Source organism: Engystomops pustulosus, chromosome 6 (assembly GCF_040894005.1).
Source record: "Engystomops pustulosus chromosome 6, aEngPut4.maternal, whole genome shotgun sequence".
Classification (NCBI taxonomy): Eukaryota; Metazoa; Chordata; class Amphibia; order Anura; family Leptodactylidae; genus Engystomops; species Engystomops pustulosus.
The window spans coordinates 79,013,799-79,085,887 of record NC_092416.1 but is presented as its reverse complement, the minus strand read 5'-3'; positions in this window follow the sequence as shown (position 1 = coordinate 79,085,887).

The window sequence follows — 72,089 nt, the reverse complement described above, 5'->3', positions numbered from 1 at the left end:
TATACAACATGTACACACCATGTACAATCATACAGCATATACACAAACATAGACACCGGTTTTCTGTTGTAGAAGCAGTATAACAATACAAATAGTTTATTACTTACATTTAAAGAATTTGCGTTTTTAACAGCAACTACGGCATATCATGAACTGTCCTTACATGCTGTTTCATCTCGGGTTTCCCCTGATACACTGGGGGTAATTTATCATTAGACCGGCTCCTTTATTTGTTAGAAATGTTGGTCATCGACGTAATCCTTAGAATCCGAAGTAGTCCACAGCAGGCACGGTCCTGGAAGACACAAATAACACAAAGACACAAAAAGGGCATGCAGCCATGGGGGGGGGCATGCTCGTTTTTTAGGGGGGGGCATGCTCGTTGTCTGGGGGGGGACATGCTCATTGTCTAGGGGGGACATGCTCGTTGTCTAGGAGGGGGACATGCTCGTTGTCTAGGGGGGGACATGCTCATTGAGGTTAGGGGCGTAGCGAGGATGTGGTTAGGAGCGTGGCTAGGGTGTTGCTTCCACAGGAAAAAAAATCGCCCTCTTTCTCCTCCACAAAAGTTGGGAGGTATGTGCATGTGCACACTGAGACTAGCCAAGCATGCATGTGTACAGAAAAGGGAGAGTGTAACATGCTGCTCCCCAGAAAAATCATCTATTGCTGGAAATCAATACTTTTTTATTCCCAACATCAGCTGTTGTGTGCAGAGTCATCAGACTTTCACAATAGATTAGCACTGATATTACTCTAGCCCAAATGATTGATAAGACCCCCATATACATTACATAAAAACTGTCTGTATCTTTGATTAGAGAGTAATACGATTCTGGCAGTTTTGCTAAAGTGAATATGCATTTATATCCCCCCCCCCCCCCTCCCGGATAAATGATTTACTTTTGACAAACAGGACAAACAGGAAGCTTCCTGAACCTGAAAGTCTACTTTTTATCTACAGTGACATCCAGCAGTCATAGAACATAGATCTCTACAAGGACATTAAACTGAAACAGAGAAAACTCTAACTAAAATATCACAGACTTTAAAGATTATTCTCAAACATGAAATCACATTTTTGTCCCTAGCATGGGAAGCCAAACTTTTCAAAAGTCTCAATACTGTTTTGTGACACTAGAAAATCAGCAGACAAGGCTTAACATAATTATTCCCTTTTCTAATAAAGATAGGGTAAAAATAAAGATTTTGGCTACCATGTGCAGGCCAAAACCTCATCCACCTGTAGTGCCGATTGGCTAATTTTGTCGGCAAAAATGAAGCTTTATTTACAAGTTGCGTTCAAACATTTTGTGTTTTTAAACGTAATGGAATGCAAGGAGGAGGGGCTTGGTCAGATGGCTTATGCTTTTTCCATTGTAACATATGTAATCAGGAATGAGCTCCAGGTGTTTTGCATGTAAAAATGTACCACAGGGTCTCTCCAACAGTTGGTAGCTTGGTATTAAACTAAGCATATAAGCATACCTCTAAACATTTAGAGAGGTGAATGAGGGACAATGTGTGCTGCAGAATTTTTTCCCTAAGTCCCACCTTTTGTACCGCCCCTTACCCCACCCCCTCACAGTATAGTTTCCCCCTTCATCTTCCCCTTACATTGTGTTCCCCAAGCTCCCTCATATTCAAGTCTTCCCACATATTCTGCCCCCTCCCGTAGGTTCCCTTTATACTGTGTCCCCCTGCAGCTCTGCCTAATACTGTGCCCCCAGCACCTCCTTTTAATACTGTGCCCTCCACCCCCCTTTATATTGTGACACAGAGCAGCTCCCTTCCATACTTTGCCTCCTCCAGCAGCTCTATTTGGTTTAAAACACAAAGAAAAACAAATGTAACTCACACTTACATTAAAGGTTACACGCAGCCTGGTAGTAGGTTCTGTCTGGGCTTGTGCAGATGGAACTGAGTTCGGGTGGTGGAGCTCAGTTCTGGGCTTAAGTCTCTGCACTTGCCCTGGGTGCTAGGCAGTAGGCCTGAGGCACCTGGACTTCCTGGAATTAGGATAGTGGCTGTGGCAGCACTGACATGTGTTTCTGCGCAGCAAAATATAATTGTACAGTCACCTATCACAATGTTAACTTTTGCCTTGCCAGGCAGTAGATTCAGCTACAATTACTCAGTATTCCAAGTTCTAGAAACTTCCTAGAGAGATGACCATACCCCCTACCAGCTCCTGACCTGGTGATAGCGCTATTCGCAACTACCCCCTTGCCCATGCATTGGCAGGGGTGTTGCACATCTGTGAAGTTCCAGTTACTACATATAAGCTGCTGTCTGTCTGAAACACATGCAGGCAGCAGCTACACAACTCCCTGACCTCCTCACTCTTTATAGTGAGGAGAGACAGGGCAGAGACAGTGCCAGCTTCTGCTCACATATCTTCAGCCTACTCCCACTGCTGTGCTCCATGTTCTGCTCAACCTGCTTTCCTCTACAGCAAGGGTAGGGAACCTATGGCCAGATGTGGCTCTTTTGATAGCTCTATCTGGCTCGTAGACAAATCTTTAATAAAAAAAAAATAATAATAATAAAGCTTCTGGTAGTGACATATGCCTGGAACACAGCTGGTACGCACCGTATCTACTACCTGCTATTTAACTCAGACACACACTCAGCATAGCATATTTTGAAATGCAGCAGTACTATTCCCAGTGCCAGACCCCTGCCACTCTGCGAATACACGTGGTAAGATTTTTTACTGAATTTATGTATACATGTTTTTAATTTCTATTTCAATAGTTTTTATTGATTTTAACAAATAAAAGCATGAAATCCAGTACAGTTTGGTAAGTACATGGTATTGAACAGCTACTTCCATACTTCTTAAATCACAAGGTTAAATATCTGACACTATGGGGAACATTTACTAAGGATCCGTGGAGCCCATTTTCGTTGGGTTTCCTGACTTTTTCCGTTTTGGCCGCATTAAACTGGGGTTTCTGGCACACGCAATTGGATTTTGGCAACTATCAACTATCTCTGAAAGTTGCTTATCCATTTAAATTAAAAAAATCAGGCAAATAATCAGAAATAAATTGTATAATAACAAAATAAAAGTAAAGAGGAGCAAGAAACACTTGCAGGGGATTTCTTTTACAAATTGAGTCCAGAAAAAAATTAATTCTTACAGACCGAAGTGAGAAGGGTCTATTTACTACCCATGAGGAAGACATCCAGGGCTGCCATATCTTGAAGGGATTATGGCAGGGGTCGGGAACTTTCTGTATAGAGGGGGGTGTGGTGTGGCTGGCTGTATAGAGGGAGGGGGGGGGTGCCGGTTGTATACAGGGGATGGATGGCTGTATGCAGGGGGTGGATGGCTGTATACAGGGGGCGGGTGGGCTGGCTGGTTATATACTGGGTGGACTAGCTGGCTATATACTGGGGAGGGCCATGCTGGCTAGATACTGGGTGAGCTGGCTGGCTATATACTGGGGGGACTGGCTGTATACTGGGGGCAGGCTATATACAGCGGGGTTGTTTACTGGGGGAGCTGTCTGGCTATATAGAGGGGGGTCAAGCTATCTGTATACTGTGAGGGGGGTGGCTGGTTGTATACAGGGGATGGATGGCTGTATGCAGGCGGTGGCTGGCTGTATACAGGGAGAAGGCTGGCTGTATACAGGGGAGGCTGGCTGGCTATATGCTGGGGGACAGGCTATTGCTGGCTATATACAGGGGTGGGCTGGCTGGCTATATACGGAGGGCGGGTGGACTGATGGACACAGTAATATTTCAGGAAAATGTGCACTATGCATTAAAACAAAACATGACAGGTGCAAAAGTATGGGCACCTCAACAGAAAAGTTAATTAATATTTAGTAGATCCTCCTTTTGCAAAAATAACAGCCTCTAGTCGCATCCTGTACCTTTCAATGAGATCCTGGATGAAGGTATTTTTGACCATTCCTCTTTACAAAACATTTCCAGTTCAGTTAAGTTTGATGGTCGCCGAGCATGGACAGCCCGCTTCAAATCATCCCACAGATGTTCAATGATATTCAGGTCTGGGGACTGGGATGGCCATTCCAGAACGTTGTAATTGTTCCTCTGCATGAATGCCTGGGTAGATTTGGAGCGGTATTTGGATCATTGTCTTCCTGAAATATCCATCCCCAGCGTAACGTCAATTTCATCACTGATTCTTGAAAATTATTCTCAAGAATCTGCTGATGCTGAGAGGAATCCATGTGATCCTCAACTTTAACAATATTCCCAGAGCTGGCATTGGCCACACAGCCCCAAAGCATGATGGAATCTCCACCAAATTTTACAGTGGGAAGCAAATGTTTTTCTTGGAATGCTGAGCTTTTTGGCCGCCATGCATAACGCCTTTTTGTATGACCAAATAACTCAATTTTTGTTTCATCAGTCCACATGACCTTTTTCCAAAATAACACTGGATTGTCCAAATAGGCTTTAGCATACCTCAGGCGACTCTCCCATAAAGCTTCTCCTTGTGCAATATATAAGGTATTTGGGGAATTCGTGATCTGGATTCCAAATATTGGACTGTTTCTTTTTACCTGTCTAGGTTAAATTTCTGACGTAAGTAGTTTAGGGATTCATGAGGAATGTGTATGAACTTGTGAATATGAGATCTGGATAAATCTTTTAATAACCTGCATAGCAGCTTCCAAAGAAGTTTAGGGTTCTGGCCTTCTGGCGCGGGAGAGGGGGCATCCCTGGTTTCATTAGTTATGGAGAAATTATCTGATAATGTCCCATATATATATCTGTGCTGATGGGGAAGAAAATAATGCACTAATTGCGTCCAAAATCCTACCTGCTAGTCCATAGCTCGGAGAGCCAAGAAGGCGTAGGATCAGTCAATGCAGCCAAATGGCTTCTCGGCATCCAAAGTGACCAGAACCGAAGAGGTCTTAGAGGAGTGAAGGTAAATTACTATGTCCATCACCCTTCTGGTGTTATCCGAGGCTTGTCAGCCCCTAATAAATCCTTCTTGATCTTCACTTACTATCTGCGAGATAAATGGCATTAACCTAGAAGCTATTATGGAAGCATACATTTCAAGGTCTGTAATGAGAAGGGATGTACATCTGTTGGTTAAATAATTATACAACATCAGTGATTAGGCACTTACTTTGAACCACTTTATTAGGAGCTATGAAGACTTGTTAGGCGCTTATGCACTTAATTCTAGATGTTGTGTTTGGAATTATTAGAAATATCAGGTTGTCTAATGATCTAATTCTAACTAGATGTACCATAAATAGCTGGAGAGGATAATGTTCTCCAGATTGCACATATTTGGGCTTATTTACTTATTTGCACGTAACCCAATTTTGGCACAGCTGCGCTGGCTTTCATGCAACAGAAATCGAGGGGCGTGCCGTCGGATGATCCAACTGATTTGGACTGAGCAGGGATTTAACATTAAAATTGTTTCGCAAGATCAAGCGCTTACATGCACCAGGAAAAAGAAGGTGAACTCCGGTGGACCTGAGTGGGGAAGCTTCGCATGCAGGATATCGGGTGCACGATCTTAGTGAATCGTGAATGCACTTTCTGTGAACTCTTCTGGATGTAAGTAAATGTGCCTCATTGTATGGCTCTCATGGAATTACATTTTAACTGGTTAAGGACCAGGCCCTTTGCTTTTTTTTCATGTCCATTTTTTACTCCCCACCTTCAAAAATCTATAACTTTTTTATTTTTACACGTAAAGACCTGTGCGACAGCTTGTTTTCTGTGTAACAAATTTCACTTCATAGTGATGGTATTAAATATTTCATGTCGTGTACTCAGAAGCGGGAAAAAAATTCCAAATGCAGTGAAAATGGTGAAAAAACACGTTTGCGCCATTTTCTTGTGGGCTTGGATATTACGGCTTTCACTGAGCGCCCCAAATGACATGTCTACTTTAATCTTTGGGTTGGTACTATTACGGGGATACCAAACTTGCATAGGTTTTATAATGTTTTCATACATTTACAAAAATTAAAAGCTCCTGTACAAAATTTTTTTTTTAATTTTGCCATCTTCTGGCACTGATTTTCGACTTTTTCGACTTTGGACGCTATTTTCCGTTACGGGGTTAAACGCATTGAAAAAAACATTAATATATTTTGATAGATCTGGCATTTTCGCACACGTCAATACCTAATGTGTTTATGATTTTTACTGTTTATTTATATTTATGTCAGTTCTAGGGAACGGGGGGTGATTTGAATTTTTAGGGTTTTTTATTATAATTTTTTTTTTAACTTTTTTTTATTTTTCTTTTTACTATTTTTCAGACTCCCTAGGGTACTTTAACCCTAGGTTGTCTGATCGATCCTATCATATACTGCCATACTACAGTATGGCAGTATATGGTGATTTTCCTCCTCATATATTACAATGTGCTATCAGCACATTGTAATGAAGGGGTTAAAACGAAACAGCCTCGGGTCTTCCGAAGACCCGAGGCTACCATGGAGACGGATCGCTGCTCCCCGATGACGTCACGGGGAGCGACAATCCTAGGTAAGATGGCGGCACCCACGTGCCGCCACCTTTTTGAGGATGCCGGCAGCTTTGCCGGCAGCGATCGTGGTGATAACACCTGCGATTGGTGTTAGCACCGATTGCGGGTGTTACCGGTAAGCCTTTGCTGCAATATGCAGCAAAGTCTTACCGGCTATGGAGAGCCCTCTCCATGCAGCGGCACACGACCACCGCCGTGAATACACGGCGGGCGGTCGTGAACCAGTTAAAATATGTGGCGTTCATGGCTCTGTCAGCCAAAAAGATTCCCGACCCCTGCTTTACAGTCAAGTTGGTGTGAGGAGGAGGGGGACCAGAGGGGCAGTTGTCGCATGCTTTCCTCTGCTGAGGAAGTCTGTTAGCTGCTAGTGACAGCGGTCAGTGGAAGCTTCCATGCCCTTATTCCTGACATTGTCAAGTTATCATATGGGCACTTTGGAACAGCTTTGGGCCCCAATGAACCAAAAAGCCCATATCTTGAAACTAATTTTCCTCAAGTTGCTATACAAACTAATATAGAGTGACTTCTGATGTGACTCCCAGACACAAGTGAACCATAGGCTAGATTAATTAATCATATTCCAGAACCTTGCGGGTGCCATCTCAATGTACTTCATTTAGTTAGCACCCATGAACATAGAGGGGTCATCACTAAATTTAGTTCCAGTTAGTTTCCTGGTTGGCTGGAGATGGTCTACACTTCCTTACCCTTTAAGGCTATAGTTCCCCTGGTTTATCCAATAGCTATCCTTTGCTCCCACCAACTACCCAAATGTAGTATTGACTCCTGCAGTACATCATGACTACTTCTGAAGGGTTAAGATGTGATGTTAGTGTTATGGTGAAACATTTGTTATCCTCTCTGTGGAATCACCTTAGTGTGACCTTAGTGTGCGTCTCTATGTGCTGCTACAACAGAGAATGCCAGATTGCTACCCAAGTCAATCTGGCTCCTACTCGCCAGCCCTCCAACCACTAGACTAGAGTACTTGCAAATTCTTGATCCAGCCCACAAGTCCACCACCTTGTGAGTGTCTGCAGGTAGGATCATTTATAGCCTGCTGATGTCCGGTCTGTGTGCCATTTAAAGAAACTGTGAGTTACTTCAAGATTCCCATTTCCAAGTGTGATCCCTGACCTGCTGCCAACACCACTGGCCTCTCCTTTTTGATTTGCCTGGGGATCCATTACCACACACACAGAGTGATCTCTCTTGCTGGCCCTGACAGGGGCCTGTTCCTGTGGTCACCATGACACATTCACCACTCTGTTGATGTGGTAGTGCCCAGGTGGTTCTTGACCCAGATGAATCGCTTATTCTTTTCGTTAAATGGTCCGTTGAAGCTCCATCTGTCTCCCCTTTGTCGTCCTAAATCTCAAGTGGGAGCCGCTGTTCCTGACCCATTCTTTTACTACTTAGCAGGAAAATTGTGTTACATCTGTACTTTGGTGGCCCCTGATCATATGCCTTATGCTGCCTTAATTTAGCTTATTTTTTATGTTTAAAAACATTTGGACCATTTGGACTATAGTCTAGCTCATCTCATGCACAAGTTAGCCAGACAGGTATTGTCTCATGCCGAGAAAAATGTGGAGCAATGGTGTGGTTATATACCTCTCTGGTCGTAGAGGGGTTAGTCAATATCTTGCAGCTTTTTGGCGGGGATGGTGAGGTTCGTGTAGGGGGAAAGGATTGGTAGAACTTTTGGTAGAACATTCGTAGCAACATGTTTAGGTGTCTTCAAATACATCATGCCTTCCTTGCCCAGTTCCCTCTGCCTGTGATGGACTTCCCCTCTTTTCTACTCATTTGGGTTTTGCAATCTCAGGACCTAGGTTTCTATTATTTATACTCATCTACTGTCAGAACTTCAGGGTGATCTTCACCCTTGTTAGGAAGTATTGATACCCTCGCTCACTGACGAGGACTGTAGTGATTCACAGACACAATGTAATATAACTCCTGCCTGGTTGTTTCACGTCCTTAGATTTGCTTAATCTGTAATTTTATTCACCTCATTTAAACCTGTAATTATATTGCTTCTTTTTGGAGGGAGGAGGTAGTGTCCCAATACGTATCTGGTTTTACATGTGCAGAGGACTACAGGCACTATAAAACTAATTTTAGCTCACAAAATTATAGCTCTAAGTTGGATTGCTGATCACCCAACCTCAATTTCCCCATGGAAGAAGTTAGTGAATGTGACTCTTGCCTACCTACTTAAAGCCTTTGTGAGACCCTACCCGGCCTATTTGCTTTTATTTAATACTATGTGCTTTCTGCTAACCCCTTAAAGGAAACATCAAAATCAAGCATTATAAACCAGGGACACTTACAAATTTATCCAGGCACTGTGACTGTGGTAATCTTCTTATATCTAAAATTAACATTTAAAATTATGCTAATGAGTCAGAAGGGCTCTGGGGGTGGCATTACCAAAGCACCTCCATGCTTTAGCTTTACCGGATGTTACATTGTGCAGGCACACTTCTCCCTTCTAGTTGTGTGCTTAATTGCAGAGGAATCAAGGAGGGGGGAGACAGTGGAGAGGGAAACCACGGAGGGGCTCTGTTAATGACCCCAAGAGCCTTTCTAGCCCATTAAAACACTTTTAAAAGTTTATTTTAGTAGGAAGGAATCCATGAATAACAAACATAAGAAGATTACCACCGCGGCCATGCCCAGATCTTTGAGTAAGCGTCGATAGTTTATTACACTTGATTTGTCATCAGAGCCTTTTTTGTGTTTCCATTTTTCATTTACCTACCTTCAAATATCCATAACTTTTAGATTTTTCTGTGTACAGAGCTGAATGAGGGTGTTACTGGTGCCCTTGCGACCCATGTTCCGGGTTGCAGGCGCACCCATGTGCCTCCCTGCGTCCCCTGAGCTCTGCAGATTCACTTAACTCACTGCGCTCCAGCGACGGTCTCCTTGCTCCATCTAAGATTTAAGGGCCAGTGCACCAATGATTGGTGCTGGCCCACCGCCTTCCCAGATAAATTACAGACCGCAGACAAAGTTGCACCTGTGGAGCGACCTGGTGGTTCCACCCCACAGCAAGTCCAACCCGCTTTGCGACAGGCTCTGGTGAAAGCCGGGTGCCCGAGGTGTCAGCTTACGTTATTGTCTATGATGGTCCAGTGGGTCGACTACCCCTGGTTCCTAACAGAGGGCTTGTTTTCTGTGTAACAAATGTATTTCCTAGTGTCATTATTTAAGATTCCATGCCGTATACTGGGAAGCTTTTGGGCTCTGCATTTATGGCATTCAAATGATACCTCTATGGGTTGCTACAATCCTGGAGATAATACATTTATGTCATGGGTGTCCAAGACATGGATCGCACCCGTGCTCTGCTGCCCCTGCCCCGTTCCGAGGTCCTGCCTGCCATCCGTGGTCCTGCCTGCCATCCAGGGTCCTGCCTGCCATCCGTGGTCCCCGTGTCCCTACCTTGGCTGCCACCGGGGGCCTAGTCGCACCCGCGGAGCGACCTAGTGACTCCTGCCGCGGCAAGACCATCCCGCTTTGCGGCGGGCTCTGGAGAAGACCAGGAAATCACTTAGACTCCGCTCCCAGGTGCGGCTTAGGTTGTTATCTCCCGCGGTGGTCCAAGGAGTCCACTGTTTATCCCCCGAGATTGTGACAGTAAGATCCGGCCATGGACTCCGTCAAGGTCTTGTATCCTGCAAAAGCCATGGACTGTGTCGAGGATCCGTACCTGCTACTGGGTGACCTCCCTAGCACCATCGCCCGGCAATCCCAAGAGATTGCTGTCCAAAAGGAACTCTTAGACAAACTTGCTGCCACTCTTCGGATGATTGCCTCCCAGCAGCAGGCTCCCACGACTCCTCCCGTTGCTTCAGTCACCCTGCAATGTTTTTTGGCAGTAGAGACTGGACCCGAAAATTTTTTGCCGGACAAATTTGATGGCAACCCCAAATTGTGCCGGAGATTTATTTCCCAGGACTCGCAGCACCTTGAACTGTTATCCTCCCAGTACCCCACCGAATGCTCTAATGTGGCGTTCATCTACTGTCTGCTCTCTGAGGAGGCCCTGACCTGGGCTACCCCCCTATTGGATAGTGGTGATCCGGACATGGTCTCCCATACCAAGTTCCTGGCTAAAATCCGGTCCAGTTTTGAACCACCTCAAGTTCGGCTACCTCGCCTGTCCAGCTTGGTCCCAGTGTCCCCAGTGCCTCCGCAGCTTCCCAGAGCTGCTCCAGCGGCGCCCAAGCCTCCGCAGCTTCCCAGAGCTGCTCCAGCGGCGCCCAAGCCTCCGCAGCTTCCCGCAGCTGCTCTAGTGTCTCTGCAGCTTCCCACAGCTGCTCCAGTACCTCCACAGCTTCCCTTGAGATGCTCCAGCGGCGCCCAAGCCCCCGCAGCTTCCCGCAGCTGCTCCAGCAGTGCGCAAGCCTCCGCAGCTTCCCAGAGCTGCTCCAGCGGTGCCCAAGCCTCCTGCAGCTGCTCCCGTGGCTCTGCAGCCTGCCAGTGCTGCTCCAGTGGCTCCGCAGCCTGCCAGTGCTGCTCCCGTGGCTCCGCACCCTGCCAGTGCTGCTCCCGTGGCTCTCCAAAAGTCGTCATAGCCTCCGCAGCTTGCCAGTGCTGCTTCCGTGGCTCTCCAGAAGTTGTCCCAGCCTCCGCAGCTTGCCAATGCTGCTTCGTTGACTACGCGGCCTCCAGAGCCTCCACCGGCCTCCCCTGAGGCCACTCCAGAGCCTCCAACGGCCTCCCCTGAGGCTGCTCCAGAGCCTCCACCGGCCTCCCCAGAGGCCTCATCGGTGTGCCTAGAGCCAACCCAGCATGCAGCTTCCCAAGTCTTTTCGGTGCCTGCTCTCCCCCTAAGGTGTCTTATCATCAAGAAGAATTGGAGGAGGCGAAGAAGGAAGAACAGCGGGCTGAAGAAGAAGAGAAGAGGGGCCCTAAGGTACTGTCACGGGTGTGCACCCGTGCTCTGCTGCCACTGCCCCATTCCCCTCGGGTCAGTACTTACCTGTCCCGGCTCCTGTTGGCTCCATCGCGGTCCCGTCCAGGCTGCAGGTCTGTCTCCTATGTGGGCCGCGCACCCCCGCTGCTGGGGCGCGCGCGCCTACTCTCTGAGAATTTAAAGGGCCAGCATCCTCCTTATTGGTGCTGGCATACCTGGCTCTGCTATATAGCCTGGCTACTCCCAGCATCCCTTGCCGGATCTTCATGTCCTGTTACTGAAGAGAAAGCCCTCCGTGTTCCCGAGCGTTTCCAGACGCCTCTGTGGATTCTGTGATTTCCGTGGTGTTCCAGTGTTCCTGATTTCCTGTGTTCCCTTGTTCTGTGTTATCCTGTGGCAGTCCTGTTATCCTGTGGCGGTCCTGTTATCCTGTGGCGGTCCTGATATCCTGCCAGCCATCCGAGGTCCTGCCAGCCATCCGAAGTCCTGCCAGCCATCCGAGGTCCTGCCAGCCGTCCGAGGTCCTGCCTGCCATCCGAGGTCCTGCCTGTCATCCATGGTCCTGCCTGCCATCCGAGGTACTGCCTGCCATCCGTGGTCCCCGTGTCCCTACCTTGGCTGCCACCGCGGGCCTATTCGCACCCGCGAAGCGGCCTGGTGTTTCCTGTTGCAGCAAGACCATCCCACTTTGCGGCGGGCTCTGGCGAAGACCAGGAGATCACTTAGACTCCGCTCCCGGGTGCGGCTAAGGTTGTTATCTCCCGCGGTGGTCCAGGGAGTCCACTGTTTATCCCCCGAGATTGTGACAATTTATGTATGTTTTATGATGTATTAATAGATTTTTAAAAACTACAATCTTTTGTGCAAAAAAAATAATCTATTTATTTAGCCATATTGTGATGTCACTTATTTTTTCATACTTCATTTGTGGAGCTGCATAAGGTGTCATTTTTGTGGGACACGCTAATGTTTTCAATTTTGGGGACTGTATGATCCTTTGATCACTATTTATGTGTTGCAAAATGGCAAAAAGGAGGTGTTTCCTGTAATGTGATTCACTTTTGGGATGTGTGGTGATTTAATTTTTTATTTACTGTATTTTGAGACCCCTTAAGATACGTAAACCATAGGAAGTCTGATCATTCCTACAATATACTGCAATACAGCTGCAATTCACCGAGGCGCAGCTAACCCCCACCCCCTCCGGCCTGCCCTAGGCTCCATGTCCACGAACGATTTAGAAAGATTTTCCAGTTTTTCCTGAAAGGCCCTCCTGCTCAAAAAGCAGCTTTTATTTATGTTTAGGTTGTCCATATTTATTGTGCAGCAGTGTATATGTATGGTTTTGTATGAATGTGAAGTGTACTGTATGTCTATAATTCTAATATTCTGTAGTGCAATCATTTTACTTTGAGGTTAAAGGTTTTTTTTTTTTTTTGCAAATGATTACAAAATACATCTAATAATATGGACTATATTAATGACAATTAAAATCACCCCTACCCCTGCACATACAGTTATTGTGTCTGTGCCATTTTTTGTCCACGTTTACACAGTGTCTTTGGAGCCCAGTAGTGTCTTTTGGAGCTTGCACATTGGGGCTCATTTACTAAGGGTCCGAACGCCGCACTTTCGCCGGGTTTCCCGCGGCTTTCACGCGACAGAAATAGGGGGGGGGGCGTGGCCGTCGGATCAAGCACTTACATGCACCGGGATGAAGAAGGTGAACTCTGGCGGACCTCGGCGCAGAAGCGACACCTGCTGGATATCGGGGGCACGATCTTAGTGATTCCCGGCAGACCCGAATCAGCATCAGACATCGCGACTGGACTGGGTAAGTAAATGTGCCCCAATGTGTGTCATTATGTTTGTATGCCACAATTGTGTTGGGTAGTAGTAATGTGTGTTCCTAGTTTGGGACACATTCATTACTGAAATGCAACACAATTCTGTCGCAACAGCATTAAGCCAAGTGCAGCAAAAATTTAAAGGTAGGACGGGTAACCATATTTTACTCTAAACTAAATCCATATACACATTCACTCCTGACCTGTTCCACCACCATTGATTGTACATCTGGATGGAGACGGAACATGACCCCGACCAGAAAAGGCTTTTTGTCTCATAGTTGCACAGCACTTTAAAGAAAACCTACCATGAAGAATCTACTATAAGAAGTAGACCTGAGGGTAGATTCCTCCTGCCTGCCTCTGCCCTAATCTGTAATTTAATAATCCTAGAAACTAATTTAACTTTTAAAAACTTTATTTTAGTTATAAGTTAATTAACTTGAGAGGCTATTGGGGCGTGTACTAGCTTGCCGGGGCACTGGGAGCTAAGGCTAGTACACACTCCAGTAGTCTCTGCAGTTTTTCAAGTTAGGTTGGGTCCTAGGATGATGAAATTACAGATTAGGGCAGAGGCGGTCATGTTTATCTACTTCTGATGGTGGATTCCTCATAGTAGATTTCCTTTAACCACAGTTAAGGATATGGTTATACAGTCTATTCTCCCTTCCTTTCAGGTTTATTATAAGTGAAACCCCTTCTAAGAGCACAACATGTGAACAGAACAATGTGATTGCTGGGGTTAAGACCAGCAGTCAGCAGCACCTACTCCTCAGGAGCCGACTGGACTACATCCCCCAGCAATCCCTGCTGCTCTGTGCCACTGACACTGATAGGAGGAGTTGCTGGAGAGAGGGCTGATGGAAGAAACAAGGGATTGTGGGAAGGAGAAGGGAGAGAGACCTCATGTGCAGCAGAGAAGACTGACAGCACATGGCAGAGTGTAGAGAGTCTTGCACTGAGAGTGACACAGCAGAGGACTAGAGACAGCCCAGCAGCTCAGCCCCAGAGGAGAAGAGGACCTGCTGGAGAAGCTCCACCTCTGCACCACAGCCTGATCCCCACGAGGTCTCCACATCCACCACAAAGGAGGTTCCTTCCTGCCCCTTCATTACCATCTAGGTGCCTGGGTGCAGTTACTCGAGTTGTGAGTAGACTTTATTGTTAGTAAGGAGTTTGCAAGATAATAATTTCCAAGAGTACGGAGAGTATTAAGTGCACCAATTTTACAGAAAGCACGCCATCGTCCGCGGCAACAGGGCCCCAACAATTGGACTGTGTCACTAGCATTGCTGCAGCAGAAGTGTATATAGAAATCCTGTGCATTTAGAGAGTGTGTACAGATAACTGCAGAGTGTGTGATAGTGACAGGTGTCATTTGTGTTGTGTTCAGCTTTGCGAGCGGTCCGACAATTACACTGTACCCCGCCGCAGTGTTACATAAGTTTCCGGTAACGCTATCACTCTAACACTGCGGCGTCTGTTCAAGCACTAGTGCCGAAAATTTGGGCTCCCTCTGCACCATTATTCCAACCATGGGGAGTGCAGTGACCCTTTATTACCACTAGCAGTACATTTTAGTAGACTGCATCTGTAAATACGTTATCCTTGTTTATGCTTTTCCCTGTTTGCACTCATTGCACTTGGCTCATCCCTAATTCCTTCCCTTACAATGAACCATTGAGTGTGCGTTAAGCAGGGGTTTCCCGAGTCAACCCCTGGCAGAAGACGGAAACTCTCCTGCTTACCTACAGAGCTGCAAGCAAGATTCGTGTGGAGGCACTGTGTCATATTGAGTTTGAAGTCACTATACACCCTTCCTGCAGAGGGAGTATATCCAAGCTGTGTGAAGCCGTACTTGAAGTATGCATGTATGCCTCCTTTCTGTATCAGATGACCTTGCATCAAAGCATCAGAGGAGCTTCATGAAATGTTAATTATGATCACAGGTGTCACCCTTTATGTCATAGGAGGGATGACTACAAACTTAACAATGTTATTTAAGAATCTTGACAGGTAAAGGGAAACTTAATCCCATCTTCAGACTCCTCTTAACACTTAGGTAGGATACATCAGGAAGAACCTAATCTATTTTATTAATGACGACTAATTTCTATGCAGACACAAAAGAGATGAAAGCCAGTCGGAGAACAGGAAGATCAGGAAGGTTGCCAGCAGAACTATACATTGGTGGAGGTTCTGATCTTGTTGGAGGTAGCTATTTTTATGGCATGGGTAAATCTAGAGATGCCATCAGGAATTTAAGGGGACCCATACAGGCAAATTGTGTGGGTCCACCCCGTCCTAGTGCATTACAGTTTACTACAGTGACTGTAGTACAGATCAGACAAAGGTAGAAGTGACATCTAGAAACTTACTAGTGACTATTGTTGTCCTTCGAGGTTCAGAAATCTACCATTTTGACCCCTACAATAGGGGAGGAGGGGTAATTTCTGGTGGTTAATTCTGGGGTCCTTTTCCTCATTAATGCTATACCTGGGAGTACTGTGATCCAGTCTTCTATGGCTCCTCTATACATTCCTCTTCTTGCGCCGGGTTCTCTCAAAGCACATGGCGATTTAGTTTCAAAAGCACACTTTACAAGTTAGAACATATTTATTTTTCTGTTAATTTAGTTATATGAGGGCTTATTTTTAGAGCAAGGGGATATATTTTTAGTGACAACTATTTTAAGTAGCTATACATTTTTGATAAAAATGCTATTGACTCTTTCTCATAGGGCAGGGATGGCGAACCTTTTGGAGACAGAGTGCCCAAGCTACAACAAAAATCCACTTATTTAAGTGCCAACATGGCATTTTAAGCAGCAACTTATTGCTATCTGTTCTTCCAATCGTATCGGCCCCCTGAGGAAACCAATACAATTGAAAAAAGAAGGGCAAATTCAGACTCAGATATTGATAGTGTCTCTCAGTAGAGGAAGAATGATGAGTCCAGCAGGAGGACTTCCAGACATATTGCAGTTCTATCAACACCTTCTCAATTTTTATATTTTCAAACAACTTTAAAATAGAGCTGAAAGCAGCATCTCTTGCCTGGGACTGCAGGAAGATTTGGTGGATTTGGTCCTATCTGGTGAAGTCTGTCCTGATCTGAGTGCCCACAGAAATGTCTCTGAGTGCCATAGGTTCGCCACTACTGTCATAGGGGATCCCCAAAAAATATCAATGTTATTTATTTTATTTCACTCTATAGCATAAGTATCATGTTATTTTTATTCGATGGGTCAGTATAATTATGATGGTACCCCCATTTTTGTATTTTTTTTTTCTTAAATTAAAAATCATGTTCAGGGAGACCTAACATTTTTATTTTTTCACCATTGGAGTTGTATAGTGGCTTGTTTTTTTGCGGTACCAGTTGTAGCTATGACTATGCTTTTTATTCCATTGTTTTGTGCAGCAAGATGGACAAAAGTCGTAACTTTTGGTGTGTGTTTTTTCTTCTGTCACTTGCAATACTAATGTACTGGAGTATATAACTATTACCCCACGCTTTCTCCCAGAGAAGCTGTGCCGTGATTTAGGTTGTTGGCAGATGTAAGGAAAAGACATACCTCTAAACGGAAATAAATTTAGATAATGCAGTCTTATTGACCACAGCATGTAAAGAGCTAACCACCGGCAGCTGGTTTCTCCCAGTTTTTTCCCAATTAGTACTGGCAGGAGATAGGGAACTTAGAAGGAGAAGATTCACCCCAGGATTGTGCAACACCCTCGCCGATGCAATGGCGAGGTAGTGCTTGCGAATACGTCCCACCTGTAGGTAACACCACATTACACTACATGGTCCTTATAGGATCAAGGGGAAATTGCAGTGGTTAATCCTGCCTGGCAAGGCAGATGTTAATATGTGATGTAATTTCTATCATCCAATGTCTGTGTTACATCCTGTCTCTGTGCACTGAGAGGTAATTGGAGGAGCAGCCACCACCTGACCAAAGGGAGGTAATAAAACCTCTGGCCAGGAAGGTTCTAGAGAAGTCTCTCCCAAGAGGAGAAAGGGAGAAGTCTCTCTCAGGAGAGAGAGGAGAGCACTCTCTCCCAGAAGGGAGAATAGCCCGGTCCTAGTCAGGCCCTCTGGGTCTGTAGGACACAAGCAGAGAGTAGTTAGCTGAGCAGCAGCTCAGAGTCTCTAGCATACCAGACCAGTGCAGGAAGAGCCTAGCCCCTGCCTGAAGTGGAAGATAAGACTAGAGGTAGTGTAGTGAGGAAAAGGGGTATCATCCTACCTTCAAGGGTGATACCTGAAGAGATCCAGGACCGAGCTGAAGCATCCTCTAGGACACAGCTGCCTCCCAGCCTGCCCTATACATCCAGGCTGGTGAAATACATCCTGTGGCTCCCTCCAAATACCTCTCCAGTACTCCACCATCTTGTTAAAGGCACGTTGCTGATGTTCCTGCGGTTCCAATAAAGAACTGTAAGTTGTTTTCTTCAACTTCTGCCTCCGTCTGGTCCCTGCTACTACCCCTGCCTACATCACCGGCACCCTGTCCATCACCCAGAGACTCACACTCGGGACATTAAGGGGTTGCCCCAGGGAGATCCGCTATAGCAGCCTCTCCCTCATCATTTCTTGCCAACACCACCCTGCTGGAGACCTGCCAGGCTGTAGGACAGCCCTCCGGTTTCCCCCGTACCAAGCACCGTGACAGTAGCGTGCTTAGGCCGCAACCGCCAGCCACTCCGGTACCGCGGGCCCCGGCTGTCTCCAGGCCTCAACTCAAAGGCTAGGCCCGGTGGGGGATGTTGCAATTGCATTGTAGTAATGGCATAATATCCTGTAAACACCATAATTCCTAAATACTGAAAGCTGTTAATGGGGGTTATCCTCTCAATTACAACTGCAACATCCCTCACCGGGGTCTAGCCTTTTCTTGGGGCCTGGAGGCAGCCGGGGCTCAGAATACCGAAGTGGGTGGCGGTCGCGGCCTGGGCACGCTAGTGGCACGGTGCTTGGTATAGGGACCGGAGGGCTGTTCCACAGCCTGGTAGTCTCCAGCGGGTGGTGTGTGCAAGAAAATAGTTGAGGAAGAGGCTGTGGTACTGATTCTCCCTGGGGCAGCCCTTAGAGTCTGTAGTATGTGTCCCTGGTAGATAGATGGGGTGCCTTGATGGTGATGCAGCTGTAGCAGGGACCAGGCGGAGGCAATGTTGTGCATAAAAGTAACTTACAGTTCGAACTAAGAGCAGCAACAGGCCAAACGATTCTGTACAAAGGCAGATTACTGGAGTGATCTTGGAGAGGGACCTCAGGAGTAGGGTCACCCGCCTGGATGCAGGGGCAGGCTGGGATATAGCTGTGTCCAATGCTGGAAGCTGCAGCTTTAATCCTGGTTGTTCTATGTGAGCTCACCTGATGTGTGAGGCACACGCTGTCTCTGTCACTCAGTATGTAGTTGATATTCTGAGGCCTAGGAGGCCTGTAGCAAGAGCTTGTGATCTCTGAAGTTTCTGGAACTCTCTTCTGTGTGGAGAGCTGGGCCTGAAGAGAGCTAACTCCTCCCCTGACTAAGGGTTTTGTTAATCCCTGGTCAGGTGATCTCACTCTTCAATCACACTCCAGTGGAACATCATTAGATGATAACATTAAATAACATTAACCCTCGCCTATCCAGGCAGTATCTACGCTGCACAATTACCTCTATATGTACTGGATGGTACAAGGGGCTTATTCGCAACTAATCCTCTGCCCATGCATTGGCAGAGATGTTGCACAACCATACTGAAAAAGTATCCTGATCCAATTTGGACATTGAAAATTGCCAATAATTTACCCTTACCCCTGGGAATTCTTCGAATTGTCCCACCAATACAGTTACCTTAGAGCATGCATCAGAGCAGGCTATATATTATACAGCCATATCAGCTGCTATGGTGCCCGCAGTGTCAGGGGACCATGGCACCCAATCTGACACACTAGAGAATGGAGGATGTGCATCATTATATACATATTATGTTACACTTTGTACACCATAATGGGGCACATTTACTTACCCGTCCACGGAGTCCACCGAAAGTGCATTGTCAATTGTCCCAGGATTTCACGGGTAAAGGTCCATCTCAGAAAAAAAATTTAGCGAGTAGTTGGATGGCCATGGGCCCCCAGAAGGTTTGGGCCCCTGGCTACCACCCAAACTGCCCATATTATAGCCCACTACTGACTGGGACATATCTGTATAATTGTATAAATGTATATATCAGTGCATAAATGTGTGTGGTAGAGTGTACAGATGTGTCTAGGTGGTTTATAAATGTGTGCGTATAAATATATATGTATATTTTTTGAGGAGTAGGGGGGTCTACATTCAAAAGTCTTCTGTGGGGCCCTGCCTTTCCTAATTACAACCCTGCACCAGTATCAATAACTTATTGGAATGAAGCATAACCTTCTCCTCCTTGGAACCATAGCAACATCATCCTACATGCTGAGGCTGCATTCACATATTGGGGGTCATTTACTAAGGGCCCGATTCTCGTTTTCCCGGCGTGTTACCCGAATATTTCCGATTTGCGCTGATTTCCCCTGAATTGCCCCGGGATTTTGGCGCACGTGATCGGATTGTGGCGCATCGGCGCTGTCATGCACGCAACGTAAATCGGGGGGCGTGGCCGAACGAAAACCCGACGGATTCTAAAAAAAAGCTCCATTAAAAAAAAAAAGTGTTGCGGAGCTTGCACTTACCTTACGCAGCAGCGCCACCTGGTGTATGTCGGAGGAACTGCCTTAATGAATCCCGGCCGGACCCGAATCCACCGCAGAGAACGCGCCGCTGGATCGCGAATGGACCGGGTAAGTAAATCTGCCCCTTTGGGGGTCATTTACTAAGGGCCCGATTCGCGTTTTCCCGAAGTGTTACCCGAATATTTCCGATTTGCGCCGATTTCCCCTGTATTGTCCCGGGATTTTGGCACACGCAAACGGATTGTGGCGCATCGGCGCCGGCATGCACGCGACGGAAATCGGGGGCGTGGCCGAGCGAAAACCCGACGGATTCGGAAAAACCGCCGCATTTAAAAAAAGAAATGTGTCACTTGGGACGCGCTTACCTTCACTCAGCCCGAGCCGGTGAACTCCAGCGCGTTCAGATGCTTTTCAGCGGAGCCGCGCCACCTGGTGGACGGCGGAGGAACTACCTTGATGAATCCCGGCGGGACCCGAATCCAACGCAGAGAACGCGCCGCTGGATCGCGAACGGACCGGGTAAGTAAATCTGCCCCATTGTGTTTGAATCACATTTTCAAATATAATTTGAGAGCAGCAGGAAGAAGCATTTGGGTGAGTAAAGAACATTTCTGAACAACTAGAACAATGAAACCATAGTGTTCAGTTCTCATTTGCATAATGTCAAAGCTTTTTTTCTTACAAGCAAGGGCAAAAGAAGCTAAAAGAAGAGCAGATCCTATCAGAGGGGGCACATATAAGTGTGCTTGGTTTACAACCTTACCAAGGTGGTAGATTTCCTTTAAACCGCTTTGAATACAGAATGCATTCCTTTTACCAATTTGAACCAAATTTATCAAATTTTGTACAATGTTTGTAAATCTTTATGTCTATCACTTCTCACTTATTTGCCTTTCTATTCCATCCCTTCACTTCATCCAATGCATGTTTTAAATTCTGGAGTATATCACATGAACAGCATCCCACTTAAAAAAAATGGTGTGATTAAACTGTAACATATCCAAATGTTTTAGATTTGCATAAATAAAGCAAAATGTCACAAGACCCTATTGTTTAGCTTCATTATTTCATTTTGTCACATCAGTCTTGGAGCAGATCTGCAGATCTGCATTTCCAGGGTGTTCCCTTCAACATAGAAGTTCTTGTTGACGAACTGACAAACAGTGGATCCATACTCCTTCTCTCCCTTTTGGACTGTCCTTCTCAGTCCATAGATTGCTATGGCAGGCGAGGGGCTGTTGCCGAAGACATGTACCTTTATCCTGTAATCTATGACCTCTTTATTGATGTTGTTGTTCTTGTGCCACAGGAATCTCAAATAATTTCTGTTGTCTTCACTGACAATGAAACAATGAGACATTTGTTGGATGTCAGCCATTATAGCAACAGATTCTTGTCGGAAGCGGACTTACACTTTGTTGTTGAAATTGGGCCAGGTTGAGAGACACACCTTGATACTGAGCACTGGAATCAGAAACCACTTTAATTTGTTTAGGTTTACGAGGGAGATACATGCCAAAGGATGGAAGGTACCAACATTCTTCTCCTTTCTTTAGCGGTGGTGTAGGTTCCGCATGGTCTTTGTCCAATACGTTCTGCATAAAGACGTTCTATGAAATGTTTTTCCATTTCTGGTTTTCTTTTTAAGGTTCCCTTTATGGTGAAAAACCTAACAATATTTTGTTGATGGTTGTTTGGTAATTTTGCTCTTGGAGAGCAAAAGGGTAATGGTGCCATCCAGCTGTTGAAATCATCTTGTGTAAATTCCTTTTCCACAATCTTAACAAATTACTTATCCTCTCTTGTAGGTGCTAGTTTGTTGTCTTCACTTGTTAGTTTAAAGACTGAAGATCAAATGCTGTCATCCTAGGATGAGGAAAAGGAAAGTTCTCTTGAAGATTATGCGGCCACTTAACGCCAGTAAACTTCTCTTTCACCCAGCAGTGATGTGGTCAGGGTTGAAAGTAAGTCTATGGCCATTGGGTATGATATGAGTTTTAAATGAAGCGACGTTCGTAGGCTTTCTAGTCTGGTCTATGATTACCTGGTCATTACCTATGATCTCCCAGCCTAGATCCAGTCCTTGTGCAAAATGAGTATCGTGAGGTCCATTGATTTGTTGGAATACCTTGAGCAAATTGTGAGAATGTCTCTGCCAAGCAGAAGTAGAATGTTTGTATTCTTATACTATAATGAAAACAAAAAACAAAAAAAAAAGAGAGGCAAAACAAGAGGACGGCGCCTCGTGTATTATCGTAGGATAAATGGGAAAAAGTAAATTAAATTGAAATTAAAATATCCGAGGGATATGTATAGAGAGGGAGGGTACGGACAGTACCCCCCCTGAGAATCGCGCTCACCTTAAATAGCTTAAATCGAGTGCAGAGATACTCCAAAAGCTGCCCAACAGCTTGCCGGTATTCGCTTTATGCAAAGGCTGAACCGGTGTCACAAGCATAAAATGGGGTTAGAAAAACCAAGAAAAAGGCTGGCACGGCACTATTATGGAGAGAGTCTTTTGGTAAGTTTAAATTGTTTATTCCAAAAACTGTTTGTATTCTTGTCAAGGGGTGGTAGTAACTTGGCTATAGATCTTAGATGCATAATATATGATGAAATGCTACTTCTTGTGTAGGAATCCCATCTTTATTAGATGGTATCTCGTTGCATTCCACAAGTGTTGGCAAGAGAATCACAATCTTGTTGTTAAGCGAAGCTACCATGAGTCAGCTGGCTCTTCTTCTGAAGACCTCTGTAATACTGCTGCAGGTGCCCAATGTAAAAGTATAAGCATCGCTGTTAAGGTTGAACAAATCAAATAGTTCAGATCTTGCGAATCATCGATTGCTTTAGTCATCTAGGATGGTTTACACCTTTAAGACTATATCTGGTTGATCCTTGTGGTATACGTTGACTAAGCATATCTTAGAACAAGATCTGTCATGACCTTCAACACAAACTTCTGTACATGACGAAGATACAGTAGTGGGATTCACTGTTTGATCCGATTCCTCCCCGCCATGCTTTGGCACTGGATGGACAGATGACACAGTTGAAGTGCTTGGACATGGTTGACAATGTCACATTTGATGCATTTAATGACAGCTTTATAGTCTTTAGCAAAATGTTCGGTGGAAGCACAACATTTGAAACCTACTCCAAACTTATTTAGAAGTTCTTTGTGTTCCTGAATTGATTTCTTTCTGAAGCCGATGCTGTTTTTAAGGGGGTCAGGCTTCTTATGAATAGCGCATTGATGGTTAGGGTCTGGAGCGGATGAAGGTGCCACGTCAGTCTTTTTTACTGACCACTGGACCTATGTGGTTCCTGTAATTATAATGCATGGTGTCGCTCTTAAACGGGGGGAACACGGGACTATGGACTTGGGTTATTCTTAGACTCTGCAGTGGTCCTGATAAATTCACAAAAGTAGGGAAATGGAGGGAAAGGTACTTGTTTCTCCCTTTTGTATCTTGATTCGGGCGTAGTCCACTTTTCTTGAAGACTGTATGGCAGCTTGGTAACTATTGGGTTTACTCAGCCATCGGTGTCCATGTAGCTTAGGCCAGGTAGGCGAGGGTCTGTTTTGGCAAGTTGAAGCTTTAAGAGTAAATCAATAAGTTCCTGGTATTTCTGATGGTCCTTGCCAGATATTTTTGGGAAGTCTTGTAGCCGTTTGAGCATGGCGTTCTCTATGGCTTCTGGACTGCCAAAGCTTTGCTCTAGTCTTTCCCAAATCAGTATGAGGCCTGTTGCTGGATAGTGAAGTTGCACAGACCTGAGTCTCTTTACACGTTCTGTGGATAGTGGACCGAGCTACCTGATCAGTAGATCTAGTTCCTCAGCAGCAGTAATGCCTAGGTCACCAATTGCAGCTTTGAAGACACCCTTCAAAGCTCTGTAGCTCTAACTGATCATTGAACCTTGTAAGGCCAGTTTTGGTGAGTTTGTGGTGAACTATATTCCTAGCGAATTCTGACATGTCTGTCCTTTCTCAATTCAGGGATGGTTTATCTGGCTGTATAGTGCTAATAACTTTGTTTGTGGTCTTCTCGCTAAGAAACATATGGTAATATGGTGCTGCATATGCATTAATCTCTGGAGATGAATTCAAATCCATGTGTCTAGTAGCATATGAGACTGGGATGAAGGGATTTCCAGGGTTTTGGTGATTAGTTGGACTCTTGGTTTGAACCTGAGCTCCTGTGTGTTGAGGTTGCAGAGGTGCAAGATCTTTGTTCACTGCAGTTTGTGAAGGAGTTACAGGATGTAGCATGGGCACAGTATTGAACTGACTTTGAAGGTAAGCTTCTGCTGATGAGTCTGCACCTGGTTGTCCTCGAGGAACATCTGGAACGTTTTTAGCAATTGCTGTTTTGTTGTTTTTGTCTCTTGTGCGGAAAACAGGATCTGCTACATTGACTCCACTTAATCTGGAGCTATTTCTTTCACTTCCAGCAGCTTGTTCTAGAATCTATGGCAGTGATGGCGAACCTTTTAGCAATTGAGTGCCCAAACTGCAAGCCTACACCCACTTATCTATCGCAAAGTGCCAGCATGGTAATTTAGACCAATAATACCCACAATAACACTATTTAAAGGCCAAATAATACTGCCACATGATAAGCATCACTATTACAACAACATAGATGGAATCATGCTTAATATTACCACCATACAGTAATTGCTTTTAATGCCAGTGATGAACATTGGCACCATATAGTGATAAATATCACCGCCATACAGTGAAGATATGGTATCATGTAAAAGGACACCAATGCTACTGCTACACCAGTTTTAGCATCCCCTTTCTTGCTTCCTCTTAGGATTAGTCCTCTTCTTTAGTCCGTGTTCACACACTGTGACTGAGGGTGCGATCAGATGCACCAATTTCATTCTGTTTAGAAAGAGCATTAAAAGTGAATGGGAGGGGCGAGCCATGGCCTGATCATATATGCATTTCTATGCAAGTGCATTAGATTGTCAACTAGCACCCAGTGTCTTGCATTCAACAAGATTGCATGCGTTTCCATAGAAATGCATATATAAACCGAGCCATGGTTAGCCCCCACTTTAATTCTGTTTCTAAACTTAATCAGAGCGGTACGTGTGACTGCACCATCGCATCCGTGAACTCGCACCACATGTTTTCCATTGTTTACAAGCCAAACAATTGGGGATCTATCTCAATCACAAGAATTTAGGCTTAAGGCCCCTTTCACACTTGTGAGTGTGATGCGCTGAACTTGCTGCCTGGATCAGCCGGCCTGAACGCTGCAAACTGGAAGTGAATTCAGCATGCCAGTTCAGTTCTGGTTTGCAGCATTCGGCCCGGGCAATCCAGCGCATGCAAGTTCAGCGCATCACACTCGCAAGTGTGAAAGGGGCCTTAATCTATCAAAATTTAGAAGGTGAAAGCAGCACTGTGGGAGAGGGAAACAGGGGCAGGGACTGAATGTGCCAGGAAAAGTGACTAAATGAGGTCCAAGTCAATTCTGGTAAAATAAATACAAACTATCAGGCACTGAGGGGGATGGGGAAACCTATTTAGCTTTCTAAAAGATCTTAAGATCTAAAGATTTTAAGATCTCCTCACTGGGGCAAAGTGGGTGTTGTGTTGGGCACAAAACACTGAAGTCAATTATTAACACTTTAGCTGCTGCCTGCTTACACAGACAGCAGAGAATGGAGTACCTGGCTTCCCCTGCCTGTAGTGAGGGACTTCATTCCCTTATCTTCATTATCAGTCATCTTGCTGCTGTGCACTCCTGGCTGCCGGCTTCTGGCTTCCGGGGCTCAGGTTCAGTGAGGAGGAGGAGGGGGAGGGAGCAAAGAGGGAGGCAGTGACCCGCTGCTGCTTCACAAGTGATGGCAGGACAGGTCAGCTGCAGCCTGCAAAGAGAAGCTGACAGTCCGTCCGAGGGCTGAGGTGTGTGTAGCAGAGCAGAGAGTGTGTTACTCTGCTCTGCTACTCTATGCTCAGAGAATCACTGGAGCTCCGGCACGCAGCAGCGGCTTGTTGTGTGGCCGGAGCTCCATTAATAAAACAGACACCGTGGAGGCAATGGTGCGCGTGCCTGCAGAGAGGGCTCTGTGTGCCCTGTCTGGCACGCGTGCCATAGGTTCGCCACCACTGATCTATGGCATACTCACAATGTTTCTGCATAGTTGCCATCTCTGCTTCTATAGTAACCATTTTAAGAAAATTCAGCCTCTATTTTAGTAGTCTTGACTTCCATGCCTGATTTTAGGAGCTGGGTGCTGTGCATTGAATTTCTTGAATAGATACTCTATGTAATCGTCTAGTAGAATTGGTAACATGAGATGATGGGACACATTTACTTACAATGGCGCTTGAGTTCACTGAAAGTGCATTGTCCGTCTATAATGCAGCGTACGGCGATTCACTAAGACCGTGCTCCAGAAATCATGAATGTGTCACTTCCTCACACAGGTCCAGCAGAGTTCACCATCTTTTTTGTGGTGCATCTTTAACATAGGGTGTGCAACACAATTTGAAAGTAAATACGGCGCTTGGTCCAAATCAGTCGGACTGTTTGATGGCACACCCTCTAATTCGTGTCGCATGGAAGCCAGCGCAGCTGCGCCACAAAAGGGTTGCAGGCGACACAATCGTAGCGTACACGCTTCTTGGATACATGTGCAAGCTGTTTTAGCCATGAAGAACGTGAACAGGCCGACTGAAGTGTGTTGCAAAGCAGCGCAAAGCCCTTAGCAAATGTGCCCCGATGTCTCCTGCATTTGCACAATCCTTGATGCTATCTTGGATTTACTTTCACATACTACATTTGTACGTTCAAGTTTAAGGCGTTGGAAGCAAAGCAATTCTTCTAAGGAATACTACGTCACATGCCGGGTGCATGGAGAGGGCTCACGTGCTGTCCTTGTTACTACCCGTCCTTGTTACTATTAAAACGATTTTGTTACTATTAAAATGATATTTTTTTATTACTTAAATTCAGACATGTAATGAACCTCTGACATATAACTGCTGAATGCATTATCCCATGCGCTCTTGTAATATAACTAAACCACTGTTGTTACTGTTACAAATTGCTTATGAAATTCTATGTAACTTCAAATGTTATATACTGTATGTACACCGTTATTGAACCAACTTCACAATAAAGAATGATAAACAAAATCCCCCCAAAAAATTTTGTACAGTAGGTTTTCATTTTTTTTTTTCATTTTTTTAAATGTATAAAAACATTATAAAACCTATACAAATTTGGTATCCCTGTTATCACAGGGATACCATTTGGGGCATACAGTGAAATTTGTAAAATCCAAGCCCATAAGAATACGATTTCACTGCATGTGGAATTTTTTTTCCTGCTTCCCAGTGCACGGCATGGAATATTAAATACCTTCATCTTGAAGTGTAATTTGTTGCCTAGAAAATAAGCCATCACAGAGCTCTCTACATGAAAAAATAAAAAAGTTAGAGACTTTTGAAGGTGGGGAGTGAAAAATGAAAACGCAAAAACGAAAAAGGGCTGCGGCGTTAAGGGGTTTATATATTCAGCACTCATTTAAATCTAGTTGATATATTGCAGAAAGTTGCATTAGGGTTTCCTCTTGTGGTGATTCATAACCCTTAAGCTAAGAGATAGTGGACATGTGACTGTCCAGTAATTGCCCTAAGTTAACATTTTCTGCACCTTTCTATGTAGGATGATTCAAGCATTTAGCACTTTCATTAGGTTGTACATTAAGATCCGTATCCTGTTGGAGCTCTGACTGCTCAATCTGAGCAGAGCTGCCTGCAGCCATGGTGCGCGCTGACTGGGTTTATAGGATGCAGATATACATTGGTGTTTCTAGAAGAATCTGTGCTTCGTTTATGTGCGGCTTGTGGTGAAGATTTCCCATCACTATGCAGCAAATGATGCAGCAGATTCATATTGTTATCTTAATGGAGCTGCTCAAATTTTTACAGCATTGCATTAACCCCTTCCCGCTCTGCGGCAGATATATCCACTGCTGAGCGCATTGACTTAGCGCTCAGCGGCCGATATATATCTGCTGCTGAGATGATGCCGGCTTCGAACCGGCATTGGCAAACACGTGTGGGCTCCGATCGTGGGTGTGTAACCTGTTAAATGCTGTGGTCAGCGCGACCGTGGCATTTAACATGCCTTTGGGGGGGTCTTTCCCCCACGATCGGCGCCCTTACGCTGTTTTCGGGGGGCGCCGATCGTTGCTATAGCAACTCTGGGGTTCGATCAGAGTTTCAGGCACAATGTCAGCCTATGTATGTACATAGGCTATTACCGTGTAATACATCAGTATTGCTTGTTCATGTCCCATGGTGTAAAAAGTGAAAAAGTAAAAAAAAATTCAATAACCCCCAAAATCTAAATCATAACAAAAACCCCACATATATAGTGTCACCACGTCCGTAACAAGCCGTAGAATAAAAGTGAATCATTACTGAACCCGTACGATGAAGGCAGTTTAAAAAAAGTGTTAAAAACCCACCAAAAATGATCATTTTTACCTATTCAATCTTACAAAAAATGCAATTAAAAGTGATCAAAAAAACATATGTACTCCAGAATGATACTGGTGCAAAGTCCCGCAAAAAACAAGAGATCAACCAGCTCCGTAGCCAAAAAATAAAAATGTTATGCCACTTGGAAGACAGCAATGCAAAAATGATTTTTCCCCACATTAGAGTTTTATTTGACAAATTTAGTAAAACGTAAGAAAATATATTCAAGTCTGGAATCCTCGTAATCATGTCGACCCATAGAATAAAGATAACATGATTATTAGGCTAAATGGTGAACACGAAAAAAAAAAGTCAAAAATCCAGTACAGAATTGATGCTTTTCTACTCCTGCCCTCAAAAACGAGTTCCTAAATTTTCAACAATAGGTGATACCAACCCCAAAATGGCAACACTGGAAATAGCATCTCATCCCGCAAAAAAAATGCTGTCACTTGGCCCCCAATAACGAAAAAGCTAAAATTTTATAGCCTACAAAAGGAGGCAACGAGAAAACTAAAATCCTGGCAGCTGCAGGGCGCTTCTTCCCTTCTGCGCCTCGCTGTGCCCCCATAAAACAAGTAACCGTCACATGTGGGGGGTCTCTGTACTTGGGAGAAATTGCAGAACAAATTTTGATTCAATTACAATGAAGATCTCAAGGGGTTAACGATCTTCCTAAAAGCTGTTTCTGATAGCTTGAGGGGTGCAGATTTGAAAATGTGTTATATAGGGGGGTTTTGATGCTATCCAAACTGTATTTATCCCTAAAATGGTAAATTCTGAATATCTGGAAAAGCGATATTCGATTTGTAAGCCGCGTGACATAAAAAAAAATTATCCACACATTTAAAAAATTATGAAAATGTAAAGTAGACAAATGGGAAATGTTATTCAGCAATTTATTTAGGTGGTAAATCTATCTGTCTGAAAACACAGTGATTTTGAATTTCGAGAAATTGCAAATTTCAAAAAATTCATCATTTTTTCTTTTTTTTGTAAATAAACGCAAAACTTATCATGCAACAATTACCACTAAAATGAAGCATCATGTGGGGAAAAAACAATCTCAGAATCGCTTTGATAAGTAACAGTGTTCAAAAGTTATAACCATATAAAGTGACGCAGGTCAGAATCCAAAAAATGAGACTGAGCCTTAAGCTACAAAATGGCTGCGTCCTTAAGGGGTTAAATTTCACTATTATAACTCGATATCCTGACAGAAAGGGGCAGATTTATAAAGCTATCAGAGTATTCCTAGTTACCCATGGCAATCAATTACAGCTCAGCTTTCATTTTACCAGTGATTATGAATATTTTAGAGTGGAGCTGTGATTGGTTGCCATGGGCAACTGAGAATATTCTGACTTTCAGACAGCTTGATAAATCTTCCACTATCTCCATGTGCTATGGTAAACTGTACTGAACTGACCTTGTTGGCTCTATCAGATAGTGTTCAACTCAGCTGCGCCATATGAACCAGATGTGTTTATCTTGCAGATATGCTCTAACACAGCAGGTGAAGTTTAATGATTTAACAGTGATATTACACAGTATATGCAACTGGATGAGAAGAAGGACAAGTTCAGAGAGACTGAAGGGACAAACTTAGTGGAGATGCATATAGATACAACATAACAGTGATAATTGGCCTTCCAGACTGCAAGGGGTATTTTCTTGCTGCTTCTTACAACAGAATACTACACCGGTTCCATAATAGCAAATCTAAACTATGGTTGCAGCTGGATGATAGCCTATCCTCCTCCGTGTTGACCACCCTCCCCTGGTCTTACACCTATGTGCAACATACCCCACCAGAGCCTAGCCTTTTCTTGTGCCCTGGAGACAGCCAGGGCTCAGAATACCGGAGTGGCTGGCTAGTGTGTCCTTGGGCACACTGTGGTCACGGTGCTTGGTACAGGGAACAAAGGCACTGACCTAAAGCCTGGCAGGTCTCCAGCAGGAGGTGTTTGCAATAAATATTGAGGTGGAGGCTGATGCAAAGGTTTCCACCTGGGGCAGCCCCTGAGGTGTACATAGGATGAATCCCTGTGTGATAGATAGGGAGCCCGTGATGGAAAGCAGCATTATCCAGGGATTAGACGTAGGCACGTTGTGCAATTCAACTTACAGTTCTTTATTCAACTTTAAACAGCAGGCAACTCCAAACAGTAGGAGCAGATTCAGCAATCTGGTGGGAGATAGCTTATCTACAGGTCGGTTGTTGCAGCATGGTTGTGACTTCAGGCTGGGCTGGTAGAGTTGGGGCTGAGTCCGGAAAGGTGGACCTCTGCTCTGGGGCTTAAGTCTCCTGACTTTCCCTAAGATATCAGGCAATGGCCTGAAGTACCTCTTCTTCCTGGAAGTGGGTGTGGAGGGCAGCTCTGCAGGAGCTGCACACTGGACCTGCTTCTCTATCTACTGACTGGAATCCAAGACCATGTGATCCCTGCAATATCACAGACAGATCCTGGAGAGGGTGCTATTCGCAACAACCACCTTGCCTATGCATTGGCAGGGGTGTTGAATATGCTACACTCGAACACCACCAGCGTAACCATGTGTGGCTTCTCAGGTCTTAAGAACTTTAAAACAGCTCCCGCACTCATGTGTCTTTTTGACCAAGTTTGGCCTATCATCCCCATCTCAGACAACCTGGACTTTCCCCCTGGGCTGCTGGCCTGGATTTGTAGCAGCCCTCAGGTTTATTGCCCCTCTTGTATTCAGAAACCTCCTACAAGATTTCTCACTCATTCCACTTAATACGGCCGCTACTTTGACCCCAAGCAGCTTGTGGATGTCCTGGGAATACACTCAGCTGACACACTTTTATAACTCCTAGAAGGGTCCACTCAACCTACACCGTGAGCTTAGACCTTTCAAGCAACTATGTATCTTCCCTACCATAATATCTCAGTAAATTTCAGTGATTTCTTAGACAGATGGGCAGAGCCAACCCCCTCTTTTCTGGGATCCTGGAAGAAAGAACGTACACCCCGAAGGACTAGTCCAAAGCCTATGAACTCTTCCACAAGCTATTGGTTTCTTGCAAATATTGTCCAGATGGTACTGGACTCCATCCGAACTTCACTCCATCTATCCTTCTTGCCCTGCTGCTTGTTGGAGATGTCTTCAGGCTCTATGCTGCACACGCTGCTGTATTACAATCCTCCTGGTCCCGAGAAGCCAATGTGATCCGTAAATTGACAGGTCATCAACTTAACAATGACCTGGCCCATCTTCTTCTATCTATGCTCCCTGTTTTTATACCCAAGCCAAAACGCTCTCTAATGGGCTTTATTTTATAGCAGCGAGGTCACTGATTCCAAGGCTCTGGAAATCCACTCGTATCCCCACAAAGTCTGTGTGGAGGGCAACTGTTCTGGCGTGAAGAATGCCTTGGCTTAGGGGCCATGGATGGAGTGTACAGTCATAGCCATAAGTTTTGAGAATGATACAAATATTAATTTTCACAAAGTCTACTGTATCAGGTTTTATAATGGCAATTTACATATACTCCAGATGTTGGAAAGAGTGATCAGCTTAACAGCAATTAATTGCAAAGTCAATATTTGCCTAGAAAATGAACTTTTTCACCAAAACACATTTCAACTTCATTGCAGGCCTGCCTTTAAAGGAGCAGCTAACATCGTTTCAGTGATTGCTCCATTAACACAGGTGTGGGTGTTAATGAGGACAGGGCTGGAGATCAATCTGTCATGATTAAGTAAGAATCACACCACTGGACACTTTAAAAGGAGGCTGGTTCTTAGCATCATTATTTCTCTTCTGTTAACCATGGTTATCTCTAAAGAAACATGTGAAGTCATCATTGCACTGCACAAAACTGGCCTAACAGGGAAGAGTATCGCAGCTAGAAAGATTGCACCTCAGTCAACAATCTATCGCATTATCAAGGAATTCAAGGAGAGAGGTTCCATTGTTGCCAAAAAGGCTCCAGGGCACCCAAGAAGGACCAGCAAGCACCAGGACCGTCTCTTAAAAGTGTTTCAGCTTTGGGATCGGGCTACCAGCAGTGCAGAGCTTTCTCAGGAATGGCAGCAGGCAGGTGTGAGTGCATCTGCACGTACTGTGAGGTGGAGACTGTTGGAGCAAGGCCTGGTGTCAAGGAAGGCAGCAAAGAAGCCACTTCTCTGGAAAAAACATCAGGGACAGACTGATATCCTGCAAAAGGTACAGGGAGTGGACTGCTGAGGACTGGGGTAAAGTCATTTTCTCTGATAAATCCTCTTTCCAATTGTTTGGACCATCTAAGAAAAAAGTTTGTTCGGAGAAGACAAGGTTAGCAATTCCACCAGTCTCATGCCAACTGTAAAGCATATTGCAACCATTCATCTGTGGGGTTGCTTCTCAGCCAAGGGAATCGGCTTTCTCATAGTTTTGCCTAAAAACACATCCATGAATAAAGAATGGTACCAGAATGTCCTCCAAGAGCAACTTCTTCCAATCGTCCAAGAGCAGTTTGGTGATCAACAATGCCTTTTCCAGCATGATGGAGCACCTTGCCATAAACTAAATGGCTCAGAGAACAAAAGATAGAGATTTTGGGTCCATGGCCTGGTCCCCAGATCTTAATCCCATTGAGAACTTGTGGTCAATCATCAAGAGACGGGTGGACAAACAAAAACCAACAAATTGCGACAAAATGCAAGCATTGATTGTGCAAGAATGGACTGCTATCAGTCAGGATTTGGTCCAGAAGATGATTGAGAACATGCCAGGGAGAATTGCAGAGGTCCTGAAGAACAGTCAACACTGCAAATATTGACTTGCTGCATTAACTCATTCTAACTGTCAATAAAAGCTTTTGGTACTCATAATATGATTGCACCTGTATTTCTGTATGTGATAAAAACATCTTACAAACACACATAAAAACCAGAGGGCAACAGATCATGTGAAAATATAATATTTGTGTCATTCTCAAAACTTATGGCCATGACTGTATGAGCTCCCTGAGTACTCCATACACTCCACACTCCCCACAAGCACGTGTTATAAGGTACCGTATATACTCAAGTATAAGCCGACCCGAGTATAAGCCGAGACCTTTAATTTTACCAACAAAAACTGGGAGAAACTACTGACTCGAGTATAAGCCGAGGGTGGGAAATGCATTGGTCAACCCCCCCCCCCAATAGTATATCGCCTGCCAGCTCCCAGTAGTATACAGCCTGCCAGCCCCCAGTAGTATACAGCCTGCCAGCCCCCAGTAGTATACAGCCTGCCAGCCCCCAGAAGAATACAGCCTGCCAGCCCCCATGTAGTATTTAGCAGCCCCTAGTAGTAAACAGCAACCCCTAGTAGTAAACAGCAACCCCTAGCAGTATACAGCAAGCCCCTAGTAGTATACAGCAAGCCCTAGTAGTAAACAGCAGCCCCTAGTACTATACATCAGCCACCAGTAGTATACAGCAGCCCCTAGTAGTATACAGCAGCCCCTAGTAGTATACAGAAGCCCTTAGTAGTATACAGCAAGCCCCTAGTAGTATACAGCAGCCCCTAGTAGTATACAGCAAGCCCCTAGTAGTATACAGCCTGACCCCAGTAGTATACAGCTTGCCCCCTGTAGTATACAGCCTGCCAGCCCCCAGAAGAATACAACCTACCAGCCCCCATGTAGTATTTAGCAGCCCCTAGTAGTAAACAGTAACCCCCTAGTAGTATACAGCAAGCCCCTAGTAGTATACAGCAAGCACCTAGTAGTAAACAGCAAGCCCCTAGTAGTATACAGCCACCCCCTAGTACTATACAGCAGCCACCAGTAGTATACAGCAGCCCCTAGTAGTATACAGCAGCCCCTAGTAGTATACAGCAAGCCCCTAGTAGTATACAGCAAGCCCCTAGTAGTATACAGCAGCCCCTAGTAGTATACAGCCTGACCCCAGTAGTATACAGCTTGCCCCCAGTAGTATACAGCTTGCCCCCAGTAGTATACAGCAAGCCCCTAGTAGTATACAGCAGCCCCTAGTAATATACAGCTTGCCCCCAGTAGTATACAGCAAGCCCCTAGTAGTATACAGCAGCCCCTAGTAGTATACAGCAAGCCCCTAGTAGTATACAGCAGCCCCTAGTAGTATACAGCAGCCCCTAGTAGTATACAGCAAGCCCCTAGTAGTATACAGCAGCCTGCCCCCACGGACCTTAAAAAAATAAATTTAAATACTCACCCTCCGATGTCAGCACGGCTTACCGATGTCCCTGATGTCAGCGCGATGTCTAGCAGGCGCATACTATAACGCGGCCGCTGTTGTCGTCATTGTATGCGCAGCCATGAAGAAAACATGGCCGCGTCCATGCCGGAAGAGGGAAGAGGAGCCATGGAGAAAAAAGAAGACGGGGCGCGCTGACATCGGGGACATCGGTAAGCCGCGCCGACATCGGGGAGCCGCGCTGACGTCGGAGGGTGAGTATTTAAGTTTATTTTTTTTAACTGGGTAATTTTTTTTAAATAATAGACTCGCGTATAAGCCGAGGGGACATTTTTCAGCACATTTTTTGTGCTGAAAAACTCGGCTTATACACGTGTATATACGGTATACCTTTATAGATGTACCTTTATAGATGATATCGCTGCAGATTTTTCCTTGAGTAACTCTCATTTCTTATAGTCTGATGTGAACAGACCGTTTACCGTACATCTACATTGTCATTAATTTGTGCTTATTTTGTTGAATTTCTTTTGCTTCCAATAAAGTATGTACAATAAAAAACATAATGTGAATGCAGCCTGAAACTGTTTGCCTAGCCGTGCCTGCCCTCTAATGGTTAGGCACATGTATAACTGTTTTTCTGAATTTAAAGCAACATGCACACTTTTAGTCTGTGGAATGAGCAACCCATCAAAATATTTAATGGAGACACATACTGTATGTCATTTCTCTTGCATTTTTATGCACATTTCACAATGTTTTTTGTCTTTACAGCATAAAGTTAGGAATAGAATCAGTAACAAGAAGTATAAAAGCCTTTTCTTTTTCTCTATTCCTTTTTAATCAATTAATATAAAAACAACAAAAAATGTCTGCAAACTCTGTAAATGAAAACAACAAAGGGGTTAGTGTTATTGCTTGTGTTTATTCTTGGAAATATCACAGAAAATCTAAATTGAAATCTGCCAGAAAATCCTCAGCAAACTTACATAGACTACGTGTGGGCTTACTTGTACATTTTAGAGTTTGTCAATTTATTTTTTTACATTTTTATTTTCTTTCTCACTGTTATGCAATGTTTAAAACAGAAATCATAATAATGTTTGGAATTTTATGCTACAAATTGAAAGATCACTTTACATCTGCTTTACATAAACTGGATGTCTTAAAGGGTGACGTAAGTGGGGCATTTTGGGGGTATATTTTTTAATTGTAATTTTTCAAATGTATTTATCTTTTCACTATCAGCGATCATGTGTTCAAAAAGGCCCCCAGTACATGTGTTCAAAAAGGCGAACCAGCCACTGCCTCTTCTCTTTGCACAGTGCTCTGTTAGTAGATACCAGTTCTTTCTCCCTTGAAGCCGCTTGCTGCATTGAAAACTACATTCGAGTGGCAGATAATGCGTGCAGCTGCCTGAAGCCATGCAGTAAATATGCTATCAGGGTTGCATGATGCACCGAAATGTTGGTACTTTTTCGGTTTTGAAAGCAAAACCGTTTAGTACCAGGATTTTTTGCTGTTCCATCCTGAGCATGTGATTACTGTTCTACCAATCAGAGAGAGTAGATGCTGTGTGTGAGCCGCAGGTATTGAGTATTGAGATACTTTTACAAGTATTGTATTGAACTAAAAATTCTGGTATCGGTGCAACCCTATAACTAGGCTTTACAGTGACCCGAACCGCCTGCTCTTAATATAAAGTGGAAGTTCCGGAACCAGCTAATTGACCTAAAGGATATCTGCTGAAGATTCACAAATAAAAATTTGTCCGGGTGTTTTTGTGTGGAAACAATCCAGTGTGTATGCTGTACTGAACAGCTGCACCAGCATTATAACAATGTCACATTGTTGGAGGTCCTGTCGGCAGGGACATAATACAACAAACCTTTATGATGCAAGGACTCCAGTCCACTGCACTGTGCTTGTTATGTAGGATCTGACCAGCACAAGTAGCTGTTTCCATGTGCAATACCCATGCCAACACATAGGCAAGGTGGTTGTTACGAATAAAGAGACAGATCACCTCTCTGGTCTTTAAATACTTTGTAATTGCAGCTGTAGCTACTGACTGGCAAGGCAAGAGTTAACAATGTGAAATGTTGTTGTCCAATAAGAATCTTTATACTATTGTAAAGCAAGCTGGAAGCTGGATGGAGAGTGCTACCACCTAACTAAGGGAGTATAAAAACCCCTGGTGGACGGGAGCACTTGGAGAGAGAGAGATGCTCCATCCTGGAGCACATGTCCTGGAGTTTAGTCAGAAAAGCAAGCAGAGAAGAGCTGCCCCAGCCAGTGTCCTAATACCAGGAGGCAGTGGTGCTGCAGGCCAATGCCTGACACACTTAGGACAAGTCTGGAGACTTCGCCCCTGAGCAGAGGTCCACCATCTGGACTCAGCTCCATCTTTACCAGCCCAGCCTGAAGTTACAACCAGGCCATGTGCAATCCTTCATGCGGACAAGCTATCTCCCACCAGCCTTCCAGTCGTTGCCTTCCATTTGAAGTTGAATAAGGAACTGTTAGTTGATTTGCACACGTGCCTCTGTTTAATCCCTGGATCAGGCTGCATCACCATCACGGGCTCCCAAACTCCATCAGGGAGAAACCTCTTTCATCAGCCTCTCCCTTCATATTTCTTACACACCACCTGCTGAAGACCTGCCAGGCTGTAGGCCTGTCCTCCGGTCCCAATACCAAGCACCGTGACCATAGCGTGTTCTTAGGCATGGGGTCTAGGTCTAATGGCCATGCCAAAAATTATAGAGGAGGTCCTACTCTTGCTTCGATTTACAGCATGGCTGCTTAGCTTCTATGGACATGGAAGTGGAGAATTGCACTTATCACTCCTATCTTTAACAGGCCACAAACTTCCCAGTGTGTGGCTCGTTTAAAGCATACAATCGTGTGCATTAAGCTGATATGGGCCACTATAATTGAAAAAATGTATTGGATATTTTAAACTTTTGTAAAAAATAATAAACTGTGATTACAGCTTTAAGTTGCTTGGGGTATGTCGCTATCAGTTTTGCACATCGAGAGACTGAAATTCTGGCCCATTCTTCCTTGGAAAACAGCTTGAGCTCAGTGAGGGTAGATGGAGAACGTTTTTGAACAGCAGTTTTCAGTTCTTTCCACAGATTCTCGGTTGGATTCAGGTTTGGACTTTGACTTGGCTAACACCTGGATACTTTTATTTGTGAACATTGTAGACTTTGCTTTATGTTTGGGGTCAATGTATTGTTGGCAGATACATTTCCATCCAAGTCTCAGGTCTTTTGCAGACTCCAACAGGTTTTCTTCCAGAATGGTCCTGTATTTGGCTCCATCCATCTTCCCATCAATTTTAACCATCTTCCCTGTCCCTGCTGAGGAAAAGCAGGACCTCTTGGGCCTCTTGGCTGCATATTTAATCAGTCTTCTCCTTGTTTGAGATGAAAGTTTAGATGGACGGGTCTTGGTAGATTTGCAGTGGTCTGATACTCCTTCCATTTCAATATGATCACTTGTACATGCATAGTCCCTTGATCACTTGTACATGCAAGGTCCTGCTTTTCCTGTTTAAGGTTTGTGTAATCTTTTTGTATCCAAATCCGGTTTTAAACTTCTCCACATTATCACCGACCTGCCTGGTGTGTTCCTTGGTCTTCATGATGCTCTCTGAGCTTTAACCAGAGCCCTGAGACTATCACAGAACATGTGTATTTATAGGGAGACCTGATTACACACAGATGGATTATATTTATCATTATCAGTCATTTAGGATAACATTGGATCATTCAGAGATCCTCACTGAACTTCTGGAGTAAGTTTGCTGCACTGAAAGTAAAGGGACCTAATAATATTGGACACCCATTTTTCAGTTAATTATTTTTTACAAAAGTTTATACTATCCAATAGATTTCATTCCTCTTCAAAATTGTGTCCAACTTGTTGATTCTTCAAAAAAATATTACAATTTTATATCTTTATGTTTGAAGCCTAAAATGTGGCAAAAGGTAGAAAGGGTCAAGGGGGCCAAATACTTTCGCAAGGCACTGTGTATATCAATTTAGTAGTTGTACACTCTGATAATTTATTCAGGGGGAATATAGTATACATGATAATATATTAAGAAGGCCACATAGTGTATTTTTATATATTTGGGAAAGTTGCAATAGTGAGTTTTTGGGATATAAATTATTTAGGAGCACAGTGTTGTTATCCAGGTGACATTATACTGTAAGTGGTATTATTGCAGGCGCAATGTGGAGATGCCAAGAACTGAAAACATCTGGCAGGGAATTCAATAGTGATAAACCTTGCCTGTGAGAAGTGGTAATGAAGTTCTTTTCCTGATGGAGCAGATCATATCCTGTAAGGTACTAGACGCTATTGTCTGTGTCACTAACTAACCTACTAGATTTTGAGATAGTGTCACCATATGTAGTGCAAGTCCCAGTGTTTCAGACATCCAATTGAGCTTTGCGGGGATATTGTAAGTAATGTTGTCAGCATCAGGTTATGAGGTTTTAGTTATTTTTTAAGGATGTGTTTTTAAATTCAGTTGTTTGAATATAGGAGGAGATCAGCACTAGTCTTTTTTTTGGTGTGGGTGGACTCTTCATTTCAGGTTTCTCCTCATGCTGCAAAAAGGCTAGAATTGGCCCTGTACATGCCACTGATGCTGTGTGAGACCGCATGTGTAGGGTAACTCATTAGTAATGTTGTCATCATTTTCTGATCAGTATGTGGGCATTCTTTAAAAGAAATCTAGCTCATATTGAGCTATGAACACTTATTGGTGGTCCTTTACTTCAGTGTTCAGTGTTACTTCAGCACCGGGCGCTCCTGTAGACGTCACACAGGCAGCCTGGCACTTCTTTGTTTCTTAATTATGCATACCTATATCGCACGCTAGTGTACCTACTTACTCCTCTCCCCTGCCCGAGAGCCGGTGATGTCACCCAGCTCTCGGGAAGTCTTGTGCGAGCCGACTTCTCAGCTGAGACCTGGACTGCGCATGCGCAAGACTTCCTGGAAGCCGGGTAAAGATACAGACTCTCGGGCAGGGCAATAGGAGAGGGTGGGTACGATAGTGTGCGCTGTATGCGTGCATAATTAGTAAATGAAGAAGCGGTGGGGCACCTGTGTGATGTCCACAAGAGCCCCTGTGCTGCTTAGCATATTCTATAAAGTTATTTTTTACAGATGTTTCAAGAATACTGAAAAGAAGCTTCAGAACACTGAAGAAAAGGCCCAGCAGTTAGTTTTCATAGTTCAAATAACATATACCTGAGTGGTAGATTTCCTTTAAGATTTGTCTGTTAGTTCATTGGGTCCAATATAGCCGGGATTAGGGGTAGGCTGCTAGGTGGGACAGCATTTATGTTTTTTGTCTCAGGCAGCAAAAATGCTAGAATAGGCCCTGGGTTCCAGTCTATGGTGGTCCATGTTTCTCATTCATGGCACCACAAAAATGATGGTTGTTGGCTGTCAATGTTAGGCTTTTTAAAATGTGCAATAGCTTACAATTTGTGGTGAGCAGACCCATTCTGGTTCAGAAGTTTGGTCGACCTATGAACAGCAGTTCCCTAACACCTGTGATCGTTCTTGGCACAGATCGTGGGTTTTAACCATTTAAATGCTGTTGTGGCATTTAAGTGCAAGCATGCATGCCGCCATTGTCACTGGGGAGCAACAATCCTAGGGAAAATGGCAGTGGGCACATACCATTAAAAGGGTTATTACCTTTGATCAGGGACAGCATGTTGAGCCAAATTGCTGAGACTGAGCCCGAAAGCTGAGACTGGACCATACAAAGCTTGTTCAACATATGTGCTCCTTTACTGTACCACTGTGGCCAACACCTCCTACGTTGCAACCCACTAATCATCTCCCTCTATCATTTTGGAACCACTTCTAACATTGTAGCCCCACCTCCTCCCCTCATATTGTGCCTGCTCTCCTCACCCTCGAATTGTGACCCACCCTACTGCTCCCCCTCACATTGTAGCCCCTTACCACAGGTTTTTATCCTAAAAAAAATGTTTAACACCAGAACCTCTATTGGCCTCCTGAGGACTGTCCTGCCAGATCCAGGATGGTTGCGAGGGATGTTAAGTGTGCTCTGGCTATACGTTCTCAACCATCCTGTTTAACCTATTCCTTAGGAATAATAATAATAATAATAATCTTTATTCATATATTCATTTATTCAAATCAATGTAGTTGTACAGCTGTGAGCTTTAAGAATGAAGTTTTCGGGTGGGCTCTTAAGCATGCCAGCCGACACTGGAGACCAGACAAGCAGAGACCACAAACCAGGAAGTATAGATAATAGTGGTTCTATGGCAATAACATGGAGTAGAAAGAGGTAGAACACTCTGTAGATGTTTGCAATGACTAAATCAGCTTTATTGATATAATTGATAGAATTTTCTTTAAATCTGAGTTTTTAGTAATCCATGTGTAGCTGTTAAAATATACATACGTTTACATTCTAGACCAGTGATTTTCAACCTGTGTGCCGCGACACATGGTTGAGTGTGCCGCGGGTAAAGTTCTCCGAACTATGGTGCCCCTGTGTAGTGCTGCCGCTGCGCCCCCATGTTTCTGCCCCATACTTACCTACAAGCCCCGCGTCGACGATCCGCCCATCTTCTGTAGCTACAGAAGGCGGGCGGATCGCCATTAGGAGTGAAGGTACGCGGAAGAAGACATCAAGGGTAAGTATATAAGGTTATTATTTGTATAGGAAGGCAGCTAGGGTCTTTTTTTTATTAGTAAAGGGAGGCTGGGGCTTTTTATTAGTTAAGGGGGGCCTCTAGGGCCTTTTAATTAGTAAAGGAGGGGCTCTAGGGCCTTTTAATCAGTAAAGTGGGGCCTCTAGGGCCTTTTAATTAGTAAAGGGGGGTCTCTAGGGCCTTTTAATTAGTAAAAGGGGGCCTCTAGGGCCTTTTAATTAGTAAAAGGGGGCGCCTCTAGGGCCTTTTAATTAGTAAAAGGGGGCCTCTAGGGCCTTTTAATTAGTAAAAGGGGGCCTCTAGGGCCTTTTAATTAGTAAAGGGGGGGCCTCTAGGGCCTTTTAATTAGTAAAGGGAGGCCGCTAGGGCCTTTTAATTAGTAAAGGGAGGCCGCTAGGGTCTTTTAATTAGTAAAGGGGGGCCTCTAGGGCCTTTTAATTAGTAAAGGGGGGCCTCTAGGGCCTTTTAATTAGTAAAGGGGGGCCTCTAGGGCCTTTTAATTAGTAAAGGGGGGCCTCTAGGACCTTTTAATTAGTAAAGGGGGCCTCTAGGGCCTTTTAATTAGTACAGGGAGGAGGCTAGGGCCTTTTAATTAGTAAAGGGAGGCCGCTAGGGTCTTTTAATTAGTAAAGGGAGGCCGCTAGGGGCTCTTAATTATTAAAGGGAGGCCGCTAGGGTCTCTTAATTAGTAAAGGGAGGCCGCTAGGGGCTTTTAATTAGTAAAGGGAGGCCGCTAGGGCCTTTTAATTAGTAAAGGGGGGCCTCTAGGGCCTTTTAATTAGTAATGGGGGGCGGATCGCCATTAGGAGTGAAGGTACGCGGAAGAAGACATCAAGGGTAAGTATATAAGGTTATTATTTGTATAGGGAAGGCAGCTAGGGTCTTTTTTATTAGTAAAGGGAGGCTGGGGCTTTTTATTAGTTAAGGGGGGCCTCTAGGGCCTTTTAATTAGTAAAGGAGGGGCTCTAGGGCCTTTTAATTAGTAAAGTGGGGCCTCTAGGGCTTTTTAATTAGTAAAGGGGGCCTCTAGGGCCTTTTAATTAGTAAAGGGGGGCCTCTAGGGCCTTTTAATTAGTAAAGGGGGGCCTCTAGGGCCTTTTAATTAGTAAAGGGAGGCCGCTAGGGCCTTTTAATTAGTAAAGGGAGGCCGCTAGGGTCTTTTAATTAGTAAAGGGAGGCTGCTAGGGTCTTTTCATTAGTAAAGGGGGGCCTCTAGGGTCTTTTAATTAGTAAAGGGGGGCCTCTAGGGCCTTTTAATTAGTAAAGGGGGGCCTCTAGGGCCTTTTAATTAGTAAAGGGAGGCCGCTAGGGCCTTTTAATTAGTAAAGGGAGGCCGCTAGGGCCTTTTAATTAGTAAAGGGAGGCCGCTAGGGCCTTTTAATTAGTAAAGGGAGGCAGCTAGGGGCTCTTAATTAGTAAAGGGAGGCCGCTAGGGGCTCTTATTTAGTAAAGGGAGGCCGCTAGGGGCTTTTAATTAGTAAAGGGAGGCCGCTAGGGGCTCTTATTTAGTAAAGGGAGGCCGCTAGGGGCTTTTAATTAGTAAAGGGAGGCCGCTAGGGCCTTTTAATTAGTAAAGGGAGGCCTCTAGGGCCTTTTAATTAGTAATGGGGGGCCTCTAGGGCCTTTTAATTAGTAAAGGGGGGGCCTCTAGGGCCTTTTAATTAGTAAAGGGGGCCTCTAGGACCTTTTAATTAGTAAAGGGAGGCCGCTAGGGTCTCTTAATTAGTAAAGGGAGGCCGCTAGGGTCTTTTAATTAGTAAAGGGAGGCCTCTAGGACCTTTTAATTAGTAAAGGGAGGCCGCTAGGGGCTCTTAATTAGTAAAGGGAGCCCGCTACGGTCTTTTAATTAGTAAAGGAAGCCCGCTAGGGGTTTTTTATTAGTAAAGGGAGGCCTTTTATGACTGTTTTAGTGTAATTTTGTGCTATTTTGGTTGGTGGTGTGCCCCAGGATTTTCTAAGTACAGGCGATCCCCTACTTAAGAACACTCGACTTACATACGACCCCTAGTTACAAACGGACCTCTGGATATTGGTAATTTTTTGTACTTTACTCCTAGGCTACAATGATCAGCTGTAACAGTTATCAAATGTGTCTGTAATGAAGCTTTAGTGTTAATATTGATTTTTATGACAACCCAACATTTTTAAAATGCAATTGTCACAGAGACCAAAAAAGTTCTGGCTGGGATTACAATGATAAAATATACAGTTCCGACTTACATACAAACTCAACTTAAGAACAAACCTACAGACCCTATCTTGTATGTAACCCGGGGACTGCCTGTATAAAAAGTGTGCCGCGGCTCAAAAAAGGTTGAAAATCACTGTTCTAGACCAACATTGAAAAAGCAGTAAAAAAAATGTGAGCAAGTTTTTCTACTGCTTTTTCAATTTTGGTCTTCTAAGTAAACATATATATTTTAGCATTTTGCCTTAATAAAGAGATACATTTTTATAAAGTTTGGCTTCGATATATTCTTATTGAGGTTGAGACCCATTTTCTTGGGGATTATTATGTATTAATTTGGGAAACCTCCATATTTGTAATTTTGGATAATACTATATATTTGTTGATACTGAATATAATTTGTGTGCCCATGCACTCCTTGTTTTCACTACAATCTAAACAATACAAGTGTTATAATTCCACTGTGTATCATACACGGCATTGATTTCACTGCAGACTTGACCCTGACCGTCTGGTAAGAATAGAAGGGGAAACCCAACATCTTTTCCTGAGTTGCAGCAGGTGCACTTGTGTTTTGGCTTCAGTTCACACAATAGACAGTAGCATCATGCTTCTCTTTATATTAAACACTCATCACAGAGTGGGTGGTATGTGCTATAGCACTGTGCAATAGTCATAACAACCACTCATTCTGCTCTAGAGCTTTCATTTACAGGGAATAAGTCCTGTCTGCACCGAGCACCTGCCGCCCTCTGTTTGTCTTCTCTTATATGACCACTGTCATTATTTTACTATTATTTCCCCATAATTGCAGTGCAGTTGACAGAATTGTGATTTTGTGTTGTCATTTGTGGTTGTTCTATTATCAACTGCAGAGTGAAACTTTCTTGTGGCAACTGGGTAATAAGCCTTGTTTCATCATCTGTTTCCTCCAGGAGAAGAAGTTTATTCATTATTTTTTGTTACCATAATGTCCACACACTGGCCCATGTGTATTAAAGCCCCTGCGCTAGTTTCTCTGTCTGACTTTGCACATTTGTGCCACAGCTACACCATACCTGACATGAAATTCTCTAATAAAAGAGGAGTTCCGGTGCACAGTTGGACCGTGCAAAACATTTATCATGCAGTGTTGACAGAATTGTGTCACATGTTCTGGGGCACATTTGCTAAAAACTGTGCAAACTGGAGTTTGCTCATGCAGTTTGCTTGTGTAGTGTGCAGAGGGCGCCAGATTCATGATATGTGGCCCCCTTCTTCATCAATCTGGCACCCTCTGGATTGCCCAAACAAAGTGCAGAAACATTTCTGTCGGACTTTGCATGATAAAGGTGGTGCACATTTGTGTTGCATGAAGAATAGTGCAGCAGTGACAGAAAAGGGTCACATGCACTACATATGGGACAAGGACACTTCTCAAAATCATGTTCAAGCAGTTTTCGGATAAAAGAATGTGCAAAGTCTTGACAGAAAACTGGAACAAGTTCCATAGTAAATGTGCCACTTTATGTTAAAGGTGCACCAAAAAAAGTTGGTGCATTCCGCCGGTGCAGTGCAGTGGACGCCAGAATCATGGAGACTATGGGGGAGATTTACTTACCCATTCCTTGGAGTTCACAGAACGACGATAATGCACTCTGCCGCAATTCACTAAGATCATGCGCCTGACATCATGCATGTGTCGATTGCCCGCTCAGGTCTGCCGGGGTTCACCTTATTCTTCGTGGTGCATGTAAGTGCATTGTCTTGCGACACAATTTGAATCTGAAATCTGCGCTCAGTCCGAATCAGTTGGATAATCTGACAGCACGCGCTTCGATTTTTTTCGCATGAAAGCCAGCAAAGCTGCGCCATAATCCGATCACGTGCAACACAATCCCCCACAGGCAAACTACACCTGGTGTTTTTGAAAAATGTGGGTCACTATGCCCATCACAATTTGCATATGGAAAACGGACTTGAAAATCCAGGTATAAAACACATGAAAAATATACACAATTAGAAATCCTTGTATATTTTTAAATGGATTTTTTAGGTTGATCATGGACTTAAAGGGGTCATAATAGTTATCCCTAACCACAGGATATAAAAAAGGATTCCCAGCATGCTAGAAACATTGGTCCTGCCCAAACTAATTGACGGAGTGATAGCTTGAGCATGCGCCCTGTATGCAATGGGTGCTGCATATAGCTGAACACAGCATTTGCCTGTTTATTGTGCAGATTAATGAATTGTGGCGCCCTTTCTTCATGAATCTGGCACTCTCTGCACTGCTCTGACAGAGTGCATCAACTGTTTTTGGTGCACCTTTAACATAGGGCTTGCGACACAATTCTGTCAGACACTGGATGTTAAATGTGGCGCATGGTCTAACCTTCCAATATTCCGCCCCTTTTAGTGCAGAATTTTCTGTCACTTCTTAAATACACGTGCAAGCAGTTTTCGGTGCACTTTGTTCATGCTGCAGAATTGTGAGGCAGATGGAATTGTGGCGCATGTTGGACAGAATTGTGGTGCATGGTCAGACTAAGCACTTACACGCCCCTTTAGGTGCACATTTTATCTGTCTGGTTGGGCACAGTGCAGCCGCGACACAAAACTGGCGCAGATACTTGATAAATACAATTGCAAGCAGTTTGCATATTCTTTTCAGTGTTATAGAAACTGGTGCAACTGTTTTAATAAATGTGGGCCAGGGTGTTTTTCCCAGAATGAAATGCCTGACCGCTTCCATTTAACATGGTCATGTAATCATTCAATGGGCTAGGACAATATAGTAACATTTTTTAACAGTCTTCCATTTCTTTGCAGATCCAAGAGGAACAACATATGGTTGATTCATTTTTTCAGAGGTATGGCTCATAAACGGATTCCACACTGATCATAGACATGGCCACCATCATGGGGGGTTTAGAGGGATTGTGTGCACGGGTCCCGTTTTGCAATTTAAGGAGGGGCCGTAGGAGTTAATGAAGCCCCCCCCCAACGCCCCCCTGTCTTGGAGAGCGTTCCCGGCACTCAATAACAGTCAATAAGTAGGTATCAAAAATATACTGTGAAATGGCCATCAACAGAACTGTTACATCTATCATTGAGTGTGGAAAATGTAAAACCATTCTGCCAGTGTGAACAGAGCCTTACCCTTGATTGAAGAAAAAGCTTAAAGAAGTGCTTATTGCAGAACATGGTTTTACATATCCCTAGTGGTTGTTATGGAATGTTGTCGTAAGTGTGAAAAATGGTAGAATCATCTACAGACACCGCTAGAAGTCAATTAGAGTGCTTTCGGTCATAAGGTCACAAAAACACACTCAAGTACTCGTGTGAAAAATTCTAAAACAGAAACAGCACAATTGATATTGACAAGTACAGAACATGATGCCATATAAGAAAATGAGGACAACAAAAGACACTGCCATACATGGATGCTCTATGCCCGGGCCTTTCGTGTTTACTATTGCTTTGTTGCAAAATAGTGTAGTATTTTTTTTACTATAAGCCAAAACTAGGAGTGAATATAAAGGGTTAGTTCACATGGTACTCTAAAATTGCATATTTTTGCTGCGATCATCAAGGTAAAGAAATATGATTTTGTCTGGTAACTTTTAATCTACAGGAGGTCTGGTGTTTAGAATTACCTGTGGATAATAAGGGAGTAAACAATAATAATAATATCCAGATAAATCGGCTGAAATGGGCTTTGTTGAAAAGTGTGACCATAAGGCTATCTGCATACGAACGTGGGTAAAATCATCAGTGAACGTCCGTTTTTCAGTCCATTTTGCTTTAGTCTGGCACCCTTTTTTTATAGACCCTTATAAACTATAGTGTAATAGTGATCAATTGAAAAATGATTCTGGACATTAGGACATGCTCTAATTTTGAAAGGACTTGGTAAGTGGTCCGTTAAAATAACAGCTGTTGGAAGTATTGGATCTAGCGCAGCTGTGTACTGTCTGGTCAATATATACATTTTTCACTGTTGTGTGTATCTAGCCTTAGTCCTCATGTACACAAATGTGAATTTGGCATTTGTGCTATCTATTGTTTTATTGTCTAGCAAACTGTCTTATTCACTTCTAGAAGATCATGGCAGTCTGTTATTGTTGTCATCTGCGCGTGAGTGGCACTCAACCATGGGAGACATAAGATGCAAACAGTCCATAGGAATGTGTTTGCCTCCCCTGATACTGCTCTCATCTTGTGCAACTGGCCTTAATTTGAGACACTTTTGCTACATCTGCCATAGCTTTCTACATAATGAAACTATCCTTTTTCTCTCAACAGATACATGTAAATACTGTTATTGTGGATGAAGATTAAGAATCTTGTAATTCCGCTTTTTGTGCAGCAGGTGGGGATGCTGATTCATGATGCGTTCAAGATCTTTCTCTGCTTGGCTCCACTGGCTGCAGCATTGAATATTTACTTCATACTAGAAACGGCCGAAGACCATGTTAAAGGATACAAGAACAGACAATTTTAAAGGGCTTTTCAAAGGAAACAAGTTAGACACTATGCACTGGATAGGGCACGGAGCTTCATTGTTTTCATGTTCTTTTGACCAATGTTAAAAAACGGTTCGATAACTAAATCAGATCAGACAGAGTGCTGCTGCAAACTTTCCATTGACTAACCCATGGGGGGGAATTTATCAAAATTTTTTTATTTTATTTTTTTGCAACTTTTTAACGTTTTTGCGCTTTTTGTGCTACTTTATTTTGCTGTTTCACAAACTTTATTGGGGTCATTTGTAATATTTTTCTTCCTTTTTTCTGCCTTTTTTGAAACTTTTCTTTGATGCATTACAATTTTTTCGCCTTTTTGAGGACTTTTTGAAATGTGCACTGAAGTCCGCCAGACATTAGTTTATCGTCAGTATGACACATTTATCTTCTATTCCAGATGTGCAAAATGTTGCAAATGACATTTATGTTTTCTAATTGTCTAAAATTTGCTACATTTCCTGGTACAAAAAAACTCCAGAAGAAACCATACTTAAGGAAGTTGCAAATTTTGGTGTAATTGTGGTGAAAATTTGCAAATAACCTCCTGTCCAGAGCAGGCATAGGCAAGGCGTTGCTTAAAGTGTAACCGTCATTTCAAAAAACTTTTGATATGTTATAGGGCAGGTAATTTTAAGCACTTTTGCAATTGGATTAGTTACCCGAATCTTGCTCCTTTATCTTGTATTCTGCAGACTTCCCCTAGACGTCAGCAATCTCACATATGTCTGTTGCTAAGCTCATCCTGTCTTCATAAAGAAGCTGAGACTATGGAGGGAGAGACACACCCCCATCTCTCTCCCTCCAATCAGCTGATTACCTCCCCAGCACTCAGTCATGTGCAGGGAGAAGCCCTCACTAATGTAGTGACCAAACACCTACATTCTTATCTCTCCCTCAGCTTTCCCTACACTTGTGTATAAAAACATAATCCACACAGACAGAAATTGCAGCCCCTCCCCCCATCACCTCACACAAGGAAGTGGCAGGAGACTCCCTCCAAGTCTGCAAGCTGTGCCCTCATGTGCTGTGCTGGAGTGTTACATAGATAGATAGATAGATGGACAGATAGATACATAGATAGATATGAGAGATAGGATATACACAGATAGATATGAGATAGATAGATATATGGATAGGAAATAGATAGATATATGGATAGGAGATAGATAGATATAGACACATACATAGATAGATATGATATAGATAGGATATACACTCACCGGTCACTTTATTAGGTACACCATGCTAGTAACGGGTTGGACCCCCTTTTGCCTTCAGAACTGCCTCAATTCTTCGTGGCATAGATTCAACAAGGTGCTGGAAGCATTCCTCAGAGATTTTGGTCCATATTGACATGATGGCATCACACAGTTGCCGCAGATTTGTTGGCTGCACATCCATGATGCTCTATTGGATTGAGATCTGGTGACTGTGGAGGCCATTTGAGTACAGTGAACTCATTGTCATGTTCAAGAAACCAATCTGAGACGATTCCAGCTTTATGACATGGCGCATTATCCTGCTGAAAGTAGTATCAGATGTTGGGTACATTGTGGTCATAAAGGGATGGACATGGTCAGCAACAATACTCAGGTAGGCTGTGGCGTTGCAACGATGCTCAATTGGTACCAAGGGGCCCAAAGAGTGCCAAGAAAATATTCCCCACACCATGACACCACCACCACCAGCCTGAACCATTGATACAAGGCAGGATGGATCCATGCTTTCATGTTGTTGACGCCAAATTCTGACCCTACCATCCGAATTTCGCAGCAGAAATCGAGACTCATCAGACCAGGCAATGTTTTTCCAATCTTCTACTGTCCAATTTCGATGAGCTTGTGCAAATTGTAGCCTCAGTTTCCTGTTCTTAGCTGAAAGGAGTGGCAACCGGTGTGGTCTTCTGCTGTAGCCCATCTGCCTCAAAGTTCGACGTACTGTGCGTTCAGAGATGCTCTTCTGCCTACCTTGGTTGTAACGGGTGGCAATTTGAGTCACTGTTGCCTTTCTATCAGCTCGAACCAGTCTGCCCATTCTCCTCTGTCCTCTGGCATCAACAAGGCATTTCCGCCCACAGAACTGCCGCTCACTGGATGTTTTTTCTTTTTCGGACCATTCTCTGTAAACCCTAGAGATGGTTGTGCGTGAAAATCCCAGTAGATCAGCAGTTTCTGAAATACTCAGACCAGCCCTTCTGGCACCAACAACCATTCCACGTTCAAAGGCATTCAAATCACCTTTCTTCCCCATACTGATGCTCGGTTTGAACTGCAGGAGATTGTCTTGACCATGTCTACATGCCTAAATGCACTGAGTGTCCGCCATGTGATTGGCTGATTAGAAATTAAGTGTTAACGAGCAGTTGGACAGGTGTACCTAATAAAGTGGCCGGTGAGTGTACATAGATAGATAGGAGATGGAAATAGATAGGAGATAGAAAGATATTAGGTGCAGGATAGATATGAGTAGATGATAGATAGATAGATAGATAGATAGATAGATAGATAGATAGATAGATAGATAGATAGGAGATAGGAGATAGATGGATAGATAGATAGCTCTGGTGTCATTGGTCAGCAGCAGGTGCTTGTGATGAGGTGACAGGAGGAAGTCCCGCCCCTCCATCTTGCTGATTGTAGTTTTTTTGAGAGCAGGAAACCCTGGTTGCTATGGGCCAAAATAAGTACTAAATGAGGACCGAGAGGAAAAATACTTTTAGGAATAATTCCAAGGGACACCTGGAGCAGAATTATGTATTTTAGTTTTTTTTTGCTCAGAATGACGGTTACACTTTAAGCATTTGAGACTTTTGTGCAACTGTTCAGACAAAGGGCCAGATGTATAACTGTTCTGCGATTAAGTGTAGTAGTTGTGCCTTAATTGAATTATCACAAGCTACAACCATCTGTGATGAGTTGAGTTCCTGCCTCTTATTAATTGCTTTACTTTAGGCGCAATTTAGGCACAGTTTAGGAGCAATGTTAGATTTGGGCAGTTACATGTGATCCTCCTACAAGCTCCTCTCTGCTTCTCTCCCACACCCCAGCATGGGAATAACACTCCTGGCTTCTCCTGGAGGGGATCCTCCAGTGCTGAACTTCTGCTGTCCCCCTGTAATTCTGGCCAGTATTCCTCCTCAGACACCAGTGTGGTCATCCTGCTATGTGGGAACACTTCTCTGTAATGTCTGCAAAATCTTACACACATCTCTTCTATCCTGCTTCTTTTGCAGATTATTTGTAAATGGAAGATCATGAGCGGTAAACAGAGGCTGCAGATAGTGCCTGTAGTGTCTGCTGAGCTCTGCTGCTGGGGATAAGCTGCTCTGCTCTGCACAAGAGCTCAGTGCTACCTCTCAGTTTACACCACCTTCAGGCTGTTGTGTTTTTGCGCCTGTTTTTGCACCTGAATGAAATGTTGCTACTGATGAATAATTATTAGGTGCAGCACAACATCTGGAATTGTAGGATAAATTAGTAAAACAGGGTTATTTTTGCTTTGTGGCTAGTTTTATGCTTAGTCACAAAACTGGCGCAAAAACACTGCAACAATACGAAAAAGTTGTAAAAACAACAGAAAAAACAAGTGATACATTTGGCCCTAAGTTCTCAAAAAACCAACAGACTCACCTGCCTCATTTATCAACCACTAAGATATATAAGGCAAGCCCAAAACCTAACAAAAAATCCCCCAAACTAGACAGATGTTTCCAGACTTTAGATGAATGTCCCTCATGGTGTTTTTTTAGTTGCAGCAATGTGGAAGGGATGGACATATCTGGTGTTTGTTATACTTAAGCTTACAGGGAATTGAATGGGATGGAGAGTTTGTCTGCTGATGTTTCCTTTTTTCTAAACTGTACAGCGTACACTCTTTACTCAATTATTGACCTCTTACATACAGAGGAAACGTGACAAGAAGAAAATGGAAGAACCATAGGGCACATATCCGCCACATACAGAAGCTAATTTGCTAGATAAAAACGGAATTGAAACTAAACGAGCAATCACTGGAAACAGGTAAGGTATGTCTGGGAAGCTTATAAAGTTCCTACAGTAATATGACATTATTTTTCTGCCTAAGACAACTTCCCTTCCAAGTTTACAAGTGTTTCCTGATTTAATACCTGATTCGAGATGTGGAAAATGCAACTTTTTGCAAATCCGCACCTGCTTTTTCCAGGCATAGGAAATAGTTTAAGGCTGGAATACATGTACCCTAATGGGTCAGTGAAAAAACAGAACTTGGGCGGACAAAACAACCCAAAAAACGAATGCCAAAATTTCTCAGTTATGTTATGAAGACCTAAGGCCAGTTGTACATAAACCATCTGTCTTCTAGATAAAATTGTCTAAACATAGAGCTCAGCCAGTCTGATCAGTTCAGCAGTTCTGTTTGGACTGGTAAAAGATCCATTAAAGATTACATTGAATTCAATATATTTTAATATATTCTGGGAACAAAGATGCAACTTTAAAAAAAGAAGGTTTTAGTTTTGCATCTTTTTTTTTTTTAACATTGGGATTCAGTATTATGGAAATTAAAATGATGCTGTGAACTTGGCCTTAAAATGGGACAGATTTATTGCAATGGCTGATGCTGAGAATTAGGGTTGCACTATGTCAGGCAAAGCCCCCAAAATTAAAGATGCACTTAATAATAAATAAATATTTGTAAGGCTAAAACTTTTAAGGCCCTTTACACATGAACATATTGTTTTGGCTGTATTGGATCCGTTCCATATCTCAATCATACGGGTGACATTCACTTCAACTAGAAATGGGATCTTCCATTTTAATGGCTGTATTGCCCACCATAACCGTAAGATGGACAGGAATACAGAACTTAAAATATAGCGCGTGTCCTATTTTCGCCTGTTTTTCCATTCTGTCCCCCCATATATGTCAATGGGAACATATAAACTGTATAACGCACACTGTATGCCACTATATATGGCACATACTTACAGTGGGTAGATAAATAGAGCAGAACATGGGGGAAGACTTAGCTGTTAGAGTTTTGGACTGCAGGAAATTTCTAGAAGTTTGTGAAGTGCTATGTTTTGTGAGTAGTGTCATTCATACAGATTGAGCACCTAATTGCTCCTGTCCAGAAAAACACCCCTTTTTATGGGACAAAAAGTGGACATCTATGCATACTGGACCAGGAAAGATTGCGTCTGGGAGCAGATTACCGCCCAGATGTTACTTGACTCAGTCCAGGAGCAGATCATCAACTGGGTTGTAGGTCATTGCAAGAGCCCGGAAATGCCAGAAACCACAGCCACAGATAGCAATAGTATCCGACCTCGCTCTCAGTAAAGACAAAATGAAGTCTGGGCTGAGTAGGTGACCAAATTTGGGTCCGAACAAGACAATGTCATCATTTGCAAGCACACCTAATTTTATACGGTTATGGTTCACTTATGGTGACATACAGGTGTTATCCATCCTGTATTTCCAGCTGTAAGGGGCCTTAATATGTTTTTTTGAACTCTTCAAATGGTTCTTTTGTCAACAAAGTAGGCCAAATCTTTTATGCAAATGACCTCAGAACTGTGCCACCAATACAGCCCGAAATCTGCCCTATTGTGTAATGGCTCAGTCTTATTTAATTGAATAATTCTAAACAGTATCATTCCTATACAATGTATGGAATTCTTACTTTCCGAGAGCCCAGGCCTTTTCATTTTATTTTCCATTAAAATGTATAGGAAAAATGGAGGCAATAACCAAGTCACACTGAAGCCAAGCAGAAGTTTATGGGCCTATACAGTTGCAACAAAGCATTTTATTTTATATACTGGTACTAAATGGACTAGCACTGCACTTGTACTGACAGTTTTGCTCGCTCTTCTGCTATATGCAGCCTTCTGTTTTGTAGCGTCAAATATCCTGATAACTTAGAGCTACATATTCACCATTCAAGCTACAATTCGTGGTAGCCTCATGTATTCTTAGATTCAGAGATATGCACAGCTGTCTTCCTAATACACTTGTTTGCTTAGCGGCTTTTGACCTGTGTTGCTATCGACTTAGTAGCCCTGATAAATACAATGTTGTCATTTCTCTGAGGTGTTTGGGTGGACGTGCCCTGTGGTTTGCTCCTTTTTGGCTCCTGTAGATTTCTGCTTAGTGACCTTATTACTGTTGATGTGATGACAGGCTTGCCATGTTTGTCCATTCTCACCTGCACTCTGCTCATGTCTCGGAATGCTTCTCAGCAAACTATCGCAGCCGTCTGATCATCACTTTAAACTGATTATTTGTAGGACTGGGCTTCTTATAATCCCACCTAAGCTCATTTGTCTTGACATCTTTTCTTTCATTGATCACAATGCTGCCATCAACTGAACTTTGTAAAGCTGCATGTTACATTTCACTCCACCTGCTCAACTCTAATAGACCTAGTCGCCCTATTGCAAATATAGAAGAATCATCAGACCTGCACCTGCTACAGACACAAGAACACGTATCTCTGGATCATGGACATTACCTTTTTGTGTATAAGCTTTTGCTAGTTTGTGAGTTTTCAGTTCTACAGAAAATCAGCATCTTCTTTGAATTTCTACATCTTTGTTCTGTTTCCTATCACCTTATCAACCACAGAATTGCTATGTCCCGTTATGTATAAAAATCTGCTTCTTCAGATGTTGTTTTATACCAGTCCTGATGAAGTGACCTGAATAGTCTTTAAAGCTTGCAATTGTTATTTACCTTTTTCGTTCTCCAAGAGAAGGTATCAACAACTGAGAACACTATTTTTTTAATCTATACATCTTATTTTATGATTTATTGTGGAGAGTATTTGGCAAGGGGCGCTATGTCTTGACCCTGACCTTGTCACAGGTCTTTGTGACTCCCATCTGATGTGTCATTGAAAAAGTTCACAAATGTCTTACCTCTCCTCGTCCAACCTGATATGGCTGCCACTGATCATGAGAAGGGGATACCTTATAACCTTATGTGAACAGAGCTGCCATTGTGTATGTACACTGCTGCTCCTATAGTGTAGAATGGGAACCCTTGGTCTTCAGGTAGATGGAGATACCCATTGTAAACTTGACAAAACCACATTAATTGATTTTTGATTGTAAATATATATATTAACTTTGTGATATACAAATATATCTGTAGTTAAGGGAGCTAAGTATATGTCTTCATAAGCCATTTGAACTGGTAGATGGATTAATGACAATGTTTTTTTGGGGGGTTTACCACCCTGATGTGTGATCAATATTCATATTGTAGCCTTATTCTATGAATAATTGTACATTATATTTCTTCTCACTATTGGGAAGTACGCATTGAAATGGAAACTATATTAATTCCGCATAATAAATTCTTTGGCATGTTTTATCAGATAGAGTTGTGTGGTGTATTAACATTTTTCTCCAATTTCATCAATATGACTTGAAATTCTTTTTTCGCTTCAATAACTTAATACACTATTAGTGTTTAATTTTAGATTTCATTATTAATTCTTAATTCAACAATAGTAAAAAGTTTAATTAAATCATCAATTTTATTTAAGTGTTTAATCTGCTGCTGACATTAGTGAGCTTTCCCGCAGTGTATATGGATTCTTATTATGGTATTGTGGCATTTTTATGTGTAATTCTGATCACCTTGCACTAAGCAGAAGGTTAATATTAGATAGTAATGAGACATGTTTAGTGTTCTTCCCCCTCCAGGGAAATACTTACATGGAGTATAAGACTCACTAATTAGCTGGGAAAACAATAGTGCATTGTCTCTTTGTGTTCTTTTGAACTTCACTGTCTTGTCCTGTGCGGCTAATGTTACATTGAGATCCATAAAATAGTTTCAGAAATAAATCGTGCAGTTGTCACCATTGTTAAAGCCTCTATTTTTAAAACACAGAGATTAGTGAAAACCTCCTGATGAAAGGTTTACTTCACCAACCACTTCTATTATTCAGTTTTTTTCTTTTTCCAGGTTTAGCTAATCCATTAGGTTAGAGGTGATAAAATGTGTCATAGTAGAGAAATTCAAATAAAAATGTCTATAGCCTACTGATGTGCAAGAAAGAAGAAATCATTTATTACTTTGGAGTGAGATTGGTTGGATAATTAAGTAATCTCCTATATTTGAAATAATAGTGGTAATACATAAAATATTAAAGTATGCCTATTCCTTTACTAGACGACCTTATGTGAATTACCAGATCCTGACAGGAAAATGTGGTAGACAATGGGGCAAATTTACTTACCTGGTCCTGTTGCGATCCCCGATTCGGACGGTCCGTCGAAGATGAAGTCTGGCATGATTTACGTAGCTCGTGCGCCAGTGTTCCTGCATCCGTCGCTTCCCCGCCGAGGTCCGCCGGAGTTCACCTTCTTCTTCCCGGTGCTTGTAAGTGCGTGTCTTGCGACGCAATTAGAAATGTTAAATCCCGCGCGTAGTCCGAATCCGTCGGGTTGTCTGACGACCAGCCCCCCCCCCCCGATTTGTGTCACGTGCAACCCGGCGCGGTTGTGCTGAAATCCGATCGTGTGCGCCAAAATCCCCTGTTAAATGCATCGCAAAATGGAAATCGACGGGAAACTCCACGGACCCTTACTAAATGAGCCCCCATATTCTTATTTATAAGGGTGTGTCCATTTCATGTCTGCAAAGGACACATCAGTTTCCACTGTCGTATCTGATCCTTTTTTATTTCTTACCAATATGACAACCATTTTTTTTCTGCAAAAGCAGCTTTTTATGGTGCTGCCGCTCAGTTTTTAATGGAGGGGGGGGGGGGTGAGAAGTGCTTACTTCCCCTCCCTTCTCCACCCAACTGTGTGCTCAGGGTCGTATCTCTGCCTAGGAACCATGGACATAATGCCTACGATGGCCAAAATGATGGGGGGAGGAGGGAAATCCAACGGAGCAATATTTTTTAAAAAATTGGGAGGGTGGGGTTGGACGGCATTGTGATGGCATCAGCGGTAGTATAGCTAATTTTGTTACAGTGTGCAGGATCAGACTGGCCCACCTGTGTGCCGGTAAAAGTCTGCCAAAGAGGAATATGAGAAGAGGAGAGCTGCTGAGGAATGGGGCAGATGAATATGTGGTGTTTATTTTTTTAAATTCATTTGAAACAGGGAAAGGGGACAAGTGGGGGAGGGACACAATATGGGGGGACCCATAAAATGGGGGAATATGAGAGGGGGAAAACAATATGGGGGTATATGAGAATGTGCCTACAATATGAGGGGTATGAGAGAGGACCTACAATATGGGGGGATATGAGAGGGGCCCCACAATATGGCCAGATATGGGAAGGGTTCCACAATATGGGGGCAAAATGAGAGGGAGTCTACAATATGTGGGGATTTGAAAGAGGTCCCAAAATATGGGGGGATATGAGAGGGGGCCTACAATATGGGGGGATATGAGAGGGGACCTACAATGGGGGGGGGGGAATAAGAAGGGGCACACAATATGGGTGCATAAGAGGGAGGAATAATAGGGATGGGTCATGAGAGGGGGCCTGTAATTTGGGGGCCTCAATAAGAGGATGAGAGTGGCCACAATATAAGGAGGTGATAAGAGGCCATAATATGAGGAGGAAATGAGAGGGGTCACACTATGAGGAGGAGTCGAGAGGGACCACACTATGAAGAGAAGATGAGAGGGGTCACATTATGAGGAGATGATAGTCCACCATATGAGGAGCAGATGAGAGAAGTCACAATATGAGGGAGAGATGAGAGAGGCCACAATATGATGGGTGTATGAGAAGGTCCACAATATGATGGGTGTATGAGAAGGTCCACAATATGATGGGGAGATGGGAGGGGCCGCAATATAAGAGGGAGGTGAGGGACAACAATAGGAGCTGGCAGAGGCACTGATTGCTTTTAATAGGTCCCACCTGATGGTGGACCCTGCAGCCATGCTCCCAAGATTGAACTACATTTTAGGTGCATCTAGAATCTCCTCATGGAACGCAGACATGTTTAGACTTCAATGCTTGCATTGGATAAGTAGGAACAAAGCACATTATTACGTACTGAGCACAAGCATTTAGGTAAAAACACATATGCATTTCAGGAGGAGATTCTCCACATGTGCCTAAAATGCATTTTAAAACACAATTCAATGCCATCTTGTGCACATGCTCTTAGACTGCATTCACATTATGGGGGACATTTATCATAGTGGGGGTCATTTACTAAGGGGCCGAATTGCTATTTTTCGTCGGGTTTCCTGAATATTACCGATTTGCGCCGTTTTTCCTGAATTGCCCCGGGTTTTTGAAACACGCAATCGGATTGTGGCGCAATGGCGCCGGCATGCATGCAACGGAAATGGGGGGGCATGGCCATGGGAAAACCTGACGGATTCGGAAAAAACGCAGAATTTTTTTTAAAAAATGCGTCGCTTGACACGTGCTTACCTGCACCCAAGATAGGTCGGTGAACTCCAGTGAACTCCGTCGGACTTCAGCACAGCAGCGACACTTGGTGTACACTACCTTAGTGAATCGCCAGAAGACCCGAATCCTCAACAGAGAACGCTCTGCTGGATCGCGACAGGACCGGGTAAGTAAATGTGCCCCAGTATGTCTCAGGTGTGGCTATTTTTGCAACTGGTTTGTTACTTTTTTCTGGCTGGTGATTTATGATTGATCTAGTTTTGATTCAGTTGATCTGTAAATGAGTTTTTGAATTGTCACATGTTCGATTAATTTCCGTCTTATTTGTAACCAATAATGAAATGAGACTGAGAAAAGGTGACCGAAAATGATTACCGTATATACTAAGTGTATATATAAGCCGACCCGAGTATAAGCCGAGACCCCTAATTTTACCACCAAAAACTGGGAAAACCTATTGACTCTAGTATAAGCCGAGAGTATACAGCTAGCCAGCCCCCATGTTCTCTCTTCTGTAGCCGGCAGAGTCGCGTTCATGCAATGCGACTGCCGGCTACAGAAGAGAGAAGATCGGGACCCGCGCCAACGATCCGGACATCGGAGGGTGAGTATTAAGTTTTTTATTTTTTTACTTGACTCATGTATAAGCCGAGGTGAGTTTTTTCAGCACATTTTTTGTGCTAAAAAACTTGGCTTATACACGAGTATATACGGTAAGTCGTTAAATTTAGGTAAGTCGAGAAATTTTACATTTTAAAACTGCACAGAAGTATTTTTTTACGTTGCATAGATTTCATTTTTCATTTTGTAAACGTTGACCTTTGTTTCCGGTAATGTAAAGGGATTTTCAGAGCAGGTGTATTTTTGTGACTTTTTAGGCGCAATATTGTGATTGTGATAGATGCCAAGCAAACATCTGTATAACAGCCATTCACTATCTCAGATAAGGTGCCGACACTAAGTGCCAGACTTTTGCTTGCTCCCAAAAAAGTCGCAAATTAGAAACAAATTTACTAACTGTGCAAGAAAATTGCACAAAATAAGGCAAAAACAGTATAAAAACTATGATCAATGTCCACCTATGTGTTTTTATTGCTTTTTAAAATACGTTACATTTGTGAAAACACATTCTGTAAATGCAGCCTAAGAATATACAGGTGATATTTCCATGTAGATGTAGGTGGGCCCCCAGAATCAATTTCACTGGTGGACCCTAGGATCTCAAGTCCGACCCAGACAGTTTGTCAGCCTTAGCTCAGGCTGACACACTCATATGTAGTATCAGAGGAACAGTCCAGCAATGCAAAGCTGGGCAATGAATGATGCTTTGTTACCTTCCCCCTGATTGGCTGAGATGCAAACTATCTCCACCAGTCAGGGAAAAGTAAACAAAACCCATGCGCTTGTGTGCCGCTGAGACTGGGGCGCGGGAATTCTGCCAGGAAGGAGAAGTTTAGACAGGACGCTCAAGGCTCAAGTCGTCTTTTTTCTTTTTACCCATCTTGTGATTATTTTGTGATTATTAAAAAAAAAAAGTTGCAGGCACTGCTCACAAATTTATTAAATAGCCAACACCACTGCAAAGGAAATCATAGAACTGCCGCAAGAAGCCAACCTAATGATAAATAACCACCTCCATGTCCAAGCAGTATTGAATTCAAAGGTGTGGCGTTTGGGTCTGAGACTCCAGCTAGCTAAGCTCCCCCCCCCCCCCCCCCCCGAGGTTTAATACTGCCATGTAGAAATAATGATAAAAGGAGCCCCAGCACTGTAATATGCAGTGGCGTTGCTAGGGTGGAAAAAGATCCGGGGCACGTGTATCAGACTTTTAGTAATGACCCCCTGTACATAACCCCCTCACATGTGCTTGTGCCAATAACAACCTGACAGTGTATACAGCTACAGAAACCACAGGAGAAACCCCTACTTTTTCCCTCCAGTGACTGCAGGTGACGCGTCCTCCATCTTCCCCATTAGACATCACCACATCTTATGTTCCCCATTGTCCCTACATCTTGGACAGTGTTATCCTGCTGCTGCCCCCAACAATCTCCCCCAAATACTGTAAATACCAGGAGCTTGTTACCCATCACACTGGTCTCACTAGAAACGCAAATGAGATCAAACTGAGGCCTGTTCTAGTGCCACGTGTGAACACGCCCCAAGAAATGTCCCCCACACAGCCCCCCAGTAACATGCCCCACACAGATACCCCCAGTAACGTGCTACACACAGCCCCCCAGTAACGTGCCCCACACAGATAACCCCAGTAATGTACCCCACACAGATAACCCCAGTAACGTGCCCCACACAGATAACCCCAGTAACGTGCCCCACACAGATAACCCCAGTAACGTGCCCCACACAGATAACCCCAGTAACGTGCCCCACACAGCCACAAAGCAATGACCCCCATACATCTACCACCAGTAATGTCCGCCATACAACCACCCCCAAAATGTCCCCCATACAAACCCCTGGTATTGTTCCCCACAGCCTCCCAGTAATGTCCCCCACAGCTACCCGCAGTAGGTAATGTGCCCCCACACAGCTACCCACAGTAGGTAATGTGCCCCCACACAGCTACCCTCAGTAGGTAATATGCCCCCACACAGCTACCCTCTGTAGGTAATGTGCCCCCACACAGCTACCCTCAGTAGGTAATGTGCCCCCACACAGCTAGCCTCAGTAGGTAATGTGCCCCCACACAGCTAGCCTCAGTAGGTAATGTGCCCCCACACAGCTACCCTCAGTAGGTAATGTGCCCCCACACAGCACCCCCAGTAGGTAATGTCCCCCACACAGCCCCCTCAGTAGCTAATGTGCCCCCTCGCAGCTACCCTCAGTAGCTAATGTACCCCCACACAACTACCCTCAGTAGCTAATGTGCCCCCACACAGCTACCCTCAGTAGCTAATGTGCCCCCACACAGCACCCCCAGTAGGTAATGTCCCCCACACAGCCCCCCCAGTAGCTAATGTGCCCCCACACAGCCCCCCCAGTAGGTAATGTCCCCCACACAGCCCCCCCCAGTAGCTAATGTGCCCCCACACAGCCCCCCCCCCAGTAAGTAATGTCTCCCACACAGGACCCACAGTAGGTAATGTCCCCCACACAGCCCCCCCCCCCAGTAAGTAATGTCCCCCACACAGCCCCCCCCAGTAAGTAATGTCTCCCTCACAGCCCCCACAGTAGCTAATGTGCCCCCTCACAGCCCCCACAGTAGCTAATGTGCCCCCACACAGCCCCCCCTGTAGGTAATGTCCCCCACACAGCCCCACTTACCTCAATGATGCAGGTCTATGTGTTCACTGTGTGTTTCCCCGGCAGGTCATGTGACCATGACATCATCACAGGTCCTTCAGAGTATTATTCCTCCAGAGGCTGCAGCCCCTGCTGGGGAAAACAGTGACTGCACTCCTTCTCATCACGATCTGTGGAGATCGTGATGAGAGAGAGGAGGATGCGCAGGGGAGATCCGGGGATCCAGCCAAAAGATCCGGGGCACGAGCCCCGTATCTTTTGACCTAGCGACGCCCCTGGTAATATGTGTGTGTCACATCTACACCAACAGTAACATGTATAGTTACTAAGGAGTGTAGAGTGGCCTTGCAGTGGCTTATTGCGGAAAAAAGAAGCTTTTAACCATGGAAAAGCCCACACCTCACAAAATTACAATATGAGCAAAAATAACTAAGATGCAAAAGGCTGAAAACAAATATCTATGGAATAGCATATGGTTATGTCCAGAGCTGGGCCTATAAGCCTGCAAACCCCTAAACCCCCCAGTCCCCCAAAAAATGTTGGGGAATCCCAGCCAACCATCTAAAAACCTACACAAATTACTTTAGTTATAATAGCAGGTACTAGAGCTAAAAAGGCTAACATTGAATACTTGAACACGCAACTATGACTATGATAAATGAGTATACATAGAAAAGTCATAAGGCTAGTACAAGGTTATATTCAGAAGCCCTACTAATACAAAGGTAACCAAAGGATGTATAGAATGATCACATATAAAAATATACCGTTACCGTTACCTAGATAGATGGTTTAGGGTGGTGCAAAAGTTTATGGTGGGGTCAAAGTTTTTGTCACTGTACACTTTTAATAAATTTTCGGTGCAATAGTTCTGGTGTCTTAGTCACGCTCCATGTAGAGGAGTTTGACAGTCAAAAGATCCTTTGGATGGAAGGTGATGTGGTATGAGTTAGTGTGAGATGGAGATTAATGCGCTAATGGTGTTTTGACGTATTGTTTCAAGAACAATTTGTGTGACTCAGGAGATTTAGGAAGCAGCTGTTGAGCTTCTGATGCAGAAGAATGAGATGCAGGGGGAGTGGATCATAACTATGCACCGTACAGGGGGTTTTGCAACACCCTGTCATTCTGTTGTTCACTCTTTGTTAAACTCTTAAGTGGAAAATGGACAAATGGAAAATGAACAACAAAAAGGTGTAAATGGATGACTCAAGCGAGTGCCTTCAGTATATTTAGAACTACTATGTAAATGGTAGCCATTGTGGTCTAAGCTAGAAGGAAACACTGGTTACTATTCAAGTTAACCCTAATTGTAATACTGTTACATATAGTTAAATGTCAATCGCTGTTTTTCCATATTTTTTTCTTAAACACACTGGGGCAGATCTACTACCGGTTTTCTGTGAGACAAGGCATGTAGAAACCCTGTACATTCCTGTTTTTGAGACCTGGGTGTTCACAGAAAAATGGTGGATATTGTATCTGAAATCTCCTTCAGGTTAGACCGGGTCTAACAAGGTGTGACCTGGTGGAGAACACATCCCAGGTGGGGGGAGGGGGGGGTTAAGGGGGTTTGCCCATGGAAAAAAGTTCTCAAATTATAACCCCCTAATGATGTTTGCACAATAAAGATTATTTTTAACCCCTTACCTCAGTAATGATCAGTGTGGGTGGGGACTCTTTAACCAGACACTTCATGATTTCGCTAGTTCTGTGTGCTTTCATTTAGCTTCTGAACATTCTACTATTATCTGACATATAGAAAAAGAGAGTTGAGACAGATGAGAGATGATGAGATCCATGAGATGGATATAATACACAATGACACTCTGCTAACACACACAGTGAGCTCTGCTACATGCCTCCTTCCCCTACTATAAAGATCTCATTTTGAAGAAAGATACAAAAACAGAAATAATCGGGGCTACTTAACAAACACTTCCCACCTGAAGATGATTTCTGAAAGCTGTGCTGTTGGATAGTTTAGAGTATCACTAAACAAGAAAAAATAGAAAATTCCAAAAAGTATCCAAAGCACTAGCGTTCAGCACATCCTATTGGAGCTATATACAATATAAGGAAGTATATGTATGAAATATTTCATCTTTAATACAAATCATAAAAAAAACATAAACAAAACATGTATATTTAGCTACATACAGATGATAAATTATTGCACCATATCTCAACAACAGAATATTGTGTAAATATCATTCTGTTCCCACCACAGCGCTAAACTATTGGAGAACTATACCAGGACATTTTTTACAACACAAGGTTGCACTTAATCTGTTGAAAGTGCAGATTGCACACTATAACATTTTTTCAAAAAGTCAAAAAAAGGTGTTATGACACTGCTTACAGGGACGTTATACTACAAGTGTGAATACATTATCCAGAGTGCAAATTACTTGAAAACACTATCAGTGCAATAAGTGGAGAACATTGTTTATTTTATTTTAAAAGAAATGCTATGTGACTTTTAAAAACGCTATGCATTTTTGATGGTTGGAATGTGAACAGTTACCTACAATGAAATAAGATCTCATAAGTAATATCTTAGACTGCATATTCCTTTTTATTGTTGATTGGGCAATTAATTTACCATCTGTATGTAGCTACATATATATGTTTTGTTTATGTTTTTTATTATTTGTATTAAAGATGAAATATTTTAGACATATATTTCCTTATATTGTATATAGCTCCAATAGGATGTGCTGAACGCTAGTGCTTTGGATACTTTTTGGAAAGATCTCATTTTGTCTGTAGCGTGTAGAGTAAGTCTGTGCACACTGCTGCTTGATTGCAGGAAGTGCTTGAGCTTGTCTTGTTATGGAGGAGGAGGGGCAGAGATCACACTGCATGGAGCAAACAGCAGAAGCAATTCAAGAGAAGTATCTCTCCTGCCTGACCATAAAAATCAGAAGATTTATGGTCGGATCCCTGGGCAACCAAAATTGTATACACCAGGACTAATAGAGACAGGTTTGAATTATATCTATGACATATTTTGATCATAACAGTGAATAAGGGAAACTGTTATTTTGTTATCCTGAGTATATTTAAGAATCTTGTCTTTGTGGGAATACCCCTTTAATAAGGTTCTGACCATTGTGGCCAAACAAAGCAATATGTCCTAAATTAGGCTAGGCATCAGTGCAGGATTAAGTGTCCCATGGGCCCTGGGCTGTTCACACAAATAGACCTCCCCAGCATCCAAAAAACATGTGCCTGGATTTTAGGACTTAAGTGCTTGTCTACATACTCTATATCCTTAATCTTGTACTGTTCAGAAAAATAATTTAACTGCATGAAACCCTCCACCCCGACTACCGTTGAGAGCAGATCTCCCAGACAGTGTAGCAGACGTGCACTGCTACCCCTGGCTGTCCCGGCCTCTGTGCTCTGCAGCTGAATTCCCCTGTACTGTAAATACTTGCATATAAGCCGAGGCACCTAATTGTACCACAAAAAAACCTGTGAAAAGTTATTGATTTGAGTATAAGCCCTAGGGTAGGAAATGCAGCCGCTATTCTAATAAAATGTCCAGTAGCAGCCGCACCTCATTTATGAAATGTCCATAGCAGAGCAGCCCTTTAACCCCTTCCCGCCGCAGCCCTTTTTTGTTTTTGCGTTTTCATTTTTCAGTCTCCACATTCAAAAATCTGTAACTTTTTTATTTTTCCATGTACAGAGCTGTGTGATGGGTTATTTTCTGCATAACAATTTACACTTCAAAATGGTACTGGGAAGCGGGAAAAAAATTCCAAATGCAGTGAAATTGGTAAAAAAACACATTTGTGCCATATTCTTGTGGGCTTGGATTTTACGGATTTCACTGTACGTCCCAAATGACAGGTCTACTTTATTCTTTGGGTCGGTACGATTACAGGGAAAACTAATTTATATAAGTTTTATAATGTTTTCATACATTTAAAAAATTAAAACCTCCTGTACAAAAAATTTTGGGGGGATTTTGCCATCTTCTGGCGCTAATAACTTTTTTATACTTTGGTGTATGGAGCTGTGGGTGGTGCTGTTTTTTGAGCATTTTGATGACATTTACAGTGTTATCATTTTTTGATCACTTTTTATAGAATTTGTAATTTTTTTTAAATGGCAAAAAAGTGCCATTTTTGACTTTGGGCGCGATTTTCTGTTACGGGGTTAAACGCTGTGAAAAACCGCTATCATATTTTGATAGATCGGGCATTTCTGGACGCGGCGATACTTAATGGGGCAGATTTATCAAGCTGTCTGAAAGTCAGAATATTTCTAGTTGCCCATGGCAACCAATCACAGCTCCCCTTTGAAATATTCATGAGCATTGGTAAAATGAAAGCTGAGCTGTGATTGGTTGCCATGGGCAACTAGAAATATTCTGACTTTCAGACAGCTTGATAAATCTGCCCCAATGTGTTTATGATTTTTACTGTTTATTTATATTTATATCAGTTCTAGGTAAAGAGGGGTGATTTGAATTTTTAGGTTTTTTTATTATAACTTTTTTTTTTTTTACTTTTTTTTTATTTTTCAAAATAAAACAAGATGTACCTGCGCCAAACAAACTAACAAGTGAACAATCTCCTCTATATCACCATAAAAGATCTTATAACATATGTGTGTATATGAAATTAGCCATATGGTAGGTGAGATATCTTGGAGTCTGGACAATAGTTCGCTATTGAATTAAAATAGATACCTGGTGATGGTGAAAACCGGACCTCTTGGTCCAAGGTGGATACAGTCCTTTTCCGTGCTGGAATCCGGAGATGTGGTATGGTCCCGGTTGTGGTTGTCCAGAGGGGTTTTCACAGGTAATCCAATCTAGATGTTCTTACACTTGGGGATCGCTTTATTTCGCACGTGGAGTAGAGCCCTGGCCGGTAGCTACTGCTCCATACACAGTTCTGATTGCAATCCGTGTGGTGACGTCACCCGAAGTCCAGAAAGACAAACTTCTTTCTACGCGTTTCGAAGGCTGCTGCATTCTTCGTCAGGGATAAATTCCTGGTGATATAGAGGAGATTGTTCACTTGTTAGTTTGTTTGGCGCAGGTACATCTTGTTTTATTTTGATTTTAGTAGCTCCACTAGTTGGACCTATATTCAAGTTGGGGTGCAGGTCACCACCTTCTTAACCAGCGACATTAGCCTATTGTCCAGTGTTGCGCTGACTCATTCTTGTTACCTATACATTTTTTTTATTTTTACTATTTTTCAGACTCCCTAGGGTACTTTATCCCTAGGTTGTCTGTACGATCCTATCATATACTGCCATACTATAGTATGGCAGTATATGTGTATTTTACTACTGTTGATAGCACATTGTAATGAATGGGTTAACCCGAAGTAGCTTCGGGTCTTCGTCAGACCCAAAACTACCGTGGCCATGGATCGCCGCTCCCCGATGACGTCACGGGGAGCGACGATCCTCAGAAAGGTGTCGGCACCCATGCGTCCGGCACCGATCGCGGGTGTTACTGGTAAGCCTTTGCTGCAATATGCAGCAAAGACTTACCGGCTATGGAGAGGGCTCAGTCGCGAGCCCTCTCCATGTACCGGGACCCAGCATGTGACGTACTAATACGTCACATGTCGGTAAGGGGTTAATGAAATGTCCAAAGCAGATGCCCCTTTTAATGAAATGTCCATAGCAGAGCCCCCTTTAATGAAATGTCCAGAGCAGATGCACCGTTTAATGAAATGTCCACAGCATATCCCCATTTAATGTAATGTCAACAGCATATGCCCCTTTTAATGAAATGTCCACAGGAGATGCCCCCGTTACAGAAATGTCCACAGCAGATGCCACCTTTAATGAAATGTCCACAGCAGATGCCCCCTTTAAAGAAATGTCCACATGAAATGTCCCCCTTTAATGAAATATCTACAGCAGATGCCCCCTTTAATAAAATGTTCACAGCAGATGCCCCCCTTTATTAAAATTTCCACAGCAGATGTATCCTTTAAAAAAATGTCCACATGAGATTTCCCCTTTAATAAAATGTCCACAGGAGATTGCCCCTTTTAAAGAAATGTCCACATCAGATGCCCCCCTTTAAATGTCTACACCAGGTACCCCCTTTACAGAATTTCCCCAGCCCCCCCCCCCCCCCCATATTAATGAAATGTCCACAGCAGTGCCATCTTGGAAAAAAGCCCATTATACTTTCGGCTTTTTCTTCCCATCCCGTGGCTCCTTCTTCTTGGCCTCCTGCTCGTGCGGCGCAAGGTCACACTATGACATCACGCGGCTGCGACACCGCCGCATCAAATGGTGCGCGCCCCGGTCTGGAAGGAGAAGACAGAATTATGGGGCCAAAGAACCCGAAGGTGGTATACAGTTTTTTTTTTTTAAAGACTGATGGTGGATCCTTATAAAGGCCCTGGGTGCTCGCCCATATAGACCATATGAGGATCTTCCATTGCTAGACAGTCTTAAAAAATGCTAGATGATAAATCTAGATTATAAAGTGCTGAATGATAAATCTTCTTCTCACCTCCTTCCACAAATCATATCTTTTGGATTTTTCTATTTATGTTTGCATATACTGTACTGGGAAAATATGCAAAGTTTTCCAGGATGGGATAAGGAAAACCACGTCTCTTTTAGCTTCGTTGTAATGCAGCTCCCGTGACATCAAGCATCACCTACAAGAGGCCTTATAACATGATGCGGGATTAAAATCAAACCAGTGTATTTACTCCATAAGGAAAAGATTCCAAACTGTAGACAGCACTGTGTAGGCACTGTCCTTATAGAGACTGCCACGTGTAGGCGTGTGGAGTCTTATAGCCATGGATATACTGGGATACTGGAAAATATTTAGCAGATGTATCAAAATTGGCAAAAATGTTTTCACTGTGGGATTCAATTAACATATTCTTGTTATTCTTTGGGTCAGTACTATCACAAAGATACCAAATTTGTATAGTTTGCTTATGTCTTAATAACAGTGTCTCATACAGTGTCTTTATTTGTTTATTTGTATATGTGTTGTTTGGCACAAGGGGGGGTTGCTATGTATATTTTTCCTTTTTTTTTTAAATTATTTTCAGATTTTAACTTGTCTTTTTGACAATTATTTCAGGCATCCTAGGTTGCTTAATCCCTAGCAGTTTGATCTCTTATACAAATAGTTTAATTGTGGGGCGTGTCATTCTGTCTGATCTCTAAGCCAAAAACTGCCATACACTGCAATGAAATCGCATTGCAGTATATGGCAGAAGCGATCAGACCTCCTATGGATCATGTACCCTAGGGGGGCTAAAAAGGAAAATAAATAAAATAAATAAAAATTATTTACTCACCCCCTTTCCCTGCAACTGATATAAAAATACATAAGCAAAACAAATCATAAACAAGTACCACCGTGTCCCAAAAGTCCTGATTATAGATGAGCAAGCACTAAAATGCTCGAGTCGAACTTTTCCCGGGGGACCAAGGGGACCAATAAAATGTGTCATTTTATTGAGAAATAAGGAAGTCAATCCTGTTTCTTCGTTTTTTTTATTCAATGGAACATTTGTGGAACTTCAAAAAGGAGAATGACCCGTGTTAAACATCTGCAATGTGTGCTTCACACATATTGTTCTTCACATACTTTTGTGAAGAACACCTTTCTGTACTCGTGTCTTCTGATAAGTTATCAGATGCATGGAAAGATCTGCAATGTGTTCTTCACTGAACAACACATTGCAGATGTTTCCGTACATCTGTTAACTTATCAGAAGACACGAGTGCAGAACGGTGTTCTTCACAATAGTATGTGAAGAACAATATGTGTGAAGATTCTGTGTTCTTCACTTAAATGATCCTTAATGATCCTTAATGATCCTGTGTTCAGTGTGTTCTTCACTGTGTTTCCTTAAGCTCGTACGAGTATGCTCGCTCATCTCTAGTCCTGATCTATTAAAATATCAAAACTATTCTCTATGGCTGAAAAAGGCTGCCAAATGTCCGAATTTACACGTTTTGCATTTTGAAATGAAAATTGATTAAAAGATTGTACAGTCACCAAAATGTAAACAATAAAATGCCAACCTGTACCGCAAAAAATAACACATTACACAGGTCTGTACCCTGTAGTATACAAAAGTTATTAGTGTGGGAATATGGTGAAATTAAGAAATTTCTTTTTGTACAGAAGTTTTCAATTTTTCAATCTACTAAAACCTAATAAAAACTTTCTTAATTAGGTATCCCCATGATCATACTAATCCATTGATCAATTTCATCAATTTTTGATTTTTTTTCCCAGTACATGGGATGGTATATAAAATAATGACACTAGGAAGTACAATTTATTACGCAGAAAGCAATTACAGATATTTTGAAGATGTGCTGAAAAACGTCCCTTTGGCTTATACACGAGTCAATTCCGCGCGGGTCCTCTTCTGGCTTCCTCGCCGTCTTCTGTCTTCTCTAACTCCGTGCTGGGCGCCACCATGTTTTCTCCCAGGCGGCGCCTAGTATGAAGTCAGCAGTGGCGCGTCATACTAGGCGCCGTCCGGGGGAGAACAATGGCGGCGCCCAGCAGTGGGGGCAAGCTTTATACTACTGGGGGCAAGCTGTATACTACTGGGGACTGGCTGTATACTACTGGGGACTGGCTGTATACTACTGGGGGCAGGCTGTGTACTACTGGGGGCAAGCTGTATACTACTGGGGGCAAGCTGTATACTACTAGGGGCAGGCTGTATACTAGTAGGGCAGGCTGTATACTACTGGGGGCAGGCTGGCTACATACTGGGGGGGGTCTGTGACCAATGCATTTCCCACCCTCGGCTTATACTAAAGTCAATAGGTTTTCCCAGTTTTTGATGGTAAAATTAGGGGTCTCGGCTTATACTCGGGTCGGCTTATACTTGAGTATATATGGTAATACTAAAACAGAAAAGGGTCGGGTCGTTAGGGGTTAAAACCACTTATTACTTGGCTAATACATGTGTGCCAACATTGCGGCGCACTTCTGGTGCACATAATTTTATCAACTTAATTTTTTTGGCACATTGGTAATTGATAATGGTAATTTGGCATTGAAAAATGTTAAATATTCTAAAGTAGTCCTAAGAAGACAAAGGGTGTTATCATGTATAGTCTCAATATTTTTTTGAAAGGATAGCAAACATGTTTTAAATTGTCACACAATCCAATCTTAAATGGCATAGATTATTTTATGCTAATTTACTTAATCTCATATGGATTACTTTTTTTTAAGCGTGGGTGCCATTTAATAAATTTGGCTCAAAATTCTCTGACTGCTTTATAGGGTTATTCATTTCTCCACTGTTTTCTGAGGTTATTGGAGTTTGTAGAACTCCTATTCACCTCATTGGGAGTTATGGCATCATTACATTATCTATCTAATTTCCACCTGATAGTTATGATAGGGTGCTTTACCCCTAGCCTCACATCACAACTTTATCTCTGCTATCCTCTTTCCGAAAATTATTATTTACTGTATAATTACGGTATATGCATTATGTTTTAAAATATTCATTACATATTATTTATCATTTTGGGAGTGAATACTGCATTGTTTTGGCCTTTGCTTTGTATACTATAGTAGGCTAAACTAATATCTATGTCCATTCAGTTCAACCATCTATAGCATGCTGTACAAAGTCAATTTGTAACATTTCTAAAAAGTAATGTTTTGTTCATTTATTCATTTACAGACCGAAATTTGTCAGATTTCCAGGTAAAGCATATCACAAAACATGTATTATCTAAATTCTCTTTTATTTTGCATGGGTAAATATAAACGTTGTAAAATACCACACCTACTGCAACACTCTCAGTTCAATATATACCTGACCCTAAATCTAGAACATGAAGAACTGCATGTCTTACTTTGTTGCAGGAATTAGATCCTGGGCACAGCTTGGGCTCTTTATCTGCTCTTCATCTGTCAGTGGCATTTTGTACAATGGAACTTGAAATCTTAATAAGTGTTTTTGCAAAGAGTTGCTTAAGCCTTTTAAATCCTTACATGGCAAATGTGCCCATCATGTAATGAAACACTGTGTGTAAGGGGCAAAGCTGTATATAAAACTCCCTATTAGACATTGGTTTAGCTTTTTACTACACACTTTCTATGTGTGTGCAGGGTGACATATTGATTTTCAGGACAGTAGTGTTCTGTGTCCAGTTAGCAAAATAGTAACCACCAGTGTTTCAGAAATAAGCAGTCATCACTGTACAACCAGTTCCATCTTGATTAAAACGCATATTCATGATATACACTGTCACTGTATTATTTACTCCAGCAGATTAGCTGCTCATTGGGGTCTTGCTCATGTACTTGCACCCTAAGTTTACAACTACAC